General features: G+C 58.4%; 2 protein-coding genes across 2 annotated transcripts; both read right to left on the minus strand.

The window, feature by feature from the left end:
* Positions 1-5,233: 5,233 nt before the first annotated feature.
* Positions 5,234-6,497, minus strand: FOXL3 (forkhead box L3). The gene is made up of 3 exons (XM_060124532.1): positions 6,391-6,497; positions 5,899-6,067; positions 5,234-5,644 (listed from the first exon to the last, which is right to left on the minus strand). Exons 1-3 carry the CDS (start codon positions 6,495-6,497, stop codon positions 5,234-5,236), a joined length of 687 nt encoding a protein of 228 aa, XP_059980515.1.
* Positions 6,498-14,391: 7,894 nt separating this feature from the next.
* On the minus strand, positions 14,392-51,205 carry FAM20C (FAM20C golgi associated secretory pathway kinase). Its single transcript, XM_060125247.1, has 10 exons — positions 49,566-51,205; positions 47,655-47,830; positions 42,421-42,499; positions 23,341-23,433; positions 22,816-22,931; positions 17,371-17,551; positions 16,723-16,832; positions 16,483-16,564; positions 15,828-15,887; positions 14,392-15,262 (listed from the first exon to the last, which is right to left on the minus strand). The coding sequence occupies exons 1-10, from the start codon at positions 50,177-50,179 to the stop codon at positions 15,013-15,015; spliced, it is 1,761 nt and encodes a 586-aa protein (XP_059981230.1). The 5' UTR covers positions 50,180-51,205; the 3' UTR covers positions 14,392-15,012.
* Between the last annotated feature and the right edge of the window lie 18,127 nt (positions 51,206-69,332).

Consider the following 69,332-nt stretch of genomic DNA (forward strand, 5'->3'; position numbering starts at 1 on the left):
TCAGGCTCCTCAGGGACGATCCCAGGATGCACGTGCTCTCGGGCCATTTGGAAAGTTCTCGTGGCCTGACCCCGTGTTTGTGACGCGTCCTGGATGTCCTCAGCACCAGCAGACCCGCGCCTGAGCGCTGGACACACGCTCCCACCTGGGAGGCAGCAGAGACTTGCGTCTGGAGTGAGGGGCCATCAGTCTGGGGAGGTTACGGACGTGATTCTTCTGAGGTTCCGTGAGCAAGTGCCCAGCGCTTGGTCCTGCTCCAAGTTATGCCTCCATCAGTGTTAGAAGGCATTTGACATTTCCTTTTGATTTATGCACTAACCTTTACAACCATCAGCTCTGATCATGTTCATCAGCTGTGGCTGCCCCTCTCTGAGAGCACGTCTCACCTCGTCCTGCTGAGCGGCTCCAGCAAATGGGGCTCACCACGGAGACCCCAGTGGGACCCCCACCAGCCACCCCACAGAGGAGCTGGTCCTACAAGACCTGGGGAGCTCCCAGGCACCTTTGCTTTGCATACACGTTTCTTGGCACAAAAAGGACCGGAAAAGATGTTGATGTGACACACACTCACGAGTGTACACTGGTATGTGCACACACTCTTGTATGCACACCCATCTGAGCACACTCGCAGGTGTATGCTGTGCTCAACCATGTGCACACACAACGTACACTCATTCACACCCACACGTGCACACTCACCAGGGCTCACAGAAGCACAGCTGGGAAACACACACACATGGCCCGTGCACGCCCAGCGTTCAGATACACACAGAGCACCCCAGGTGGGGAACCCTCTCTGCTCCCAGTGGCCAGGGCCCAGGGCAGACAGGACTTCCCATCACACCTGGTGGACGCAGCGATCCCACTGACGGTGCCCTTGGCCTGGACCAGTATCTGAGGGAGGCGACGTGCTGAGCCCCTGACCTGCCCCCGCAAATTGCACCAGGCCTTCCTCCCGTGTCCCTCCTCTGGCTGAAATGCCAGGCTCCCTGCGTGTGGATGGAGTCCAGGCTCCAGTGCCCCAGAACCAGTGGCGTGGCCTCCTCAGGCTTCTCGTGGGGAGCAGACCCTCCTGTCCCCGTCACCTGAGTGAGGCTCTGTAATCCAGGATGCCCGTAAGTGGGTGGGGCGGGGGCAGGCGGTGTCACCCTCAGGAGCCTGGCCTCTCGCGCCTCGGGCTTTGCTGTGCCCGCCACGTCTCCCACACCGAGAGGCCCCGGGACTTGCGGTCTGTGGCTCCCCATCTACGTTTGAAGGGATGCAGAAGGGTATGAAGCAATTAATGGCAGGAGTGGTTACGGATCCCCTCACCCTCTGGAGCCCAGTGCTTTTCGTGGGCGTCTGAAGAGACAGCTGGTCTGAACTCTCTCTTCTTGCCCCCAGTTCAGGGACAAACAGTGTGGTCTCTTGGATCGTGGGGCCCTGGGCTTGGCAGGGCGGGGGGCACAGATCGGCTGCCCCAGTGGACAGCGGGCTCCTGGGTGAGAAGTGTGGACGGAAAACCACCACCTGATGGGCAACAGGGTGAGGGCCGGGCAGGAGCCCGGGAAGGGAGCGCCCGTCCTCCCACCTCCCCACTCGCATCCCGCACAGAGCCAAGCAAAGTCGGACGGGGAGCTCCAAAGTTCCCACCCCATTTCCGCTTTTTGAAAACGGCACAGCCGCGCAACCTCTCTCAGTTTATTATAAATCTAATACTATGAGATTCAGCTGAGTGAACTCGCGTCTTGTTTGGACTCTGGGCCTGAAGTCACCTAAAGCTGGGGAAACGTAATTGCACAGCCGCACGTGAGGACAGTTAATTTGTCCTCAGCGGCAGCCTGAGGAGCTGTGTCTTCGGTTCTGGGGAACCGGCTTCTCCAGAAAGGCAAGGCCCATTTACATAAGATGCGCTTGGTATTTTAATGGGATGGAAACAGCAGTTTTGCAAATGTTTATGGACTGTTAATTTGTCCTTCCTGGGTTCCTCCTGAAGCCAGGCCTGGGGGCCTCACACCAGGCTGGCCCCGTGGTGGGGGCGAGGGCAGTGCTGGCGCCCCCTGGCGGGGGGCGGAAGGTCGGTCTGCTCGGGGCGGGCAGTGCTGACGCCCCCGACGGGGGAGGGGGGGTTGGTTTGCTCGGGGCGGGTAGTGCTGGCGCCCCCTGGCGGGGGGCGGAAGGTTGGTCTGCTCGAGGCCACGCCCTCGAAGTCCCAGATTCGGGTCCCTGGCACTTGCTCAGGGCTCGAACGCTAGTGGACGCAGTGAGTGGCTGGAGGGGGCCCGGAGTGTGGTTACCTCTAACCTCCTGGCCAGAGGGCGTTACCTCCTCCTCAGCCAGGCATCCTGGGCACTTGGAGTGGGGAGGGGGTGCCCAGGACCTGCCCCCCTGAACCTCAGTTTCCCCATCTGTGAAATAGAGCTGTGTGTCTGCCTGTCCCTGCTCACCGGGCTGCTGGAGCTGGCAGGACAAGGCCACTCGTGTTTACATATAGGCTTGGCAGTCGAAGGCCCTGGAGAGGGGAGCCACCCCTGTGGGGTGGCCCTGTGGGGATGAGGGGATGCCGCCAGAGGGGGCATCCACCCTCCCCTTGGTTGTCATTACCCTGTCCTCCCCTCACCCCTGCAGCACCCAGCTTGGGTGGAGGCCCCTCTCTCGGCCGGCTGCTCTGAACAGGGACACCCCACGGTCCGTGGGCGGGAGGCCGCACAGCCCGGGAACCTGCTCTGCACAGTGGCAGTTCGCACGCGTCGCCCACACGCGGACCCCCGACTTCGCTAATGGAAACCTGGTGATCCATGACGCGTGTGGCAGACAACTGCTTGGGGTAATGTGCTGGTGATGTACGTATCGGTGGTCAATCAGCGGATTTGCAAGAGAGGCATAAAGTGTTTAATTATAATTGCCTTGGGCAGGTGTGGCTGGTGGAGGCGACATTTGAATAGGTCAGGCCAGCCCTCGCCCCGCTGTGTTGTTGGGGATTAAATGCCATTCACTCTGAGGGCTGGGAGGCTTTCTGAAGTCGCAAGGTGTCACACGCTGGCAAATTGAAAATGTCCCTTTGCTTCTAAAAACGTGATTGAGATCCTTTGCAAAACAAATGCTACACCTCACAGTACACAGGTCTCGCGGCCCGGTGCCGCCCCGTGGCTGCGGCCGCCGTGGGCCTTTGCCCAGGAACGTGTGCAGGGAGGCCGACCCGAGGCCTCCTTCCTCTCCAAGGCTGGTGCGTCCAGATTGTCTGTTCAGGGCAAAGGGTCTTTCCATCTCCGTGAGGCTTGATCACCGGAACGAAACTCAGGAAGAGAACTCGAAAGATAAAGTGAAACGTTATTTGCTCAGTTGGTAGCAGAAAAATATATCTTCAGATACTCTATATGCCGTATACTTGTGTATAGAACCACCTGTATCCTGTCACCATCTGAATTACACCTGGTATAATTTAAAATGATGCTTTCGGCACAACTGACAAGGGGGTATAAGTAAGAGGAATGAGACAGACATAACACATGCCCACGAGGCACATGCATGCACACATGCATGTGACCACGGCATGGAGGAAGCCGTATGTTAGCAGCCTGACCCCGGAGTCACACGCCTGCGTCCTGGACCTGGGCCTGCTGTGCCGCAGGTCCCCGACTTGTAAATGGGATGAGGGGCACAGGGCTGGGGTGCTGGCCAGTGGACAGTTGGCACTGGGGGCTCAGCACTGTGCCTGGCCAGCCCTGAGAGCCCACAGACACTGGCTGCTCCCCCAGCAAAGAGTTCTGGCCGTGGGTGTTTGCGAAGGCGCAGTGATCTCCACGTTACAGACCCTGATCCTCTCCCACTGACAGAGGCTGCCTTTGGCGGCCTGGCCAGGCCGAGAGGACGCTGGCGGAGCGAGGGAGCACATCACCGCCAGTGCCCATCTCTGGAGTCAGGGCTCGGCACCTCACACGAGTAACCCCCCTCTTCTCAAAACCACCCAGAAGGAACACGTGGGGTTTCTATTCACAGGGCCAGTGAAGGAAGGAATTCTGTGATTTAATGAAATGCCCAGCCTTCTCTGAATCAGCGTGTATTTTGCGTGATTCGGCCTGTCTAGCTGCTGCCTACCTTCATCTACCCCCAGCCCCAGTTTCTCCGAGTCCAATAAAGCAAGACTATAGTTCCCAGTCGAGACAGCCGGCCTCCTTGGGTGTGTTTTTGCCGTTTACAAAATTAGCCAATCATTGTCACCTAGTGAATCAGATTAGGTGTAATCCATACTAATGTTCAAATTAAGTCATGGAAAGCAATTAACTCTGCAAAAAAGGACTGGTGAAAAATGATAAGGTTGGTCAAATAGTTTCACTGCGCATAATTGTGCTTTTTAAATGCCCATCTCTACACGGTAATTAAATCATTTCCATTTCAGATGGGTGCACCCACCTCCATTGCTTGTAATTGTGCAGTCCCTAACCTCACAGTGTAGCAGGAATTTACCAGCCGCCTGCCTCGGAATGTCTGCTTTCTCGGGAAACCAGCTGGATGGAACATGCCAGGACAGGGCTTACTCCCTGCTCAGAACAATCAAGAAAAGTGCGCTTTGCGCCCATGCTGTCCCAGATTTGGACCTCCCTCCCTTCGCCCTCCCACCCTTCCTTCCTTCCTTCTTTCGTTTATAAAAAAAGTACACAGAAGTTTTAAAACAATCATCAAATATTCTGCCCACAACACGAGATGCATTTGTCACTTCCAATCACATTACCCATAACAGGGACACAGTCAAAAACCTTGGGCAACATTCACGGGATTGATTAATAGCTGACTCGACCGTCTGCCCTGTATTATTATTGCTTTCAGCTCTAAAGGAAGATGCCCACCAGCTTCACTGACTGGACACTTAGCTCATCGGCAGCTTCGTGCGCATCCGTCTATGAAGCAAACGCTCCAGCGTTACCTTGACTCTAAGTGAATGTGACCCTGAACCCACGTTCTTCGTCCTCAAGCAGGATCACCCGGTGAGTCTAGAGCAAACCCTTAAGTCGACAAACGGGAACCCGATGGGTTTCATCTGAAGGGATAAAGCCACAATATGGAAATGAGTGCCTTTCATCAGATCGCCTTCTTTCCCTCCAACCTAGGCTGGTTTCAGCGTTGAGCCTGAGTCTGTGGAAGTTTGTGGGATGTGGCAGAACCTCACTTCTCCACTTGAGGTGGGCCAAAACCACTCAGAAGACCCCAGACTGATTGGCTGCCAGCCCCGGAGGCGGAGGAGCCTCAGCCCCTCTCACATCGTCCAAAGGTGAAGATTCATTTGCTGGGCCTCCAGCCGGGGGTATCTGCCCTCCTGCGCGTAGGGCGACCTGAGCCCGGGAAAGGGGTCAGGGGTGGAGAGGATGTAGTCGATGCTGAACTTGATGTCCCTGTGTGCCTCCCTCCCCAGGGCGGCGGGGCTGGCTGGGACTGGGGCCTCGCGGCGGGGGACGGGGTTCCCCCTCGCAGTGGCCGGCTCAGGGGGACCCCGGGGCGCTTCCGCTTCTGCCGCGCGCGTCCCCCTCGCCTCCTCGAGTTTGGGGCCGCGCCGCCGCCGCCTCCGCCTGTAGTTGCCGTTCTCGAAAAGGTCCAGTAGCGACTCGCAGCCGCCGGCGAAGGTCCAGTAGTTGCCTTTGCCTTTCTCGTGGCCGTGGGTCCGCGGCACCTGTGCGAGCGAGGGGCTCAGCGCCCGGCTGGCTCCCAGGTGCGACCCGCCCGCCGCGAGCGCTCACTTAGGGCCGCTTAGGGTGAGCCCTGGGCAGCCCTGGAACGACGCGCGCGGACCTGGGGCTTGAGGGTGTCGCCCGGTGAGCCGGTACACCCCCGCTCCCCCCGCCAATCAGGGATGACTTGGTCCAGGTGTCGCAAGACCTGGGACCCTCAGGGGCCGCTCGGGGGCGGGGGAGGGAAGGGGCTCACCTTGACGAAGCAGCTGTTGAGGGACAGGTTGTGGCGGATGGAGTTCTGCCAGGCGCGCTGGTTGGCGCGGTAATAGGGGAACTTGTGCATGATGAAGTCGTAGATGCCCGACAGGGTCACCTTGCCTGTCGGGCTCTGCTGAATGGCCATGGCGATCAGCGCGATGTAGCTGCAAACAGGGGCGCTCAGGCCAGGCGGGCGCCGGAGGCGGGACCCCGGAGCGAGTTTGGAGCCTCCCCCGCCTGCCCTTCCCGGCCGGACCCGCTCTGCTCTGCCTTCCCCCAGCGCGCTGAGAACTCCCAGCGCCGCTCTGCGCAGACCCCAGAAGCTCTGCCTCACACCTGGGGGTTCCCCGGGGAGGGTGGAGAACCTTCTCGGCTACCTCCAGACGTGCGGACGAGAAGAGACCCCTCCCTCATCCCAGGCGCGTCTTGGCCCCCTCGCGGAGGAAGGCCGATGTCCCCTGCGGCCCCGCCCCGGCTCCGCGGTCACCTGTACGCCGGCCTCGTGAGCCGCTTCTCCTCGTCCGAGCTGCCCGCGGGGTAGTCGTCGGCGTCGTAATTGAAGCAATTGTAGGGATACTGCGAGCTGTCAAACATCGTGGTGCGCCGGACGCCTGCGGGGCCGCCGCTGCTGCCGCCTCCTCCGCGCCGCCCGCCGGCGCTCCAGGTCTGCGCGGAGGTTCTCGCTGGCGCGGCGCAGCAGCGTCTGAACTGCCGGCTGCTCTCCTCCTGAGCTGGGAACCCGGGTTTCTGGGGTCCCCCCGCCCGCCCCCACCCCGTCCTCTCGCATCCAATCCCGGAGCGGGGGAGGCCCCAGTCACCGGTAGAGCGTCCGAGGGGAGCGGAGCGGGCTCGCGGTGGGCCTCTGACCGGCGGCAGGAGGAGGGAGCCGCGCGCTGGGTGGACCGACGGGCGGGGCGCCCACCGTCACCACTCTGGCCTGATGCACCTCGCGCTTCCCGCGCCGGCCCCAGACTTCAGGGCAGAGCTCGCTGGGACCCCCAAGCCTGGGCGCACCCCGAGACATGTAGGTTCTTCCCTGGCTCCTGGATCCCCATAGTGGGCTCCTGCGCTGCCAGGAGCCAGGCCACAGAGAGGGCGGGGGCTATCGCCCCTCCCCACCAGGCTCTGCACCTCCGGCCTGCAGCCCCAGAGCAGCAGTGGTCCAGGGTGTGTCCCGCCTGGACACTGGATCAGAGCCAGGCCAGAGACACAGGGTCCAACACATCCTCCAGCGCCCCGTGTCCCTGGCGCACTGTCTCTCACTGTCCCCTCCTCCAGGGGCCCGGTGCGGGGCTCTGAGCCCAGTGACCACCTGCCCTGTACCCGGCACCTGCGGCCCGGGGTGAAGAGCTTGCTCTTCTCATCAGCCAAGCCGCTGCGTCACCGGCCCCTTCTGGGGGGAGTGGGCCGCTGGTGGGCGCACGTGGGAGAGAAGACGGGGAGGACGCTTTAGGAAGAAGTGAGGCGGGATCTTAAGGGGGCCCCTTTGTTTCAAGTTGGACGTGCCACCCAAAGGCATTTCCGTGAATAATCTGCAAAATTCCAGCCATGAGACTCCAGACTGTGAGTCTGCCCAAGGCCAGGACACCTGGATCGTCTTCCAGAAGATTTCGCCTTCAAAGCTGCACCTGTAGCTCTGAAATGACCTGTGCTCAGTCCAGCCCATTGGCCCAGGAGGGCCTGCTGCTGCCCACCTTGCTGAAGAAGAGTGGTCGCCTGCTGGGGTGGGGCGTGTCCAGGACCTGGGGCCACCGGGGCAGCTACACCAGCGCCCTTCCTGCTCTGGCTCCTGTCCGGGTGGGATCTGAGGTGCACTCGGGCTCAGATGCATTCATTGGCTCCAGCTTCCTCTCTGCCAGGTGTCAAAATTTAAAATGCTGGAACGCGGGAACGTAAACCGGTACAGCCTTTGGGAAAACATTTTGGTTGTTTCTTTAAAAACTAAACTTGCAACTACCATGTGACCCAGCAGTTGCACTCTTGGGCGTTTATCCCAAGTGAAGACTCAACTTCACACAAGCACTTGTGACACGTGTTCATAGTGGCTTTATTCCTCTTTTCCCCAAACTGGAATCAGCCCAGATGTCCTTCAACAGGGAAGCATTGGACAAGCTGCGGTCCAGCCACATCACGGACACCACCAGCAGCACAGAGGGACCAGCGGCTGATATAGCTGAGACCTGGGTGACGCTCTGACAGAGGCAGGTCTGCACAGTGAAAGTAGCAGGACTCCTACCCTCACAGCAGTAAAACCAGAGCTCTGCACAATCATGACTCTACTTGAATCTGTCAGAGAACTAAGGTTTCAGGGCAACCGGCTCAAGCCCAGGGGAACAGGCCCGGCAGAGGAGCGCGGGTCTGAACGCCCACTTACCTGCAGCAGGTGGGGGGACAGGATGGTGAGTTGCTGAAGCCATGCGAGTGCTGGCGGGAGAGCCCAGAGCCCTGGACAGGACAGGTGGAAGCACGTTCTGCTCTCTCGTGGACCGGCTCTCTCGCGGATCTCACTGGATGCACGGGAGGAAGAGAGAGAGCAGGGGACCGTCTGGAAAGGTCTCCTGCGGGCCAGGCCTGGGGGTGTGGAATCGCACAGCTCCCTCCCGGAACAAAACAGAGTCTGCCCAGGGAAGGTGGCAGCCAGCTGTCGCCCTGTCCCAGAGGTGCTGCAGGTCCTGAGACAGGGAGGGGCCTCTGAAGCATTGAAGAGCGGATGGTGGAGGAAACAGCTCCATTTGTTCACTGGTTTAATTGAATAGAAAATGAAGTCTGGTGGGTTAGAAAACCTTCCGAACGTGTTTTGGTTTCTCAGGCTTCTGAAGCCTGCTTGACTTACTTCTGAAAATAACATTAATTTGGGGCCCGGCAGTGAGAAGGAAGGTTTCTCTGGTCTTTAAGCCAAAAATTCCCTCCCGATACCACTAATACTGGCGGCACCAGCTGCAGTCATAGGCCAGCAGTGTTCTAAGGTTCTTTTCGCTTTTTATGCTCACTCACTTCTCAGGGCCATCCTGTGAGTCAGGCCTTTTGTTTAGTCCCCTTTACCCGGACGGAGAGGGCAAACAGCTCACCCGAAATCACAGCACTCGTGTGGGGTAGAGCAGGATTTGAACCCAGGCCCTTCAGGAAAGGATGTGACGGCAGTTCCAGGGCTCGGGAGGTGGCCTGCGGGAGCTTGCACGCCTGTCCACTGGGAGGCCTATACGCAAACGTGGGAGACCAGCCAGAGGGGGCTGCAGCCTCTTTGGGGACAGTCCTGGACCCCAGCAGCCCTCACCCAGCATGTCTGATGCAGAAACATCACAAACGGTACAAGAGGAGGGTGTGGGGGAAGACGGGACTCACGTGATCGCTATAGTGTCTTATAAGTTACTCATACGCTTTTTTTTGGTTACATCTTTATTGGTGTATAATTGCTTTACAATGGTGTGTTAGTTTCTGCTTTATAGCAAAGTGAATCAGTTATACATATACATATGTTCCCATGTCTCTTGCCTCTTGCGTCTCCCTCCCTCCCAACTCACACGCTTTTGTGTTTTGTAGTTAAAAGCTGTGTTTGTTACAGAAAGTTTATAAAGTAGAGAAAGGTGAAAAAATAAAAATCCTCACACGTGGCAGCTCTCCCCCTTCATAATAGGTCCAGAGAGAGGGGCAGGAGCCCAGGGTGTCCTGTAGACCAGGTTTGGCCGTGACCGGCTACCACTCACGTATCCTATTGGCCTCCAAGAGAATTTGGGCACCAGGCGGCGGGGGCTCACCCGACGTGAATAGCAGGAGGTGTGGACCCTTGGGGGCCTGCCTGGGGGCTGCTACCACACACGGGGAATTGGGAACCCTCGACCCCAACAGTGGGACTGCGTGGGGTCTGCAGAGGTTCAGAAAGGCTGGAACGATGGACCGGGCCAGCCTGGATGCAGGGCCGGGAGGGCTGTGCCTCTGTGGAAGCTGACCGTTTCCGTGTCAGGGGAGCAGGCCAGGGCGGAGGGGGCCGAACCAGGCAGAGCTGCCGGCCCGTACGTGCTGGAGCTGCGCTCCTTTTTGTCCTCACGTGGCTCCCAGTCTAGTGAGAAGTGGACACTGGCCAGATGACCTCAGAAACACATGATCTGACATGGGGGGGGGCGTCCATGGGAGAATGCACTTCAGTCACCCAGGCTAAAGGCTAGGAAACCTTCCAGGATGAGATGTTTCTGCAGCACTTGGAATAAGAATGAATGAAATAAGGGTGGAGCGGGGGCAGACAGCTCCAGGGTGGAAGGCTGCGCCAAGACCCAGGGACACCATGGAGATGGTGCTTCTAGAAGCTTCCGGAAGGCCAGAGCACTTCAACCCTCCACATGAATTCCATATTCTTCTTCTTCTCTGGTGTTGGAAGTATGTATCAGTGTACAGAACTTGTATTCAGCACTCACTGAAGAACGACCCACTGACTCCATAGGTATTTTGGGGCCCAGGCACTGTGCTAGGTCCTGGAAAACAGGGGACCAAGGTCGACAGCCCCCTCACCTGGGCTCCGAGCCTGGCCTGGGGGGCTGGTGGGGCCACCCTGAGCCCCTGGACCCTGAAAGGACAGGCTGGCCTGGTTGGGGCCCGGGTAGCCACTGGCAGGCCTTGCTGCTGCTCTCGCTGGCTGAGGGACCCATCTGCCAGGCAGCTGAGGGTCTTCGTACCCCCTCTGCTTCTGAGGTGTTGGACTCCGATCCTGAGGACCTAGGGGGCTTCTGAGGCCAGACTCTGGTCATCTCTGCCCTGGGGAGGCTGGTCTTGCTTTTCTCAGGTTCTCCTCTAGATGGTGCAAGGGGACCAGACATGGGCTGTGTCCCCAGCGCAGGCCTCCCAGGGGCCCCCAGGACGGCAGTGACCACAGGAATACATGCAGCTGAGTGTAGCTGGGGTGCTGCGACCTACAGCAGGGACGGGACCGAGCACAGGCCTTGGGCAGGGCTGGCTGCCTGGAGCCGCCACAGCAGCCTAGCGGGGCTGCCCTGGGCCTGGTGTGCACCCCACAGACGCTGCACTGCAGCCGGCCCCGAGGCCCCCCCAGCCGGTGTCCTCTCCCCGCTTATCCCATCAAAGCCGAGAGGCCAGGAGCTGCCCCTCCCTTTGGGGACGGGATGGACACTGTTCCCAGGCCCCGGCCAGCCCACACCCCGCTTCCCGAAAGCCAGCTCCGAGAAGAGTAAGAAAGACCCCTCTTTGCGGGTGGGGACCCCTCCCACAGGGGCTTTGGAACTCTGCTCTCCTGATGAAGGTGAGGTTCCTTCAAGCCCCCTCCGGTCCCCCAGGCCAAGGCTCCTGAGGCGTCTCTGCTCACCTGCTTTTGTCATGGTCCCTCTGGGTGGGGAGGACATTGACTTGAGGGAGAGTTTCCTGTGAGGGCTGAGCAGGACCTCGGAGGGTGGCCTGGGGGCCGCTGCGTCCGGCCTCCTAGGGAGCCTGCACCTCTGGGCATGGCGTCTGGGGGACTGGCCCCAGGAATGTGCACATTTGATTTGCTCCCAGGTGGGGAGGTGGCAGGGAGGGCCAGGGCCCTCTGCCAGCCCCCTCCTCGGGCCTCCCTGCCCTTCAACCGTCTCAGGCTTGTGGGTGGGGCCCGGAGTGAGGGTGAGCCCACCACCTGAATCCCCAGAGCCCCACTGACACACTCCGTCCCTCGGGCCCACAGGGCAGGGGTCGTGCACGCGCCCCCATCTATATAGTGATTTATTTGTTCATTTACTTGTTTGAATTCAGGAAGTGGTCTCTGCCCTCAGAGGGGTTGCCTCCTGCCTCTTGATTCTCCACAACCAGGCCCCAGGCCGACTGAAGGAGGATTTTTGTTTCGATTTCCCCCCAGTTTGTCTTTTTAATCATGTTTGAATTCTTAACCCTTTCTCCTCAGCCCTGTGGCAGGTGCTGTCCTACTGTGGACCAAGCAGGCTGCCTAACTCTTGTGGGGAAGTAGCCTTTCACCTGGAGGAATTTAACCGAAAACCTTTTCTTTCGTCCTGTTCCAGGCTTCCTCCACCACCCTCGCCCCCTCAGCCCCTCCCTCTGCAGATCTGGGTCCCGAACACCACACGCTCCTGCGTTCATTCAGGAAAGTCCCTTTAGCTGTCTGGGCCTCGGTTTAGATGGTGAAAACGGGCACAATGGAATTCGGATTTTACGGCACAGCTGTCGTGAGTAGCACACGGGACAAGGCAGGAGGGCCCTGGGCTGGTGGCGTGCGGTCTCGTGGGGCTCACAGCTCAGGCCCTGCCCCCATCTCTCCTCCCATCCAGCCCCTTTACCTGCTGTTTGAATTTGTATCAAAGTAATAGATAAACACAGTTTTAAAAGTCAAACAACAGGTCAGATCATGGACAAGAGCAGACCCCTGCCCACCTCACCCCTGCTCCCGAAGCAGACCCAGAGAAATCACTTCTGTAAGTCTCCCTGGCTGTGCTGTCTCTTGTCTCGTTTGCGCATCACCTCCGTGTTTCTAAATGACAGGCTTTTTCAGTTTTACGAAATCCCTGCCAACTTCCTACCTGAGAGAGGACCAGCCCCTCCCAATTCAGCTGCATCACATTTTCCTTCGGGGAAACATGCTGACTGCTGACGGCCATGTCTGTGAACCTCATCCCGGCCGAGCCAGACTGTGCTGGACTGCGCTTCCTTCCTTGTGTGACTGTCTCCCAGAGGTAGCCTGTCTCACAGCTGCCGCTCTAGGCCTGTCCTCACCCTGACGAGGCCACGGCCTTCCCCACAGAAGGACCGGCTCCTCTTGGCTTCCGTTTTCCTGGGGACTCTGTACTCCGCGCCGTTTGGCAACTTTCATCATCACGCCAGGGGTCCCACCCCGCCTCCCGTTTTCCCTTTTCTGGACTCATTCCTGGTCCCACACCCCGCGGCAGCGTCCTTGGGGCCTCGAGGTGTGCGTGCACAGTCTGTTTGCTTCGTGTCTGTCTGTCTCTCCCAGGCTCACCTCCCGGCTCCCCACTGGTGTCTCAGCCGCTGCCCCAGCTCTGGAGCCTCTGAGGGCACTGCTTGCTGTGTGCTAGGGGGACGAGACCCTGTGCTACCCGAGAGGTGTCAGTCAGGCTCCTCCGAAGCCCCTCCCAGCGAGGCCTCGACTCCCGTGTCTGGCTTTGCATCACCCAATTTTAGCAAGAATCCTGTTAGCTCAGTTGGACGAGAGACCCCTGGCCCGCCATCACCGAGAACCCTGGTTTAGCCAGAACCCCGATGCAGTGATTTCCCATCCCCCACCTCACCTGCTCCTTGGCTGTCAATCCCTACCTTCCAGGCTGCATTGGGAATTCGGCCAGTTCTGTACTGAGGCCTTTTTTTGTCCCCATTGCAATGGTGCTGAACGAACCTGTCTCCATGGCTTTAACTGCTGTCCAGCTCTGGGCCTCTTGGGCAGCTCTGCAGAGCTCGGAACCTCCTTTGTGACACTGCTTGGCCTTTGAGGGGAAGCCGATGTCACCTAACGTGTGCCTCTTTGGCGTAACGATTATTTTGAGAAAAAATAGAGCAGAAATTGCCCTTTTGGGAGGGACGTTCGCACTGTTAAGGAAATCTCCCCCTGTACGTGTCTCTCTCTCTGTACCTGAACGGGGGTGGCTCTGGATCAGGAGAGACTCTTACTGGGGAGAAGCCCAGATTGAAATCCACGTAACCACCACACCCCGCTTTCTGCTCTTCTTCGTCACCCCCATAACTGGCTTCCCCCACATCCTTCTTCTTTTGTCTTTAGCTCAGGGAATTCTGAGGGACTGCGAAGCTCTGTGTCAGCAACGCGGGGCAAAGACCACATGTGTGTTTCTGATCGTGCCCTGGGTGCCGCACCAGGACGCCACAGACGGCGCAGCTGAAACACAGACTCTTCTCTCTGTTCTGGGGTTGTATCTGGTGAGGCCTCTCTCCCGGCTTGCAGACGGCCGTGTCCTCCCTGCATCCGCACGTGGTCTCCCCTCCTGTGCGCACGGGGAGATCTGTGGGGTGACAGCCGAGGGAACCCCCAGCAAAAGGCACAGGGGCTGTGATTTCTCTGCTTCATGAACCGGGGTTCACGCGAGTCCTCACGTGAGTCCTCCAGGGTTGGGCCCCGCCCACAAGCCCCAGCCTCCGGGCCAGGAGACCAGTGTCCCCTCCCTCCAGCAGGGCGTTGGCGGGCTGGCTCTCCCAGGCCACCCCTGGCTCAGCCCCTCCCTCGCCGTCCCCGTGGCCAGTCCAGCCGCCACTGTCCTGGCTCCTGCTGGGTAAACACGGTGCCCATGTGATGCCAGGCCTGTAGAGACTCTGGGGCGCACCTTCAGGGATCTCCACTCAGCTCCCCGGGAGCAGCTGCAGCAACAGCGGGACAGGCCACACCAAGGCCCACCTCAGGCCTTGCGTCAAGCCCCTCCTTCCAGCCCGGACGCCGGGCCACGCCTGGTTCTGGGACTCACTCTTTTGGAGGGCGGGTGGGCAAGCAGCTAAGCACCACGGAGTGAGGGACCCAGACCCCAGCGAGGCCCCAGCACACACTTGCTGAATCTTTATTGCACCTTTACCACATTGCAAACTCTTCCACGAAGATGCCGTGAAAGTAACCAGCTGCCCGGCCACATGACTGTGTCACACATGTGCACAGGCTTCCGAAGCAAGTCAGAAGGTGCCCCGAGGCAGCCTGGGCAGCCAGGTAACGATTGGTCCTTCACGTCGCCCGAAAGCTACACGGTGTTCATCTGTCGACGGGAGTCCGTGACAGCCTCAGGAGCCACCTGCAGCCCCAGACACCTCAGCCCCAGGCAGGGAGGAGAGTTTTTACTGTACGTTCGGTCCAGAGGGGGAGCCCTTCGCAGGGGCACTTGGCCCTGCCGGGTGGCCCTCCGTGTGACTTGCTGGGTGGTCGGGGTCTGCATAGATGTCTCTATTTATGTACATTTACACCAGGTATAAATACAAAATAGTAAGTAAAGGCTTCCTTTCCATACAAAAGGGTGGTGGGCCGCGGCCAGGCCGCCTCTGTCCACGGGGGCGGAGTGCGCTCCCGCCGGCCCGCCCTGGTCTGGAAAGTGAGGACACGCGTCCCCGGGCAGCCCGTCCGCTCCTGCGTTGGCCCGTGTGCCCCGGCAGCTGGCCTGGCCACGGCTCGCGGTCACTACCTCCCAGCAGAGGCTCTGTGCTCAGGGCTGAGGTCGTCCTCCACGACACCGGGCAGCCCGTTCTTCTCCACGCAGTCCCTGACCGCCTGCAGCACGACGCGCAGCCGCCGGTCCAGAGCCTCCAGGTGCGGCCGGTACAGGACGGGGGCCACGCGGTCCCTACGCAGGGACTCGGCCATCAGCAGACTCAGCTTGTACTCCTCCTTAGCCAGGAGCTGCAGCCGCAGGTACGTGGACCTCCTGATCCTGCGGGGAGAATGACGTCAGGCCGGCACCGGGAGGAAGAGCCTGGCCGTCGCTGCAGCCGCCCCGAGCGCGGTGCCGGCCCAGCCCCCGGCCCACTCCAGCCCCGGCCTCTCAGAAGCACGTGGTGAGGGTCCTGCCTCCAGGAGGGGCCCGGGTGGGCCCAGCGGTGTCCAACGGGCCCCGTTACTCCCGGCAGACAGTAGCGGGGAGGGAGGCAGCCCCGGCTTGGCCTGCTGGTTGTCTGGGCCAGGCGACACAGAGCTGACCCGGGGCCGAGCAGGTGTTTAGCCCCACAGCCTGTTTCCCCATCTGCTAAAGGAGGGGCCAGGCTGGGAGCCCCGAGAAAGGTGGCAGAGTGGGAGCCCGGGGCTTCGGTGTCTTCCGCTGCAAGGTGGGCTATTACGGTGACACGGAGCTGGGTCCCGGGAGGAGCTCTGGGAACTGCCGGGGTGGGGACAGGAAGGCTCGGCCTGATCTGCGGCCGCGGCTGCGGCAGCATCCGGCCTCCTGTGCAGTGACAGGGCCAGCCCAGGGGTGGGGCCCTCGGGGAGGGGCAGAGCCGCACCTGCAGCACTGCTGTAAAGGCACCAGGATGGAAAGCTCGTCATGGGAGTATTTTCCAAACCTGCGGGAAGAAGAACAGAGCTGTGGAGAGGCCACTCGCAGGGGGACACCATGCGCAGAGCCCAGGCACTGGGACGGGAGCATGAGAGCAGGCGGTGCCCGCGTGGGCCCTGCCTGGTGTTGCGGGGGCCTGGCCCCTGCTGTCCAGCCCCGGGTGCAGGGCCTGGGACGAGGCAGGTGCCTGAAAGCGGCCTGACCTTCTGGCCACTGGACTGAGCAGAGGTTCGAAGGGGTGAGTCCGGGCAGAATGAGCGGAGAAGGCTCGAGGGCGGGTCAGCCGGGAGTCTAGCTGCAGGGGCGTCTTCTACAGCTGGGAACGCGTGACCCACAGACGTAACTGCCCAGGTGCCCAGAGCTGATTCCCTGAGGCGTCTGAGAACTTGCAGCTCTGACCGCTGGAGTGGTCTGTCCCCTGCACACACACCCACTGCAGGCCTCAGTCTCCCCAGCTCACAGGCTCACAGGAGTCCTGGCCAGAACCCTGTGTCACATAGGGGGGCCTTTGGGGGCTGGGCCGTCCCTCCCCACAGAGCGCCTGCTCCCCCAGGTCTGGGTGGGGACACGGCCAGCCCTTCGCTGCGTCTGGAAGGACTCACCCTCTCCCATTGTCCAAGTGGATGATAAACGTTTTGTTCCCAAACTTCTCGAAGGTCTCGTAGTGATGGCGGTCCATGTTTCCTGTAGGGACAAGCCTGCTGGGAGCCTGTGTGCAGCTCAGAGGCGTCCCCTCCCTCCCCCGTCTGGCCTCCAAGCTGGCAGAACCGAGTACAAGCAGGACCACGGTGGCTGGATCTGTGTCAGGCGTTCCCAGGGCAGGCCGGTGGCCCCGGACATACCCATGAGGAAGTCGAAGATGGTCATGTCCATGACGTCCAGGATGCGGTGGCTGCTGTCGTAGGGGGGCGTCTGCTTCACCTCCTCGCAGTAGTCAGGGTCTACTTCCCACCTGCAGGGGAGCCGGCATGAGAAGGGCGGGCTCCCCTGTAGACAGGAGGACCCAACCAACCTCTGGGGCTGCCCAGCTCAGTACACTGGGTTCACGGGGCAGCAACAGGCACCGGGTGAGAAAAGGTGTCACCGCAGAACAGAGTGTGGGCAGATGATACCGACCAGCGGCGGGCTAAGGCTGCATTAACAGGAGCATGGGGCTGGGAGGTGATGGAGCTATAGCACGCGGATGCCACGTATTGGGGGGGCCTGGACAGCACACTTGCAAGGACGTCTCCGTGGCTGTAGGGACTGTGTCTCTCTTGCAAGAAGAGCAGAGGTCTGAAGCCTCGTCTTAACACGGACAGATCCCAGAGGCCAGTGAGCACCCAGTTCCCAAGTGAGGGGCCCTTTCTGATCATCTGCTCCCACACACTTGGCCCTGCCATTCCTCACACGGAGCTTGTTCCCTGCTGCAGGTCGGGCAGAAGCCAGCCCTCTGGAGACCCCGGGGAGTCAGGATCCTGGAGTCCCTGCCCAACGTGCGCCCAACTCACTCTGCCTTCTTGCGCTTGTGGTATGAGCGTCGCCAGGGGTTCCGCCAGGTCTTCCTCTTGGCCAGGGCCAGGTCAGGCAGAAAGGCGGCCAGCGAGCCCTCGATCTGGTCTGGCCGCCCGCACAGGGCGTGCTCCGTGGAGCAGTAGTAAGAGCACTCCCCGTAGAAGCAGATGTTGTTGGCTGTGGGTGGGGGACACGCAGGCAGTGGGGCCACTCGGGCAGCGTCCCCATGCCGGCCCCTCCCGGACATCCACCCCACCCTGGGCCAGCGTGTCTGCGCCACATCCAACTCGTCCCTCCCCTGGGCAGGGCTCACCCACACTCTCACGCCTGACATCAGCCGCCTGCTCCAACCCCGCATCACAGACCCTGGGGCCACACAGCTCGGGACTCAGAGCTCGGACCTGAACCCGAGCTCTTCCTCGTTACCCTCGAAACTAAGTCTGGAGTCTGTGGGGATTCTGTCCAGTGGCTTGAAAAAGGCCCTCATACCAAGAAAAAAAAGTGAGACTCAGCCGGCGGGGAGAGGCCTGCAAACCGTAAGCTAGTAAGCATCCAGTATTTGCACACAGAAGAGTTCTTACGTCTCAGTAATGAGAAGATGAACAGCCCCATCAATAAATGGGCAAAGGAGTTCGAAGGGTATTTCTCCAAAGAAAATATAGAAATGGCCAACAAGGACACGGAAAGATGCTCGACAGCGTTAGTCACCAGGGAAATGCAAACCAAGTCCACAGTTTCTCAACCAGGAGGATAGTTTTGATCAAAAGAACAGATAATAACTAGTGTGTTGAGGGTGTGGAGAAGTTGGGTCCCTAACACAGTGCTGGTGGGAATGTCAAATGGTGCAGCTGCTGCGAAAAACAGTCAGAAAGTTGGACCCAGAACTACCGCATGACCCGGCCATCCCACTCCCGGGCACACGCCCGACAGGAATGAAGACACATCCACACACACACTTGCACACAGACGTTCACAGCAGGCCACTCCGGCAGTCAGAGCGGAACCAACCCACGTGCTCGTCAAGGGATGGGCGGATAAACACAGTGCGGTTGATTCATGAAGTGGAACAGTATTAAACCACAGAAGGAATGAAGTGTAACACCTGCTACCACGTGGATGAACCGTGAGCATTACGCCCAGTGGATGAAGCCAGACACCGCTCACGTGAAACGCCGGGAACAGGCAAACCCACGGGGAGACAATGGCAGCTGTCGGGCAGAGCGGGGGTGACTTTGAATAGGGACGGGGTTTCTGCGGGGTGAGCAAATGTCCTGGAATCAGATAGTAGTGACTTGCACAGCACTGAGAATGTACTAAAAACCACTGAGCGGCACACTTCAAATGTTGGCTTGACGACGTGTGGATTATACCCCCACAGAGAAGAGTGATTTGAGAAGCATTGGGCGGGGAGCAGGCTGCAGCCACTCCTCAGTGCTGGGCGCGGTGGGTCTGTCCGTGCAGTTACCAACCGAACCATGTCCTCAGGGTCAACCACTTCCTTCCTTTGCTGGGGAAACAAACCCCGAGCCTGGGGTGTGCAGAAATACAGGGCCAGGGCCCCAGGCACCACTGCAGGCCCCCTTCCCTCCAGGGCCAGGGGTCCCCCCTTCTGCTGCACAGCCTGCCCGAGTGACACTTGTGACCTTCTCTGGCCACAGACAGCAGTCACACCCCCTGGAATGGAAGCGCAGGCTCGGCGGCTCCTCTGAACACGCAGAGTCCCAGGCAGGTCGGGACACGGGGATGGGAGACAGCTCCCTCACACCCCCTGCTTCCCCCGCCTCAGGATCTCGCAGCTGCTGCTGAGTCATGACTGTCAGGCGATCAAAGAAAGATCAGCCTGAGATCTCGTCTGTGGAGACACAGTTCAATCTCAGCCCATTGTCAGGAGGAAAATACTTTTCTGAGCCCTGGAATCGGTCCCTCTAACAGCCTAGACTGGCTTTAGATGGACTCATGTGAAAAGACAGGCAGTCCCTTGGGCCCACGGCCTCTTCTTCATCAGAGACCCAAATCCAGTCTCTAAAGGGACGTCCAGGGTGGGGCTCCGATAGCCCGTAGCCTGTAGCTTCTCAGCTGTGCAGCCTCGGGGGAGGCCCTTCACCTCTCTGTGCCTCGGTCTCCCCTGAACGGGGGCTGCAGCAGTTTTGAGGCTGAGTGTTAAACTTGTGACCCGAGGGAGGAGTGAGGGGCCGGTCATGGCAGTGCCCTGCGTGTGGAGAAGAGGGCGCTGGAGGAGGCAGTCCTGGCTCATCTTATAATGACACTCCAGACAGACAGCTGGGGGTGGCCGGGGCCAGATAGCCAGGAGGGCCTGCCTGCTCCAGCCCCAGAGGACTTGGATGAGATGCACTGCCTGTGCAGGGAGCCTCGTCTCTGCGAGGATCAGTGTCGATCAGAGGACCAACACCCGCCAGCCTGAGGGTCCCGGACGGTCCAGGTGCGCCGTTCTCTGAATGTTTCAGGGGTTTGCCGGCTGGAGGCTGCCAAGATGTCACGTGGGGCAGGGCTTCTGCGGGGGGGGGCGCTGAGGATGCCCGGGCGCAGTTCTGGGAACCCCTCTGGCCCTCAGTGGGACTCTGAGTGGGCACTGACCACAGTGTGTGGACAGAGGCCCAGTGACCACCCAGCCAGACCGCAGCCGGCATGGCAGGAAAAGAGCCGATTTAAAAGTGGGGCTGAGTGGCTGGGAGGGGGCAGGAGAGGCTCCTGGGGGGTTCACATGGGGTCCCTGTAGAAGCCCACAGAATTTGCGCAGGAGGACGCGGGCTGATCTCAGGATATGAGGCACGTCCATAGGAATCTGCCAGGAAAGCACGAGGAACGTGTTCCGTAGAAGACGTGGGCTCCAGCCGCTGGCCTCCGCGCAGCCCCACGGTGGCAGGCACTCGGCTGTCCCACAGTCCAACGTAGCCCTGCACCTCTGGCCGCACACTGCTGCCCCGGGCCTGCCGGCAGGAGGGCCGCCTCCACCTCTCACCCCGCGGGCTCCCTGCCCCCACTCAGGCCCCTGGAGGCGGAAGGGAGCTGGCGTGGATTAAAGTCTACAGGGAAGCTCGGCATCTATGGTGAGTTTGGCCTCCGATGGGTGCAGAAGTGCAAGCAGAGCCAGAGTGGTCCAAATGAATCCCGACAGATTTCATTTTCCAAGACGAGGTCAAAGCTGGCTGCTTAAGAGAAAAGCAAACCTCCCCCAGGGCTTTCAGGAAGAGGTCTGGCTGGCAGAGCAGGGCGGTGGGGACACAGACAGTCTGGTCAGAGAGGTGGGTGTCAGGAGCGGCAGACCAAGCTGAGCCTGCGGCCAGCTGCTCCGAGGACAGCGTTCAGGAGTGCGACCCAGGTGGGGAGCTCGGGCGCCAAGCAGGATTCTCGGAGAAACCCGCGGGGCCTGGGAGAGCAGCTGGGAGCTGGGAACCCGAGTGGGTCCAGCTGTCGGAACCGACCAGTCAGAGTGACGGCTCTGCTCAGGGTGAGGACGGGTGTCAGCATGAGGCTGTGTACTTGGGGACAACCAGGGAGACCGACAGTCATGATTCGTGTGGAGGACAGGGTGGGACGCCAGCATCTCAGCTCATCTGCTTAGGCTAACAGCTGACTCCATCTTCTGGTTGTAGAAAGGACTCCCCACTCAAAGCCCAGGCTAAGGCTGCCTTTCCCCAGGAGAACACGGAGCGGGCATCAACTCGGAGGCCCCTCTGCCCCAGAGGAAGTGGAATCCAGCGCAGAAACCCCTTGATTTGTGTCCCTTTCTCAAGATTTCAAACTTCAATCCCTCCCTTTCCTTGTGGCAGGTTACATCATCCCTTCCGCTCAGGGCCCTCAACTGTCGGGGCAGAGCTCAGAAATGAAAGAGAAAATGCGGGGACAGGCAACAGTGTGGGTGACTCTCAAAATAACCACGTCGAGGGAAAGACAAAGAACAGGCCCAAGGCCGCCCAGCCTCCACTGTCAGAAGCAACCCAATGCACAGATGGAAGGTGGCCCCAGGCCGTCTGGGGGGACGCAGGGGCGGGAGGGGACTCTGGGGGACGGACACGGTCACCATCTTGACCGTGGGGATAGTTCAGACTCCAAATGTCAGTTAAACCATTTAAAAATGGGGATGTGGAAACGATGGGCCACCCCAGGGCCTGAGTGAGGAATCCCACGCAGGTGCTCGGCGAGGCTGGGGCGCCTGCCGCTGTGGCTGCGTGACCTGAACCTTCCCACCTGTGCCATGACAGAGGCAGGGGCACACGCCCCCGGACGGGCCTGTCCCACCCATCCACGCGGCTCGGGCACAGGCAAGGCGACCCCGGAAAGCCCTCAAAGACCCCTCCCGACGCACAGGCTCTCACTTTGCCCTTTGGTTTCTGGTCACATGGGTGAGACACTGACACAAAAGGGAATGAGAACCCTCCTGCCTCGGGCGGGTGGGTGGGTTTCTGCCCTACTTTCCTCTCTTTACGGGCTCTGAGAGGAGGAGCCAGACGAGGCTCTCGGTGAGCAACGGATGACAAACATGGAGCTTCATGAAATTAAGGACGTGTGGCCTCAGTTCTGATGAATTTGTGAATGCAGCTGAGAAGCGTGCCGAGTATGTCAATCTGAACGTCAGTCTGCAAGAAAGGAGTTTCTAGGCTGGGCTTTTATTCGCCAGCAGGTCTTCAGACACAGACAATCCAGGGCTTATGTGGCTTCTGTTGGCATGAACTAACTGGGGTGGGTGCCAGGCATGGCGGAGGCATTCCTGCAGGGGAGCTGGGGGCGAGGTCCACTCTCTGTGGATCTCGGTGTCCCAGCTGGGTCACTCCACTCTGCTTTGCCAGCATCACTGGGACAACTCAAAATGTTCCAAGATGAAATACAAGAGAGTTCTCCATGGCTCAAGCCTAGTGAGCGTGGGCGCCTGGAACAGCTCAGCGCAGGGCCTGGCGCAAAGGAAGTGCTTGGGAAAGGGATGGGCGGATCGTGGAGGCCCAAGTACCACAACTGAAACAGGCTGGGGCAGGTAACTCAGCAGAGCGTGACTTACGTTTATGTGTGCACTTAAGGTTTATAATATGAAGTCTTGAAGGTTTTCATAAATGTCAGCACCTCCTGGTACATGGAGCGTGCAGGGTACCCGAGTGCAAGGGGAACCAGGGTCAACCCTCCAGGGGACCAGGTGAAGTCGCTGCTCCCCGCCGGCACTTGGTGGAGGAGGGGGCGCAGCACGGCCCCTGCCACTATGGGAGGGTCTTGCTGGGGTGTTTTAAATCTGGGGGAGTCCAAAGGACGGAGTTCCCCTCTGGCCGGACCACCTGGAGGAGAACCCCGAAGAGGTGACGAATTTCCTTTTGCCTTTGGTAGAAACAACATCTATGCCAGCCCGGGGGGCGGAGTCAGGAACGATCAAGACTTTTAGACTTAGGGTGTGTGGCACGCGGTGCAGGGGCAGGTTACCTGGGGAATGAGGTTACCTGGGGAAATGAAGAAGGTTCTCCACAGCTTCTTGTCCCGCGTGACGTCCCGGATCTCCTTGGTCATGTTGACCATCCTACCAGCCACGGGAGGGACCCGGCGGAAGTCCAGGATCCTGGCAGAAGGACAGGGAAAGGAGTCCTCACCTCCGTACCCTCCAGCCACTCCCACCGGAGCTGAGTGGACACCTCACTCTCCTCCGTTAGGCCCAGACCCCTCACGTCGGCTGCCCACCCTCCTCCCCAGCAGCAAGGGGCCTGTGAGGCCACAAAGAATTTGCATTCTGCTGGCAGAGCTGCCCTGAAACAGGTGATCACAGAGGGAAGGGGCCCAGTTTTGCGAGACTCATGACCTTTGGTCTTGCCAGAGAGGCTGATGCCCTGTGAGTGTCCTCTTTTCTCCCCTTTATTCCCGACGGCCGGCTCTCTACCCCGGGTCACCTGGGCAACTCCTGTCGGCCAGGCACACAGCAGGGCACGGCCATGGGGTGACAATGCCACGAGGGTGCCGGCGGGAGGGCTCACCTGTCCAGGTGGAAGGCAGCGATCTCTGCATTGTGCCTCTCGTAATCGGAGAAATAGAAGAAGTCAGGGGGTGTCTCCTGCTCCCTCATTTGCCTGGAGAAAATGGAACAAAACAGAAGTTTATCAAAGAGAAGTCGTCCCAGTGGAAGGGGGCGTGTGGCTCGTACCAACTCCGGGGAGCTGACTGTCGAATTCCCAAGGATTCTGGGAACAAGTCGTTAAATGTAGTCATTGTTAAAAATTAAATTATATAGGGAATTCCCCGGTGGTCCAATGGTTAGGACTCCAAGCTTTCACTGCCGAGGGTGCGGGTTCAATCTCTGGTTGGGGAAGTAAGATCCCACAAGGTGTGTGGCACAGCCAAAAAAAAAATAAAAAATAAATAAAATTATATAAACCTACAGCTAAATAAGTTGCATTTAAGAATAACCACTTAGGGCTTCCCTGGTGGTGCAGTGGTTGAGAGTCCGCCTGCCGATGCAGGGGACGCAGGTTCGTGCCCCGGTCTGGGAAGATCCCACGTGCCGCGGAGCGGCTAGGCCCGTGAACCATGGCCGCTGAGCCTGTGCGTCCGGAGCCTGTGCTCCACAACGGGAGAGGCCGCAGCAGTGAGAGGCCCGCGTACCGCAAAAAAATAAATAAATAAAACAACCACTTAGATCTCACGATGTCCCAGCTATTTCCTGAGCTGAGGCTGCTCCTCTTGTCTGCAGGTGGAAACCCGTGCTGGGACACCTGTTCCCAGCCCACCTCTGCGACCTCGTGCTGGGAGCCTGCAGCCTGGAAGTGTCTGCACTGCGGAAATCGGCAGATTCTGCCCATCAGGCTTTAATAACCACAGGGGCTGGTTATTAAATGATGAGCAACACCCCCCACCACCGCCCACCATATGCAGATTCTCGTGAGAGGCTGCTGGTGAGGATGGCCAGGCAGCAGAGGACCCGTCCTGAGCAAGTGACTTCCCCGGGTGTGAGCCGGGGCCCGGGTCAGGTTGTGCAAACTGACCCCAGCCTGCTGTCGCTGCCCGGCCGCTGCCTGCACAGAGGGCTCCCCGGGGGTGTGCAGGAGGCCACGTGCAGGACTCTGCTGAAGGGTGGACGTCACCCTTGCAGACATCAGTGCTTAGCAGGCGGCTGGGGGCAAACACGGTGAGGGCCAGGCTTTGACCTCACATTTTGGGGCGTTTGCCCACTGTCCAAAGTCATGTGGGAGCAAACACACTCCCTGCATGAGATCCAGGTCCGTTCCGTGCCCTGCCTCCACCGCTGGGGACAATTTCCCCAGGAGGCCACCTGGCGGCACCCAGGGAGGAAACCCAACCTTCAGCCTAATAAGAATTTACCAAATGCCAGCGATCTTCTCTGAGCTGGGAAACAGGTCGGGTGAGAGTCAAGGGCCTCCCATGGTCTGGCCCACACCGCCCACTCAAGGCGGAGGCTGTCCAGTACAGGCGTGAATGCGCCAGCGACAGGAGACTCACCACATTTCCCCAGGTAACTCTCCCAGCCTGGCTTCCCTGAGTCCTCACTCCCCAAAATGCAGCTCGAGTTGGCCAGAGACCGCCTGACCCCGAGCATCTGGACCCAACCGCCAGCCGACATCACTGCTAAGCACACAGGCACACGCACAGGTATTGAGTACTGGAGAGCCACCCTCAGGAAACTGAGGCCACGCAGGGAGGACCAGACCCAGGCCTCAGTCCAGTGGGCTGCACATCCACTGGAGGTTCCCTCGCCCCCTGTGCTCTCAGAGCTCCTGACGGGACTCGCCCCTTTCCCCGTGCTTCCCCAAATGTCACCTGAATCAGCCTTTCCAGAACCAGCCTGTGACTCTGGGAACAGACCAGTGCTCACGATTCCAGCTGGTGTAACTCTGGCCTGGGCAGGACTCTGACTGGGGACCACCCTGGCCTTGCACCAGTCCCTTTGTGAGCCACTTAGGGATACCCTGCAGACGGCTGCTGGTGACCAAGGCACAGGCCACCTAGTCACCCGGCTGAGCTGGAGGTGGCTGGCGTGCATTTCCCAGTCACAGACCCTGCAGGGGGCTGGCACCCAGGGTGGGGACTGCTCGGCACCTGGGAGGAGGGAAGGCCACGCTGGCCAGGGCTCCTGAGACATAAGGAAACCAAGTTCAGGCTTCCTGGTGGGATCTCCTGACTTTTAAATGCTGGCAAGTAAATTTCCTTTTTTAAAAAACACTGTGGGTCGAATTAAATATGTGCGCCTCCCTCACTGGAAGCCACCCATGCCCTGGTCTGCAGCGGCTGGAGGACTGGGCATTTCTGAGACTGAAGGTGGTGGCTGACTTAACTGAGAATCCCGGGCTGAGCCTAGCACTGTCTACACAACACTGGTTCTACGGACTTTGACGTTTAAACTGGAAAAGAGCTGGTGCAGATTTAAGTCAGATTTCTTCCCTGCAGACCCCAGAACAGCCCTCCCCGCAAGGCAGCGTCTCCCAATTGCACAGCCTGCAAACCCCACCCCATACATCCCCGGCCTTTTATTTTTTCAGTCTGTCGTGGAATTAAGAATTATTTTCGTTGTAAAATACATCAGAACTCACCACCAGCTCCTGGGGCAGAGCCCCTCAAAGAGAGCCCTACAAAAGTGTATGAAGCTGTGGGCCCTCAGAGTCCCCGGGGCCATGCCCGGGGCTGGCGGCACAGCTTTCGCCTGTGCTGCCGGAGGATCGGCCATTCTCGCCCCACCCAGGGGCTCCGGGTCACCGACTCTGCTTCTCAGCGTGGCCTGCACTGCCCTCCCCAGCCCAGCAGGACTCTCCTCGGTGATGGACATGCTCTACACCTCACAGGCACACCCAGATGTTGGACACAGGACCCGACTTTCACATTTTATTTTAATTAACTTACACATAAACGGGCACATGTGGCTGGTGGCTACTGTCCTGGACAGTGCAGATCTAGAGGACGGCCTTTCTGAGGCCTCTCTGCTCCCTCCGACTGTCCCCCTCTGCCCGTATACCCTCACGCCTGGGTCCTCCTCTGCCCTCTGTCTCCCAGGCTCTGCCTCTCCACTCAGCTCATGGCTCCCCTGACCCAACAGGGCTCTCTGTCTGCCCCCCCAGTGGACCTTCCTTCTTCCACTTTCTCGGCCAGGCCATCATCACCATCACCAGTGCTTCAGCCTTTGTTCCCTCTCCCTCACCCTGACCCACCCCTCTGAGCAGGTCACACACGTGGAATGCAGGTGGCTCTGAGCCCTGCTGCTCTGGGAAAAGCCCAGCCACTTCCTGAAGGCACTGTGACCAGGCTCCGGAACAGTTCCTGGTACCTTCCCATCTCCCGCCTTGGGGTTTTCCGGTGACCTCTGTCCCCGGGCCATTCACAGGAAGGCAGCTCTGCTCACCTCCTGGCGTCCTTACCAGCCAGTTCACGGCTGGGAGAACTCAGGGAGTCTTGGAGTTTCCATTTATCTGCTGTGGGGAGGATGCTGGCCCATCTCAGGGCACAGGTGCTGAGCAAGGGATAACCTGGGAGCGTCTGTGGGATGCCAGGGGCCAGCGGCACCGGTCCCACTGTAGAGACTGGGATTTCTTTCCTTGCACTGAGTAGGGAGCAGGTGGACCATGGTCCCCTCCATGGGGGGCCGGCCACCTTCCTGCCACTTCCTGGGCTGCACTGGGAAACAGCAGGTACTTTGGAAAACTACTGAACCCAAAGCACCAGGCAGGAGACTGGACTTGGCTGAGCCGGGTCACCTGGCAGCCTCTCCTTCCTCCAGGTGTCCCGGCGGAAGGTGTGCTCAGGTGCAGGAGGGCAGGTGTGGGGTGCGGCCCGCCCCAGGCTTCTTCCTGGGAGGGGGGCATGGAGATGTGAAAAGGAGACGCTATGGGACCCTCTGGAGCTGGCTGAGCACCCAGGGCTCGCCCTGACGAGGGGCGGAGAGCCCAGGGGCCAGGGACCAGCATTTCCTGGAAGGGCACCTGCAGCCCAGGAGTCACGGCCCTCCCCCACCCTGGCCTCGGGACTGCAAGGCAGGGAAATGAAAAGGTGTTAAGGCTGATGACTTCCTGGTCAAACAGCAGCTGAGGAACGAGGCAAACCACGGATTCAGGCGTCTGTTGAAGTGAAAGATGGCCTTGGCAACGGCGACTGGGGTTGAAAAGGGAAGAAAGGTAGAAACTGGTGGAAGTGGGAAGGGCCAGGGTCCGAGGAAGGTTCGGGTCCGCTCCTCCTGTCAGGAAGGCCCTGGAACTTCACACTCCACCTGGCTCAGACAGTCAGATGGAGCCCCAAGGCCACCAGAAAGCAGGCCCTGGAGGGCGGTCCCTGATACCCTCAAAGCCCAGACCTGCTAAACCCTAGTGAGAGGCTGCTTGGGACCAGTTCTCGGGGCCTCCTGCATGTCCCTCTCTCCTTCCTCTCCAGAGCTGACCACACCCAAACCCCCTTCCTTTAGAGGGACTTCCCTTAGCTCGGAAGGAAGCACAATACTACGTGATAGTGGTTATTCATACTAAAGTGAGAATGACTGCTATGTTGACCTCTCCCAGGAAGTCTGTGATCTAAATCCCCAGAATCTGTGAATACGGCTACCTTAAATGGCAAGAGGAACTTTGCAGATGTGATTTAGTTAAGGATCTTGAGATGAGGAGATGATCCTGGATTATCTGCATGGGCCCTATGTCATCAAAAGGGTCCTTATTAGAGGGAAGCACAGGGAGATCTGAAGCCAGAAGAGGCTACACTGGCGGCCCTGAAGATGGAGGCTTGGGGCGGGGGGGAATCTGTTTCCTTCTCTAGCTTCTAGAGGCGCCTGCATTCCTCGGCAGAAAGCCAACTCCAGAGCCTCCAGAAGCCCACAGCCCACAGATCCATTTTAGATTTCGGACCTCCAGGACCGTAAGAGACCAAGCTTGTGTTGCTTTAAGCCACTAAATTTGTGGTAAGTTTTTACCACAGGAACAGGGAAGGCGTATGGAATCTCTGGCAACACGAAAGCAGCACAAAGGACACAGTGATTTAGCAACCTTGGAGAGGTTGTGAAATTCCGTCTATTTCCTCCAGACCTGGTCACGCTGAAATGCATTACACTTTTAAGAAGTGACGCAGAACGTTTTGAGAGAAGCACCTCTGTTTTCACATAAGCTGAGGGGGCAGAATCCGACGCGCATCGTGGGCCCTCCCTGGGCTGCACGATTTGTGCTTGGGGCGCCCCTCAAGGCTCTGATCTTTGCCCCTGTTTTGATGACACAGACGTCTGAGGTTGGGAAAGGGCGAGTGACGTCTGCAGAGCCACATGGCTGGAAATGGCCGGCCCTGGGTCAGGACCCGGGTGTCTGACCCAGTCCTAGGCTCTTTCTTTAGGCCCCAAAGTCAGACATGGCTCCGGGTGTGGGTCTCGAAAACCTGCCTTTCCTCTGGGATCAGAACCGCCTCTGGGCACAGCGAGGCCGGAAGACGCTGGCTGCCAGCCGCCAGGTCAGGTGCCTAGGCTCACAGGGGACAAGGGGCTGCAGCCCCAGAGGTTCGGCTGCAAGAACCGTCCCCATGTCCCCAAGAAAGGTCCTGGTTCCTGGTGGGAGGAAGGGCCCACCAGTGCGTCCAGTTCCTGCCAGACGCTTGGCCCAGCTCCCAGCAGGTCTGCACCACTGCACCCCTCTTAACAGCTGTCAGACCCCTTGTCCCTCCCACAGACCAACAGCCTCCCTGCTGACCTCACTGCTACTGCCAACATCTCAGCATTCTTTCACTTGTGGGAAAACAGAAAACTTTTGCTCTGATTGAAAGCAGAGTAAGTTGGCAGCTTATGACCAAACCCACGAAGGGATAAAAGCCAACATTTATCCAGCTCTTACTCTGAGCTGAGCGCCCTGCTAAGCGCTTTCCGCGCGTTCACTCTCTGCGTCCTCACGACCCCTGTGAAGTGTCCCCGTCCTACAGACAAGGACACAGCCAGTGAGAGGTTTCAGCTCACCAACAGAGGGGGGTCCCGATACAGGGCCCAGCGCTGAGGTCCAATGCCCTGCGTTAGTCCAAGGGGACCCCCGGATTGAGATGGGGGGACTGGGGTGGGGAGTGGGCTGGACCATATTCTCTTCACTGGACACCTGGGGAGGACAACTGGTGGGGAAGGGTCTGCTCACACAGGCCTGCCCGGGCTGCCACCCTCTCCAGGCTGACGGAGCAGGTGCGCCCTTGGTGCCTCTGTGAAGTGGGGCAGGCAAGACGGCTCAGGGGTGACGCCGCCAGGGGGAGCAGAGCCCCGCCGTGCCCCTGCTGCTGGCTGCCCCACCAACCCGTGCCAAGTTGCACACGGCGAGCCAAGGCCAGTTGAACGGGGATGCGGGAGCCAGGAGAGAGAACGGCAAACCGTTGGGTGAAACTTTGGAAAAAGGGCAACGGTGCAATTTGCCCAGGGCACACACAGCCGTCACAAGGCTTTTCCGTGTCCTTGTCAGAGCTAAGGGCCCCCGAGATCCCTGAGCCCAGATGGGAAACTGAGGCCCAGAGAGAGGTGGGCCACACATACACCTCTTGTGTGTCGTGCAGAAGGACCGGCATCCCAGGCCCAGCAAGAGAGGCAGAACGAACGAGAGTGTCTCCAAGGCCACGTGAGAATCGCGAAAGGCACCCCTTCAGGTGCCACTGCAGGTACCCGCTCGGCCCCGGAGATGCTCACAGACGGACGGCGGTGCTCCTGGGGGTCCTCCCCTGGGTCCCCGTGCACCCAGCCTCCTCTGACCCTCTTCTATCCATTATTCAGTAAGCTACTGATGACAGCAAACCCTCCTGTAGAACTTTCTAGCACCTGGCTCTGCTGTCAACGCTCCACTCACACTGAGGCACGCAGGTCAGGACTCTGGGAGGCAGGCAGTGTGACTAGACCCATCTCACAGGTGAGGCACTGTAGCCGGGTCACGTGCTGGGAAGCGGCAAAGCCGGGCGAGGCACGTGGACCGGAGATCCTGGCGGCGTCTGTATCCCCAACGCCTCCTCCTAGTTCCAGGAGCTGGGGGCCCAGGAGGCGCGTGGATGGGTGTCCTGCAGCTGCTGTAACAGATGCCCACAGACGTGCTTCACACAACAGGAGTTCACCCCTCACGGTTCTGAGGACCGGGGTCCAAAATCAGGGCGTGGGCGGGTCACACTCCCCCCAGGGGCTCCGGGGGTGGTGGGTCCCTCCAGCCTCTTCCAGCTTCCTCAGCCTCAGCTCTGCCTCCATCACCATATCCCTCCTTTCTCTGTGTCCAAATCAAGGACACACGTGACTGCATTTCGGGCCCATCCAGGGGTCCAAGGTGACCACCTCGCCCCAAGATCCTGACTCCATCACTTCTGCAAAGACCCTTGTCCTAACCCGGTGGCCTGATGTCCTGGGGGCAGAGGCCACCGCAGGGACGAGGCTCTGGCTCCCGTCCCCGGGCCAACCTCAGGGGCAAAACACCCAACGAGACAGACGCTTGCTCGTTCCTCCAAAACGCGCAGTGGATCCGGTCACCCGGCGCAGGCGAGGAGGCAGAAATCAGCCTTTCTTTCTCGGACAATCTTCCCATCACTCACACGGCAGCAAGCGAGCACCTTGTCATTAAGGAGATATACTAAGCTGTTTAGTATCAGGTTTTCGGCTGGTAGACATTCTGGAAGGGAGAGGAGGCCGCCCCCTGGCAGTTACCTCGGCGAGACCTTTCCGTCAGTATCTCCTGCCAGTTGTGGCAACGCTTGTCCTGGCCCCTGCGGGGGTGGGGATCTGTTTGGTAAAACACGCTCTTCCTATTGAGAACCTCCAGCACCTGTTGTCCACTCCTACCAACCTATTTTCTTTGGGGGGAGGATTTCCCTGAAGGCTATGGGCCTCATAATGACCACACCCAGGGACGGGTTCCCCCAGCATCTTGTTACTCGCCCACAGACCTGCCCATGCCTCGACCGGCCACGCCGTGAGCCACAGCCAGAGCATCAGGACCAGTCAGCGATTTGCCACCATCAGGTGATCACGAGGGGCCTTCACACCCGCTGACACCCTCCCCTTGGGTCTCCAAGAGACATGGTGACAGCTCTTCAAAGTAGGACACAGGGGACAAGTTGCTCACTTATGGTTGGGTGGAAAAATTAACACAGAAGAGACTCAAACCTCTTATGGTCAATTTCATGAAAACCAATTAAAAAACAATTCAAAGATCTGTAACTGCAAAGAAAGTCTGAAGTCGTTTCCATTTAAAAATAATTGCAGTGACTCAGACTTGCGTTCCAAAGCAAAGGGTCGGGGCGGGGTGGGGGGTGGGGGGGGAAGAGATTTGCTTGAAAGTTTAAGATCTATTGTGTTTTAAATACTTTTCTGTCTGCTCATCTGGAATTTGGGGACGTGACTAAGGAATGACATTAGAGTGCAAATGAATGCTCTGTCCCTGGCAACCATGAACACAGGCCCCTAGTTCTTCTTTCCGTACTTAAGCCTCCGTTGCTCATCTTTTTATTCAAGGTAAAAAAAGATGCTCAAATCTACTAAACCGTGTATTAAATATTTAGCACCAAGGCTACTGCTGTGATGTTGTTTTTCCTGCTGAAGGAAAAACAAAGTCAATCCCGAGCGTAGGGTCGATTCCAGCTTATTTTCGAGGCTTTTTAAGGAGATGTCAGGTCTGCAAAATTTCCTTTTACGGTGTAAAACACAACCAGCTGACCAAACTGCTCTTGAGATGCCCGACTCGGTTTCTTCTCTGGCATGTGGGAATGAAGACCAGAGTTTCCTTCCTTCTTCTCACCTTCTGCCCCTTTCACGATAGCCCAGTGACGGCCCCCAGAGACCCTAACACCAGGGAGAATCTCCACGCTGCCGCTCAGGAGGATGTTTTCGGAAAAAATGACTTGCTTGCATTGATTTGAGCAAAGGGGATAATCTTTTCCAGAAGCTTCCAAGGAAACATTTGTCATGGTCAGCTGGGGCGGGCGTCCTGACGAGGCTGGGGGGACCGGGAGATGGCACAGCCCCCCACCTGCTCGACAGCGGCCAGAACTGCGCCCTCTGCAGGTTGTACTAACTTCTTACCTTTACCCACTTCCCTGCCTGCCTCCAGTAGTTTCCTTTTTCTTTTCTTTCGTCAAGCAAAGGAATCCCAGCTGCAGGAACAGCCGTGGTCGCCCAAGTCAGGGAGCTGTGGCCGCTGGTGAAACAGCAGGGTGTTTCGGGAGCCTCAGTGGCTGTGCCCTGGCCACTCGAGCCCATGCACAGTGGCGGCCCAGCATAACAGCCAGGCCAGCCACAGGGAGCCACCCGGGAACCTGGGGCGGGTAGTCCCCTTGGCCACGACGCTGGCCTCGCAGCTTTGCGGGCAGCCATTCCCTCCCTGGGCCTCTGGGTCCTGTCTGAACGGGCTAGGATGACGAGCCCCCGGGGCTGCAGTAGGGACCAACTCAATGAATCCTCCCGGCGCTCTAGCATGCCAGCGCCCAGGGCACGTGGGAGGCGGTGGTGCTGCGCTGCCTCGGACCCTTGGGAGCCTCTGACTGGGCAGCATCAGGCCAGCCCTTCCTGGGGGCCTAGGAGCTCAGCTGGTCGGGGCAACCATGTCCTCCACATGGGGACACGGGGACGCTTGGACCCCGGGGAGAAGGCTTGCAGTGGACCCTGGAAGCGAAGCAAAGATTGGAGCGGGAGAAGCCCCTTCTCCAGAGACCCTTCCCCGAGGCCCGGCACCATGCTCCTCAGGCAACAACCCCCCACGTCTCAGGTGAGCCCCTCTGTCCCCCAGAGTCTTCTCCTGCCCTCTCGAAGGTGGACAGCTGACTCCCCAGTGTGCTGTCGGGCAGAGAGCCCAGGGTGGCCGTGCAGGCTCAGCTGGGGTCCTGGCTGCTCTGCCCCGAGCCTCCACTGGGCCAACAGCTCTGCTCTGCTGCTGACAAGCTCGGGAGAGTCTCTCAAAAGCCTGTAATGGGTTGTTACTCGTTTTTCAATTAATAAAGTCCACGGCTTTCTGACTATAAAAATAACCCATGAAATTGGAGACAACCTAAGTGCCCTACAACTGGGGGCCTGTAAGGCGATCAACCACGTGAGACATGGTGTCTGTTCATCACTCCCAGTGGCACGGGGAGGGCGCCGTGGAGACACACCAAAGACCAAGGACTGGACCTGGAATAGCTGCTGGAGAGCCCCCTGCACGCTCAGACCCTCACAGGCCAACCGCAGGACCCCCGTCACAGGGCCTGTGCTGGCCGAGGAGACCCCCTGGGCCTGGTGCACTGGGCTCTGCAGCTCTGGACGTTTTCTGTTCGCACCACCCGCAGAGGCCAGGATGGCCCTCAGAGGTCCCGCTCCTTCCTGCAGGGGCCACGTGGGGACACCAGGTGCTGCTCTGAGCCCGCGGGAGCCCCGCACAGCGTCCCTGCCGGGCTGTACACGTTAACTGCAGGAGTTTGGCGCCCGAAGCTCCCCTGAGTCCACTAGGCCCTGTGCGTATTGGAGACATAGATGGTCACACCCAGGGCTCAGTGGGAGTCAACTGAGGTTGTGGACAAACTGCAGGGCACTGGGCAGCCCCGGATATGGGGCGCAGGTGGGGCCCTCCCCCAAGGTAAGTGCAGGAAGGGGACTCTGGGCGCCAGCAACCAGCTGAGGTGAAGAGACCAGGCCAGCGGGGTGCAGAGCTCCAGAACGACCCGGCGACCCCATCTGCACTTAAATCCCACAGTGGCTCAGAGAGGGAACGGCCAGCCCAGCTGCCCTGCTGTGTTCCTAGTGTGGCCCCTGTCACCGGCAAGGACGCCGAGGCCCAGGGGAGCTCAGGGCCCACAGGAGGTGGCACCTGCCTCTCTCAGCAAAGGAGGCAGCTCTGTGGCTCACAGCCCAGCCCCGCTGTACAGGATCCATACGGCATGTCTGACGGGAGCATCGAAAGAGATTAAATATAGGAGAGGCGCTGTCTGACTCATATATAAATTGGTCCCGGAGACCAACACGCAGTACAGGGTCATGGACAACAAAACTGCATTTTACACGTCAATCTGGGATAGCCGCTCAGCATGCAAGGCCGTAGCGGCACCTGTGCTGCAGTAACAACGTGGCCATGGCTCCCGCTCTGGCAGCCAGGAGCCTCTTTAAATCCTCTCCTCGTAAAAGTGATGAGTGCAAATAGCGTGCAATGGTTTCATGCTTTGATAACGAAGCACCGAGCCCCAGGTCCACGGACGCGGTGGCCACGTGGGGACCACGGAGAACGCCACCGTAGACCCTCTGCCTGCCAGCCCTGGAGGGAGGGGGGAGGGAGGAGGTGTCAGGGGAGAGCCAGCCCCTCCAGTCGCCTCCCACATAACTGTTCCAGGGACAGATAACCTCACAGAGTCAAGCCCCTTGCGACTCCTGCCCTGTGTTGCCCCAGAGAAGCTCGCCCCACGAGGTTGTAGCAAGTGGGCTCCCCCGGGCCTGTGCTCACGACAGCTGGATGCGGTCCTAGTGAGGAGGCGCCCCAGCGAGGGGCAGGGCCTGCTCAGGGCCAGGCGGTGGGTCTGGACCACCGTGTCACTAACCCAGAGGCAGTGCAAGCACTGGGAAGACAGCCGAGAGGGCGCCCGTCTGAGCGCCGCACCCCGCTGGACGCACTGGTCATCGGGAGGCCCTGGCGGGGCCTGGAGGGCAGGCGGTTCAGTGAGGCTGCCCGCTCGCGCCCCTGGGCCCCAGCGCGGGCCTGAGCAGGGCTCAGCAGGCTGAGGTGCAAGTCACCAGGGGAGGCCCTGCCCTCCAGCACTTCCTGTTCTCAGGACCGCGCTGCTCCCGGCAGGCCAGGCTGGGGGTGGGGGGCAGCTCGCGTTTCTGCGGTGAGAAGGGCTGGCTGGCCAGAAGGGGTTTCTGCAGCTGCCTCTGCGTGTGCACCTCGGCTACAAGGAGCTCCTGGGCCTCAAAGAGCTGCTCAGGGATGGTTTCTCCGGGAGATGCGCGCAGGCGCACACACACACACACACACCCCTGTTCTTTGCAAAAGTAATGCAGGTACTTAGAGCCTCTTCACATGCGATGCCTCTGGGAGGGGTGGGCAGCATGGGCGCCTCCCCAGCAGAGACCCCGGGTCCAGGGTCCCCGGACGGCCGAGCCTCGGCCTGACGGTGCCTGAGAGGCCTGGGACCTGACGTCCAAGACACTGGAACCAAGCCCTGGCCGGCCTCCCACGCCCGATTCACGTTTAAACCCCCTGAGCCTCAATTTCCTCCTCCTTGAAGGAGGGCTGGTGATAAAATTAAAACAGGACGTGTCAGCTACAGGGGCACTGGCTTCGCCGGCCAGAGTGGAGGCTGTCAAACCCTAACAGACCTGAGAAGGTGAGGGAACGGGTCTCACTGGCGTGGACAGCGCGGCCGAGCGTGGTAGCCTCAGGGAGACCAGCCGTGGCACGAACAAGGAGCGCGCGGTGGGCACAGGTGGCCATGTGTCCCTGCAGGGCGGGCAGCAGCCCCCGGACGGACGTGCAGACACAGGCCCCTCCGCCCGCAAAGCCACACACGCGGCTGTCCCTCCAGACCAAGGCTCCCGGAGCAGGACAGAGGGGAGCTGCTGCCCGCAAACAAAGGGAGTGAGGCCCCAGGGGCCAGAAGTGGGGTTAGGCCTGGCCTGGTCCAGAGGCACAGGGCATTCACGGCCTGCGACCTGTCCAGGCTCCGTGTACGGCCATCACAGACACTGGCATCAAGCCTGGGTGCCACACCCTGCCCTGGAATGAGCTGCTGGAGTGTAGACCACAGGATGGCTGCCCTGGACAGCGGCTCTACTGAAGCCAAGCTGAACAGAGCCCGACCCTGCCGCCCAGCACTGCGCTCCCGGCACCGCCCTGCCCCCAGACGAGCCCTCAGAAGTACGAGAGCCATCAGGGCAGCTCCACTAACAACATTCTTTAACTGAAACCGCCCACAAGTCCGTCAACAGGAGAGGGATGAAGAAACCGGAGGTTTTCACACAATGGAACGTGACTTGGCCACGAGGACGAGCCACGGGAGAGGCATCTCTCAGACGCGCGGGCAGCATGGGTGGGGGCAGGGGGGCGGGGATGCACTCGCTGGGAAACGGGGTGGGGGGGGCGGGCAGGGGCCACCCTGGGAGGAGGAAACTGCAGCGGCCACAGGGGTCTGGGCGCTGTCAGTTGGTCCTGACCTGGTGCTGGTTACCTGGTCACCTGGTTACTGGCGCGTGTTGTAAACACCCGCTTACCATCTGTGTGCATTTCCATATGAACGTTCCAACTCAACAGAAACGTGCATTTTAAGAAGGCGGGAAAGTGGGGAATTACAAGTGCCGGTAAAGCTAAAATTGTATTGGAATTTACCAGCACTGATAATATTTGCCCTTGATCTAACTGACCCTCCTCATACAACACACAGAGGAGACCCAGGCAGGCGGGGCGGCGGGTGAATGCATCAGCCGTGAAGATGAAAACTCTTTCCTACCTTTCGTCACCCAGGCACTGGGAAGAGGTGCGGGTATACACGGAATATAGTCTTACCTGGATGTTGGAAAGGGTTGAATTGTGTTCCCCAAAATGGGATGTTTAAGCCCTAACCCTGGGGACCTGTGACTGTGGCCTTATGTGGAAATAGGGACTTGGCAGGTGGGGTTCATTAAGAAAAGGTCATAGTGGATCAGGCTGGCCCTGAGTCCAGTGACTGGTGTCCTTATAAGAAGAGGGAATTTGGACACAGACCCGCAGGAGAGGCCATGCGACAACAGAGGCAGAAAAGGGAGTGACCTGGCCACAAGCCACAGAACGCCAAGGATCGACAGCCACGCCCAGAAGCCGGAAGAGGCAGGAAGGACCCTCCAGAAGCCTTCGGGGAGGCGGTCCTGCGACACTGTGGTTTCTGCCTCTGGCCTCCGGGACTGAGGAAGAAGAGCTTCCTGACTCTCTAAGCTGCCCGGGTAGTGATGCTTCCCGACGGCAGCCTGGGACACTCACACGGTGTGGACACACAGGGTTAGAGCTCAGCTGTTGTTATAAATTAAGGAACCAGAAACGAACCCACACGTTAACGACATCAGAGACGATGATGACCACTGCGCTGAGATCTGAGTAGGGACAGTGCAGTGGTCACTCCAGCCACATCTACTGCTGGCCAGTGCCCTTGGGTGCCCTCGGGCACTCTGAGCCTCAGTCTCCTTGTCCACAAGGTCTGTGGGGTAACAGTGGCCTCCCTCTCTGGGTCCGTGAGGCACTGTGTCTGGCATGGCGCCCTTTCCTGCACCCACGACCTCGGTCCCATCTGCCTCCAGGCTGTGGGGGTGGTGCCTTCTTTGGGGGCGCCTTCCACTGTCGCCCCAGCTCCTCAGCCCTGCCTGACAAGTGCTCAGTGAGCCAGACTCGACCCATTTCAGACTCACTGAGCCTGGCCCGTGGGGTTTTTCTCTTCTTCTGCTTTGCAAGTGATGCCGGGTCTGTGGAACACCAGCGACCGGCTCGTCTGTACTGGAGGTGTCGTCTTGCTGTTGGAGCTATTTTCCCCTCAAAGCTACCACGGGGGCAGGTGTGCTTTCCTTCCCTCCCTGCGTCTGAACACGCTTTGGATCCCAAAACACACACGGCACAGAGGGCGCTGTAGCTCCGGATTCCAAACGCTCAGGAGGCGGCCCGGCTGTTTTGGTGAAAACGGACCGTTAAAGCAGCCTCGCCAGGCCGCGGGGAGCGACGGGTCGCCTGCTGGCAAGTGACCTGAGCACAAGCGCGGCTGCAGCTCCGTTTCCAGCCTGCATTCAGCTGCTGTGCCCTAAATAGCCCCTGCTCAAGCGCACCAAATAGTCATCATCCCTCGAATGTCTGCAAGTCACAACTGCAAACTCCAGCTCACCAGCCAATCAAGAGCAAGGGCTGACTCGGGGAGGCGACTGCAGTGGCTCCGGGAGCCCCACCGGTGCTGAGTTCACCGTCTTCCTTACTGGAGATACAGAGGTCCCATAGGGCAGGGGCCCGAAGCCTCCTGTAATCCAGCCTCGTGCAGCGTAAGGCAACCAAGGCCCAGAGAGGGGAGGGAGTGTTGCAAGCTCACACAGCAAGGATACTCTCTACGGCTAGGCCTCACCTTCTAGGTGCCTCCACGTGCACCTGCTCCCTGCCTGGACCCCCACCCCCCACCCCGCACGGCCCCGCAGGCCACTGGCACCTAGGTTGGAAGGCTTCACTCTCTCAGCCCCGACCACGTCCGTCACTGTGCCCAGGGGGTCTTCCTCTCCCAAGTGCCTCTAAGAGCCACGCTCATCCCCCATCCTCACGCCTCCTCAGGCGCAGACGCCAGCACCTCCCATCCGACACCCGATTAGCCCTCCCACCCTCCCCGTATAACGTGGCTGACTGACACTCCTGGAAAAAATCCCAACATCCAGGCCCAGATGCCCTGCAGAGTCTGACCGCTGCCCCTCTCCAGCTGCCTGGACCCGTCTCCCCTCGAGTTCTGTGCTCAAACACAGAACTGTCCCACAGAACTTCCTGTGATGCTGGGCGTGTCCAACACGGCACCACCAGTTATGTGCAGCCCCTGACGCCTCAGGTGTGGCTGGTGTGCCGAGAGACTAGGTTGTAACTTCATCTCACTTAAATGAACCTCAGTATAAACAGCCCCGTGATGTACTCTGCACAACAGCACTGGTCCTCCAGACTGTAGAAGCCGCCCGGTCCTGGACTGTGCTGCCTCCTCCAGGCTGTCCTCCTGAGCGTCACACCTGTGCTCAGGCCTCAGCTGGAGGTCACTTCTGAGAAACTTCCAGCTGCCTCCCAAGTGCTCACCAGCCCTCAGTCTCCCGTCTGCCGTCAGTGGCTCGTTCTCTTGTTCGTTCTGCAGACGTACGTGTGGCACCCACCGAGGACCAGGCCCTGCGCAGTGGAGCAGACACACCGCTCTCCATCCCACCCTAAGCAGCAGCAGTGCCGGGCCTGAGTCACGCCCGCATTCCCTGCACCTGGCAGGAGGCCAGGCCGGGCTCAGTGCTCGTGGGGTGACTGAACGCGTACCTCTGCCAGCAGGCGGTCACAGCTAGTGTTACGGGCACACCTGGACGCTTCCTTTCCAAGAAGCAGGTTGAATCCTATTGCAAAGCCCGTACACTCTAGTGCATCTGCCCAGCCCCACCCCATCTTGCCAAATACCAGCTCCTCCTGCTTCCTTCTATAAACTTGGTGCCCTGTCTCCTAAACCAATCCAACAGAGTTTAGACCTCAAACCTCTTCCTACAATGCCTCTGTTGACAGATGGATAAACTGAGTCCCAGTAAGGGGGTGAATTTACTGGAGGTCACACGACAATGGCCTTGCCAGGCCTGTCGTCTCTGTGGATACACCAGTGCCTCTGAACTTCAGCCACCCACAATCAGCTGCACCACTGTTACCTAGCATGTACAGTTTTCGATATTACAATTTAAATACTACACCAAAAGCACGAGCTACAACAACATAATAGTTAAATCCAACATCCTCAGAATGAGAAACTTGTGCCTCAAAGGACACCACGTATGTGATAAGGGTCTTATATCCAAAATATATAAAGAATTCTTACAATTTACTAATGGAAAGACAATGAACTAAACAACAGCAAAAGATGTGAACAGACATTTCTCCAAAGAAGATCTAAATGACCAACAAGGACATGAAAAGACACTCGACACCACTCGTCAGTAGACAACTATGAATCAGAACCTCAAGGAGACACCACGTCACACACCCACCAAGATGGCGAGGACCGAAAAGGCGGCTAAAGACAAGTACTGACGAGCAGCACGTGGAGGTGGCTGGCGGGACCACACGATACGTAGCCGCCGAGGAAAAGCGTCTGCAGCTCTTCAAACAGTCGCACTTAGTTATTATGTGACCCAGCAATTCCACTCCCAGGCATACAGCCGGGAGAAATGAAAACATGTCCACCCCAAAACCTGTACATGAATGTTCATACAGCGTTATTCATACAGCCAATAAGCGGAAATAACTCCAACGCCCATTAACGGATGAAAGTACAAGTAAAATGTGGCCCATCCACACTGGGGAGTGTTGTTCGGCCACAGAAAGGAAGGAAGCTCTGACACCGGCCACAACGTGGATGAACCCTGAACACATGATGCTCAGTGAGAGACGCAGACACAAAGAATCAGATAGTGTGTGATTCTGTTTACATGAAACTCCAAGCTGGCCAAGTCCACGGAGGCAGAGAGTAGCCCAGCGGCTGTCCAGGCCTGGAGGGAGGGCAGCATCGGACAGGCTTTTTCTGGAGCAACGAAAAGGCTCTAAAATTGTGGCGATGGGTGCACGGTTCCGTGAATACACTGAAAGCTACTGAACTGTAGACTTTAAGTGGCTGAATTATGAAATATGTAAATTACATCTTGATAAAGGTGCTAAAAAATCTTACTTTAACACTAAAGCAAGAATACTCAGCAACTCATGGGCTAATGCCCTATTTAAATATTTTTCAATGTCTATTAAAAATATATACCCATTAAACTTTAAATGGTGGGGCTTCCCTGGTTAAGAATCCGCCTGCCAATGCAGGGGACACAGGTTCGAACCCTGGCCCGGGAAGATCCCACATGCCGCGCAACAACTAGGCCCGCGCACCACAACTACCGAAGCCCGCACCCTAGAGCCCGTGAGCCACAACTACTGAAGCCCGCACGCGCCTAGAGCCCGCGCACAGCAACGAAGACCCAACGCAGCCAAAAATAAAAATAAATAAATTTAAAAAAAAACAACTTTAAATGGTCGTGCACAAACCACGTAAATTACACTTTGCGGGCCCCCCAGGCTCTACCTCCACCTCAGGGCTGTTCCTCTCTAGACCCTCTCAGCATACATCCTTCAAGATCTCAGAGGAAAAATACTACCACCTAATTAATTCAGAATCTTCAACTTACATAGCTCTGGGCGCATCTGGAGACGACTTACTGGACTGTGGACAATACACCACCGAGACGGGGGGGCCTGTGTGGCCGACGGGGCGACAAAGACATTGTGGTTTTCAGCTATCGTCCTGGCTTCCTGCCAGGGAGGGGTCCAGGCCCACCTGTCACCTGGCCGTCAATGCAACATCTGAGCTCGACCCCGCCTGGCACACCCTCCTCCCCACACAGTTCCATACTCACTGTTGCGACATCAAGAGGCCTGGAAGGGGCCCCTCTACTCAAGCTCCAATCTGAGAGGGCACAGAGGAGCCCACGGTGGCCAGAAAGTTCTATGAGGAGCCCCCTCCCCTCCAGAACCTTCCCCAAGGAGCCCACATGCAGCCTAGGCCTCACCTCGCCCACATCACCCCTCATGAACGTTGGGGTTCTGTCCTGTGTGAACCAGGCTGGCCGTCCGCCCTGGTCACGGATAGCTGCTCCTTCTGGGGGGGCCCATGCCCTGGAGCTTTGCCGCAGTCCCCACCCAGCCCAGCAGCCCCACATGACCTGAATGGCCTCATGGGCTTTTGGGGGTGCAACCCATGCTTTAAAAACAATGAACCGTCTCAACAGTGCAAAAAAGGCCCTGTTTGGTAAGGTAGATAGCTAGTGGGAAGCAGCCGCATAGCACAGGGAGATCAGCTCGGTGCTTTGTGATCGCCTGGAGGGGTGGGACAGGGAGGGTGGGAGGGAGGGAGACGCAAGAGGGAAGAGATATGGGAACATATGTATATGTATAGCTGATTCACTTTGTTATAAAGCAGAAACTAACACACCACTGTAAAGCAATTATACCCCAATAAAGATGTTAAAAAAAAAAAAAAAAGGCCCTGTTTGAAACTAACCAAAGATGGCGAACAACTGGGCCCATGCGGGACAAGCAAGCCCCAGGACCATGAGAGTGGACATCACAGACCACAGCTGCTCATTTCCGGGGTAGTCCCTTCTCCACCAGCCCCGCGGTTTTCAGGGGCCGCTGAGGGGTTCGTTTTGACTTTGGCGGCAGCTTCTGTTTCAGCTGGAGTCGGGATCGGGGTCAATCGCTGGCCACCAGCTTTAGAAACAGTTTTACGGGCACGGCTGTGCGCATTCACAGACATAGAGTCTGGCTGCTCTCGGGCGAGGAGAGCGGAGCTGAGAGGCTGAGACCCAGATCGCACGATCCGCGCACTCCCGACCACAGCCCCTCGCGCCTGACCCCCACCGGCCCGGCACTTACTTCATGGGTTTGAACAGCGCTTGCCCGTAGTTCTGGAAGGTCATGATGAGCTTGAGTTGTGTGCCCCCCGACTTCATGGCTGCAACAGGAGGGAAAGAATACAGGGTCACCTGCTGCCTTGGGGCAGGCCCGTGAGCTTGATGATGCACTGCTCCAGGCTCTGGGGGGACCCCCGGGTAGCGGTGGCCTGAGGCTGTGGGGTTAGGTCAGGGTATGGGTGCAAATGTGAGGGTCGTGGCGGTGGAGTGGGGAGGGTCCGGGACCACGGCCCGGGGCAGGCAGATGTTTCAGGGTCAGGAAGCGCCAACCAGGGGCTGGAGGAGCCGTGCTGAGGAGGGTGGACGGGGCCTGGGAAAATGGGCCGACGGCAGAGGTGGCGGGAGGTTGCCACACTGGAGGGTTGGGTGTGCGGTGGCGCCAGCTGGCGCCCTAGACAGTGTCTCCGCTTGCTCCGACCTCGGCCCCCTCTGTTGAAGGGGGCTCACCACACCCACCCAGCCTCCCCCAGGGGCTGGGGGCAGGGCTGAGACCCACTCGTCGGTGCCTCAGGGGACTCAGGTGAGCACGGGGACGCCAGCAGGGCCACTGACGTTGTGCCCTCGGCCTCGGCCAGTTCATCTGTGAAGTAGGACCAACGTCTGTCCTTAGGGGTCACGGTCAGGACGCTGGTCCAGCTGTTTTCACAGCCCCTGCCTTGATTTAAGGGTCCGAAGAAGTGAGGCCTGGCCCAAGGACGGCTCAAGTTTGGAGAATGTGACACCAGGAGCCGCTGGGTTCTCTGTTCTCCCCGCCCACCCCATCGCCACGGAGAAAGGCGAGAGCGCGTCCATTTACAGGCACTGAGGGGCCAGCCCCGTGGGCACCTGCCCCACGTAAGCCTGTGCCCTGGCCTGGGTCCTCGGCCCAACTTGGGGGTGCAGCCCAGACTTCAGGCCATGACACAGGCCCCAGGATGTTCGAGAAGCAACAGCTTCCGGCCTGGACTACGCCTGACGCCGTGATTTGCTACCCTCCAGCTCACCCTTATGGGGCAGTTCTGCTTACTTGCGAGGGAAACCACAGCACTGCCCCAGGTAGAAACCAGCTCCCGCCCTGGACTTAGACGGAACCCAGTCGGAACACACGCCTGCTGGATTCCGGGGCCGTGGCTGCCAACGGTCCAAAATGGAGAAGGCAAGCGCCGGGGGTGCAGCTGGGCCAGCAACGCACAGGTTTTGTTTTTGACCTTCAACCCGACAGCGGAGAGACACGAGGAGGACCTCAGCTATTCACCGCCTTCTCCGGGTCCCCTGGGGCGGCCTTTGTCCCTCCTCCAGGATGACTGAAGGCCCCTCCGGCCCTGGGCATGGGCGTCCAGCTTACTGGGCATTTTCAGTTCCCTTCCTCCGGGTCAGTGGAGCCAGGCTCCGGGGACTGACGTGGAGCACGATGCGGTGGTTTCCCCGGGGAAGGAGGGGGACTGTAGCCCTTCTGGGCCCAGAGCCACCTTCCTGAGCAGCCCGCTTATTAGGCAGGGCGGCCCTCCGGCCCCCTGGGCTGCTGTCCTAGCAGGTGAGTGAGCGCCCAGGACTTCTGTCCCGTGGAGCCGCGTCTCCACTGCTCGGCACCACCCAGGGCCTTGCCCTGATCTGGATGAGCAACTGTGGGGTCTGTGCTTCAGGCCAGAGGCTGCCCGAATCCTCTCCTGCTGAGTGACTTCTTTTTAAGTAACTCCAAGTACGGAGTAGTTAATTGTGTCATTTATTCTTTGCATCCATGATTGTGCACAACAGTGATTTAATTATCAACACTATCACTGGCCCAGCCAAAGCCTCTGCAGGCCTGGCTTCAGGGTCCTGAGCCTCTTTAAAGGCAGCTAATAGCCATTGCTAAGCAGCCGGGAGGCCAGCTCTAAAGAAATCTCCGCTGGCCACATGAGTTTTGTGAGTGGATCAAGGGGTTCTGAACGGGGCGCCTTGACGGAGCTGTTCTGAGGGAAAGCATCGGGGGCCTCGCAGGACCTGTTCTCATCGCCACACCACTTCTGGGCTCACGTTCCAAGACTGAAGTGACCATCTGGGTCCAGACACAGCCCAGAGCTGGGGGCGGAGATGTGCTGACCGTGGGCAAGGCTGCCCTCCCGGAGGCCTGCCCCCCGATTTGCAGGGTGGGGTCAGGAGACGGGCTGGATTTCTAGCTCTTCTTCCACTTTAAGCTCAAAAGGACGGACGGCGCTGTTGAACCCTGACTCCCAAGGCAGGTTCCCGGCTCCCATGGGGCCTCCGAGGGCTGCACCCCCCCCAGGCCACAGCAGTGCCAGGGGCAGGGCCTCCAGCAGCAGACAGCTCTTGTCCAGGGACCCCGGTCTGCAGACCCACCCAGTGGCTCTGCTAAGCTAAGGGCCCAGTCAGAGGCTGCTGTCTCAGCAGCTGGGTGTCCAACAAAAACGACCAGCTGGATGTGGGGGCAGACACCCCCGGGGACGCCTGCAGCCTGGCCGGGCCAGCCCTCCCCTGCTCCCCGCCCGGCAGGAGCCTGGGCCTGGACACTTGCAGCCATGCTCCCGGGGGCTCCACTGGGCTCCAGGTGAGAAGATGTCCTGCTTCCTCAGGAAGAGGGGCCTCCTCTCAAGTGTGAACTTGCTGGGAGCACCTCCAGGCACAAAGCCGCACACAGTGGGGCTGAGCGTCCGGCGGAGGCCTTCAGCAGGCTCCAGCTTGCCCATTGCTGGCCGCCCCACGCACAGGTAACGAGCGGGGACGCTGCCTAGCCTCTGCTCCCATCTCTTCCTCACCAACACCTCTCAACAGCCCTGGGAGGCAGGTTTCATGGGTCCACGCTCGTCTTCAAAATCTCTGGGGCAGAAATGTTCAGGGGTTTTGAAAATTTCAGATGACAAGAGTTGCAGGTGGTGTATCCATCCCACAGATCCTGTAGCCCTGAGCGGGTCGGGGGAGAACCCCGGAATTAAATGCACTCCATGGGAACATTCACTCCAAGTGAGAAAAACAAGGGTTTAACAGTCTCTCATTTTAGGCTTTGCCTCCATGTCCGTTCATGTTGGGTCGGGTTTTGCTGTCAAATGGGTTATGATTTCAGATTTGCAAGCTGGAGATTACAGGGTCGAGGATATGACCACGTCTGTGATCCACAGGAGACGTGGGGAGGCCCACAGAAGTTAACCCATCTGCCCAGAGTCACGCTGACTCGTGACTGGGGGAGCCGGGACACACCAGGCCTGCTGTTCGCTGTGGGTGATGATACCCGGGGTCCCACCAAGTCAACCTTGCCATACTCGTCAGGCACCTGTGAATGCCAGCCTGGGCTCTGACCGGCCCACGGCCCCAAGGAACATGCTGGGTTAGGACCACCTAGGCCAGGGTAGTCCAGTGGGTGAGATCAGCTCAAACAGCCCACAGGACACAGATGGGCAGGCACTCACCCCAGGTCACCCTGCCATGCGCAGAGCAAGCCAAAGGGGGTGGGGGTGCCCCAAGGCCAGGCCCCCGGGAGAATGGGGGAGGAGGGTGCCCAGGGCGGGCAAAGCTGCCTGTGAGCCCCCGAGGGCTGTCCTCGGCCTCCGGCGGCTCCCTGGGCTCCTGGGCTCCTGGGCTCTGCTCTCTGCACAGGGCAACGTCCAGTGAGAGCTGGGAGGCTGTCTGTCCCCTGAGGGCTATGGCGAGCCTGGCTGGCATGTGGGATCCTTGCAGCCCTGCCTCTAACCAAGACCCTGCACAAAGCCTGAGTTAATACTGTACAAGCCTGGGTGCACTGTCCATCTTCTTGAAATAAGATGCAACGTGCCCGAGCCCACTTGACAGATGGGAGACTGGGGCGGACAGCAGCCTGCAAGCATGAATGCTGCACTTCCCTAAACCCCAACTTTAAAATGCTGTTGTCATTTTTCCGAAAGGCCCACGCTCCCTGCCGCCTTCCATCATGGAAGCCTTCGCCCCATTCAAGACCTGGTCCTCCCAGGTGGAGGTCGCCGCCTTGTAATCACTCTCGACTTTATCTGTCCATCGGCATGTGCAAGTCAGGACGCAGCAGAAGCTTGTTGAGGCTGGATTCACCCCCAACTCCCACGGCCCAGAAAGGGGCCCTGGGATGCAGGAGGTGCTCAAGAGAATCCACTGAACAGATGACAAACGGTCATCGCATTGGATGTTTCTCGAACAACCTCGTCTACTCAGGAGAGAAGGGGACACCCCGGCTGTGGCCTCTCCCTTGCAGTCCTCTTCGTCCGCACGGATTGCCTTCCAGCACAGGAGGAGGGCTGGGTGGGGCTGGGGGCCGGGAGGCACTCAGATTCCTCCTGGGCAGCAAGAAGGAGGGGAGACCACCGTCGTGTCCCGGCGAGTTCTCTCTCAGGGTGAACAACCATATGCCAGGGAGAAGGGTGCTGCCAAGCAGCTCAGCACCGGGCGGAGCACCCAGCACAGCGTCTAAAGCGCTCTGGAGACCCGGGCGCCAGCCTCACAGGCAACTCCAGGCTCCCCGGCATCAGCCCAGGTTGGCAGAGCCCCTTCAGCCTCAGGATGGCCCAGACGCCAGTAAGACAGTGCCTGGAACCCCCTGCCCCCAGCACGCGTGCTCCTGGGGCCTCCCTCCACCCTTCGCGCCTCCTGGGACTGGCCCTCCCACCCAGGGCCTCTGCCCACCCGCTCTGCCCTTGGAGCTATTAGTGACTCATCGGGACCTTCACAAACAGTTGCCTACAGGCCCGAGAACAATGGCGTCAAACCTCCACGCTCAGAAACCACTGCCGGCACACCTTCCTGGAACCAGTAACTGGATGCCCTGAAACTTCTGATTCAGCAGATCCCAAAGAACTCAGAGGCGTCTCCTCCAAACTACTCCGCGTATGGGGCTCTGCCCTGGGTAGAGCTGAGCCCTAGTCACTCCCCGCCCACACGAACCCCAGGAGCACCAGGTGGGCTCTGAGGCAGAGCCTCCCCAGACAACCAGAAGAGGCCGAGCTCTCCAAGGCGTCTCCCTGCAGCTGCCAGGGGGGCCTCTTCTTAACCCGCGGGGGGGACCCGTGGGGCACCCCCTGCAGCAGAACAACAGGACTGGGGGCGGCGTATTGCCCCGCCATGCTCATCTTGCAACAGCAGAAGACGGCCTCCTGCTGCCCCCAAATACTGAGAGCATCGAAGGCCTGCAGGCGCCTCCTCTGGGAAGGCTGCCAGTATAACTCGCCCGCGAGGTGAGGCACCAGCAAGGAGAGCTGGCCGGGCAGGGAGGTCACCTACCAACACTGGTGATCTTCTGGGCGCCGAGGTCACGCAGCAGGGCCTCCACAGCTGGGTTGTGTCGAGAGTACAACTCATAGCGGTTGATGCCGATGTGGAATTTGAGCCAGTTGGGATAGGAGTCCACGGCCGTGTCCCCTGTGGGTAGGAATTCATCCTCAGGACCTTCGTGTGGCCTGCACAAATGAAGGTGACCCAGGTCAACAGGGAAAGAACAGAACAGCAAGGTCTCGAGATGGATGGGGGAGTTGGCATCGATGCCAAGGTTTTCACTTTGGAGCCAAGCAAACATGGATTTACTCAGAGGTGCCTCTACTCAAACAGGGCCCTGCGACGTCCGCACTTTCTCTGTGGCCTTTGTTCCACCAGCTAATAATATATTTGAAGGCCTGTAATTCTCACTTACCCTTGGGAGACGCCACAGACAGCTCTAACTAAAGCAGACCAAACCCAGACCGTCAGCGCGAAGCCCCGCCGCGTCTGGCCCAGGGTCACTGAAACACCTGACAAGCATGATGTCAGCCTGGGGTGCGAGGGGCTGCCGGCTTCCTGGGGGCAGATGAGCCCAGTCTGGCGGAAGCCTTCGCTGGGTGCTCTGCCTTGGGACAGCAGTGATTCAAGAGACTAAATTTGATTTTCAGGAAGCAGCCGTGGGTGGGGAGAGAGGAAAGTGGCACTCACTCCAGCCGAGGCCCAAATCGAGGACCTGCTGCCAACGTGGCCCATCCTTGTCTCTTGAGCCAAAGGGCCAGTCTGGGGGAGGACAGGCCCTGTTTGCCGCTGGAGGGAAAAGCGGAACTTGTCTAAGCGCTAATTCACCTGCAAGTGAGGCCTTTTCAGCCCCAAGTTCTGCCCCACAATGGACACGATGGGTTACGAGAAGCTGCCCAAGGGCCCCATCACTGACCACTGGCTCTGGGCTCTGTCTCTCCTACAAAGAGGCCCAGGCCTAGCACACTGCTCTGCCTCTCAAATTTCTGAGCGTTTCCGTGAACCTGGCCAGCAGACAAAGCTCAGAGGCCACTAAACACCTTGGTGTGTTTAGACAGAAAACACTGGGTCTGGTCCAACTGCAAAGGAGAAAGGATTTTATGAGATGTTTTGGAAACCTGGCCTTTCCCCTCTGTTGCCTGTGTAACCTTTGCAGGTACTTATTTATCGTGACCTTGCTGTTGGTTAATATTTCACCACCCAGGGCAGCAGCATCTGCTTATTTTGATCTGTGTGGCTGAGGAGGGCCTGGGGGGGAGGGGTTAAAGCAGGACAGTTTAAAGAGATGCTCCTGGGGGATGCTACTCGCCCTTTAGGAAGCTGTCACCCCCTTGCAGCCTGGGCAGGGGGAGAACCCCTTGGTTATGCCCCATGGGCGCCAGCATGCCCCTCTGCTAATGTTTTCCCAGGGACTGGTTTACCAGGCTCCTGAGGCCTCTCCAGACCTCCCCGACACGTCCAGCAGAGCGGTGCTGCCAAAAGCACCTGCAGGCAGCGGCTTCCCAAGGAAGCGCCTTCACTCACTGCCTGAGTCCCTTTGTGAGCCAGTGACCAGGGCCTTGCAGGCCAGCACTGCTTTCCTGTAAATGCAGAACTCACTCTTCCCGGCTCCTGCCTGCCATGTCTGCCTTCCAGGTCAGTGGCCACAGGAAACAGCTCCCAAAGCACCCAGCAGCCCTTCTCAGGGAGGCAGTCATTCTGGAGACAAAGGCAGTGCCCAGAGCCTGCACGCTGCCCGCCCCACAAAGCTCCCCTTCCTGGGGCCTCTGCCTTGGGGTCCACGCCCTCTGCGAGTCTCTGACCCTGAGCCTCTTTACACAGCGCCTTGGATGTGCAAGGATCTTTATTCTCAAGGGGCGCTTGGCTGCCTTGGGTGTCGGGCCTGCCAGCACCCACCTCAGCAGCTGCAGCCCCACTCACCAGTCTGGGTTCTCCGCCGCCGCCGCCGCCTTGGGGTTGAACCTGATGTCGCTGTTCACGTTGAAGAGGACATCGTCCTCCGTTAGCGGCGGAATGGCTGCCTGGTACAGTGGGTGCTGGAACAGCCTGGCCAGGAGGGAGCCGTCCCCGCTCGGGCCGGGGGGCGGCACAGGTCCACGCGTCCCGTGGCCTCTGAGCAGCGGCCGGTGACCGGGGTCTAAGGGTCGCAGGGCGCCGGGATCCTGCCCCGGCAAGGCGCCCTCGACCGGTTCGGCTGCGGGTGGCAGTTTCTCAAGCGAGTGGGACGTGAGGTTGGAGGAAGGGTCGGAGCTGAAGTCCTGCAGGATGCGCAGTGTGTGCTTGTTGGGCCAGCCCGCGTCGCCGGCGGCGGAGGCTGCTGCCGGGGGCTCCCCCGGGCGTCCGCGCGCCTGGGCCCAGCCGGGTGCCGCCGCCTCGGCCGCGGGCTGCGCGCAGGAGCAGCCGGGTTCCCCCGAGGGCTGCGCTCCGCTCCGCTCCAGCTTGGGCAGCAGATCCAGCACGATGTGCAGCGCGCAGGCCACCAGGAACGCCATCAGGATGAGCACGCGGAATCTGCGCACCAGGATCATCTTCATGGCCCGGCGGGCGAGCGGGGCCTGGAACTCCGGGCGCCCCCAGAGCGCGCTCCGCCCGTGCCCTTCTAGTCTTGGCTTGGCACGAACGCGGTGCCGCGGCGCGGATCAAGGTCCATCTGGCGTCGGCCAGCTACTCGTCCCGGGGCTGTCCCACGCGTAGGGCGCCCACCGCCAAAGCGCCCGCTCGCCGGGCCATTTCGGGGCCACTCCCTCTCGCCTCTCCGGAGCGGCCGCGCCCTCAGCCGGCCGGGCCCAGCGGCCCTCGTCCGCGAAGCTGGGGGCGCAGCTCGGGGAGGCCCCGCGCACGTAGCGGCCCGCTTGGGTCTCCGGGGCCGCGGCCGCGCTCATCAGGCGCGCAGGGGCCGGACACTTAGGCCCATCTCGGCCAAGGCGCAGCGGCCTGGGGTGGGGGGTGGAGGCGACCGCGCGGCGCAATCCGATCCGAGGCTCGGCGAAGTCTCTTGCGCTGCTCCGTGGGCCGCGCTAGGCGCCGAGCCGGCCGGGCGGAGAAGGGGCGGCTCCTTCGGGCAGGGCTCGGTTCTCTCACGCTGCGGCCCGCAGGCGGGGACCTGGAGGGGAATGAGGGCGCAGGGCCGCGGGGACCGAGGAGGGGGCGGGAGCGGGGGGGTGGCGCACGGAGCGTCCGGCGAAGTCCCCGGGCAGGTGCACCGGCCGTCTCCGGAGCGCAGCCCCCGCACAGCCGAGCCTCTCCCCGGGCGGTCAGATATCCGAGCGCCGCGGAGCCGCCCCCCGCGTCAGCGCCCGCAGATTGGCGGAGCCGCAGCCCCGCGAGCCCGGGCCTACGCTGCTCCCTCTGTTTTCTCCTCCCCTCGGCCGCGCCCCGCGATGCTCTGCAGCTCCCGGCCCGCTAAAGAGAGGGCGCTTTCTTCCCGCGGTTTGCCCAGAGAAGACAGGAAAGCAGACGGCGCTGATCCCGCGCTGCGGGTTCTGCCGAGAAGGGCTCCCGGGCCTGGCTGCCGCGCCCAGGACCTCGGCCCACTCGGGGCAGGCCGCCGCCAGCTGCAGCCTCTCGGCTCCTCCCCGATAAGCCGAGGACCAGAACCCAGGCCAAGTCCCTCCCCGGAGGCGCTGGGCGTCTGCGCCGCCGGATGAGCTCCCTCTGGGCGGCGACCTTATGCCCCACGCCCCCGCCTTGGGCGGGTGCCGCGCCCCAGGCTGCCGGCGAAGGGGAGGAGGAGGGGGCGTTGGGGTCGCCACCGCGGGAGACGATGAGAGGAGCGGAGTGTTGGCCCAAATCCGGAGGGGAGGCCCGCACCGGGGCGAGGCTCCTGCACGCTGGGGCCCCCTCCCACCTCGAGGGGACCACGCCTGCGCCTTAACTATGGCGGCGCCGGTGCCCCAGTTAGAATTCGCTTGGCACAGAGAGGTGCCCGGTGTGTGCGGGAGGCGGCACCTCCCTCGCTTTGGGCGGGACGCGTGTGTGTGTGTGTGTGTGTGTGTGTGTGTGTGTGTGTGTCAGTTGGCCTCGCCAGATGCGCAGACTTGGCCACCTGCAGCCAGGGGCGTGGTACTTCTGTGCCCACACAGCTTCTGGACCCCCAGCCCGCAATAGGGAATTTTTTTTTAATTAATTAATTTTATTTATTTATTTTTGACTGCGTTAGGTCTTTGTTGCTGCGCGCGGGCTTTCTTCAGTTACGGAGAGCGGGGGCTACTCTTTGTTGTGGTGCGCGGGCTTCTCATTGCGGTGGCTTCTTTTGTTGCCGAGTTCGGGCTCTAGGCGCACGTGCTTCAGGAGGTGTGGCTCACGGGCTTAGTTGCTCCGTGGCATGTGAAGTCTTCGCGGACCAGGGCTGGAACCCGTGTCCCCTGCATTGGCAGGCGGATTCTTAACCACTGTGCCACCAGGGAAGCCCCCCAGTAGGGAATACTAATGTGCATTTCGGCCTATAGTCATAGCTGGGAAGGTAAGTGAACCTGGCCAAAGGAGACGTCACAAACACACCTACCACCAGGCTCACTGCCCCCTGCCCTTCAGGGGCTGAAGTTTCCAAGGACGAAGCCTCTCTGGCAGGACTGAGGGGAGCCAGTCTCTGGTGGGAGCCCTGGGGTGGGACCCCTAGTCTCCCATTGACTCACTGTACTGCCTTCTCAGGACTGCAGTTTTCTCTTGCATGGATTCAGGGTCCATTTTCCCTGAGACTCACCATTGAATCTCAGTGCCTGGCCCAGTGCCTGACATTCAGAAGGCGCCCATTAGATACTTGGGGTGAAGGAGGGGGGTCCCAGCCCAGCAAGTCAGTGAAATAGATGTTTCTGAGGCCATCTGAAGTAAGTGAAGGGCTGGGCCCTCCTGGAACTGGATCTGGAGGATGTGTTGGGGCCAGGGCTGGGGGTGGGTGGGGACGAGAGAGTGAAGGTGGACTTGACTGGAAATGGAGCATTTGGGGGCATTTTCATCCCCTGGAGATGGAGCTCCTCCCTCCCTCCCTCTCACACTGACAGCACCATTTGTGTGCAGAAGAGGTAACTTTGGACAAGGTTTACTCAGAGAGGCCAAGGAGATGCTGTGCAAACTGAGATGGAGGTTGAGAAGCACCAACCCCCATCTGGGGGAGGGGGAACCCGGCAGGAAGGAGCTTAGGTCTGTGGTCACCACGGCGTCTGCCTCGGCCTGGAGGTTCTATAGGCTCCAGCGCCCCACCCACCCACCCAGGCCTCCCATGTTCAGTGTCCGTGGGGTGGGCGGATCCCATGGACCGTGGACATTAAGAGTGGGGGCTTCACTGGGGCCCCCTGTGCACTTAGGTTACCTCTCCCCCCACCCCCATCATTCTCTTGGGACATATATTATTTGGACCCCACCCCTAGATGGCTCCAGTGCACAGTTCTTGCTTTATCTCAACTATCACCTTGGAAAATCATTGTCTCACTAGCCTCACCCCACTTCCTCTCATCCCGCCACTCTAATTATTTTCCCAGCAACGCCATCACCGTGTGAAGATACTGTACCGTCTTCTGTTCTCATTTATGGTTCGTATCCCCTAAAATGCACATGCTCCACAAAGATCAGTGCCTTGTTCACACCCGTGCCCTGCTCAGATGTGGGGCGTGTGTCAAAGAAGGGACCACAAGCCACCATCCAACTTGGGGTCAGGTGTCAACAGGCGAAGGTGACGTGAAAAAGCCTTTGAAAACAGAGCACTCACCACAGGAGGTCAGAGTATGGAAAACTCTTGGCCAGGTCTTTCTGCCTAACGGTTCCTTGTATTTTGCTCTGAGAAGTAATTTGATTTGGCCTAATGGACTCATCCAAGGAAATACACACACACACACAGACGTGCACAGACACACACATGCACATGCACACACAGAGGCACAGCCACAGACAAATACACACACACACTCAGAGACACACACACAGGTATACACACATGCCCGTAAATGCACAGGGTCCGAGGCTCCCTTAGGCCTCTGCTGTACTGTCCCTGGGCAGAGGCCAGGACAGGTGGGTTACTCCCGGAAGGGCACCAGGAGGTTAGATGCGGCCTTATCCGAGGCTGAGGAGTAGCAGCAGTGGGAGCTTTTTCCTCCCAAAGGCTGGCGCTCCAGTAAACCAGTGTTAAATATGTCAGGTGCTGCCAGGAATTACGTAGAAAAAGTTGGTACCACAGAGAGGGAATAATGCATGTTCTGGGTGAGGGGACTGCTACTTACACGGGACGGCCCCTGCGAAAAGGACATTTGACGAGAAAGCTGCATGGGAGGGAACAAGCAACTTGGAGGCCTGTGGGGCTGGAGTCCTCGGCAGGACCGGCCCTGGTCCTGAGTGGGGTCACCTGGATGCCGAGCCTGGTGTTTGTTGAGGATCCTGGACAGGAGCCACTTTCTCCACTGTGTGACCTCACCTGGGCTTATCCAAGGAAATCCGACGTGAGGCCCCGGCTCGAGGCTCAGCAGCTGCCCTGCAAGGACAGGAGGAGGATACTGGGGCTGCAGGGGTGGGTGCACCTCACAGGAGGTGCTGGGACTGGGCCAGAGGACAAATGGGGGTTCCCAGTGAGGAGTGTTCCAGGCAGAGAGAGGTGAGGTCCCTGGGGACAGACACAGGGGACACGCCACCTGCCTCTTCCCCGTCTAGGGCCCCTGGTTCTCCCACGTGCCAGGGGCTCCTTCCACCCACAATCTCCCCAGGGTGTGGGGAGCCGCCAGTGGGCCTGGCTCAGGGGGCTCTGTTAGTCTTTTCAAGCAGAAAGGGCTGCCTGTGGCAACTGGAGACAGGAGAACAGGGCAGTGGCTGCCTTTGTGCAGAAGGGGAGAAGTGCACACACTCGTTTGTGGGTGTCATGGGAGGGGTGCGGGACCACACTGGAGCCTAATCCAGTGTCACCTGTGAAGTGGCACCTGGAAACCTGGGACAGGCTGGGAAGAGACTTGCGCCGTGAAGTTCGAGTGTGCGTTGGGGCGGGAGGGGGACGACCGTCCCAGGACCTGTGGGCCGACAGCTGCAGGGTGACAGTTGTCCTGCAGGGCTGGGCAACATTCCAGGAGGGCCCAGGACCCTCCTTCCTGAGTTGGGGGGGTAGAAAGGGGAGCAGCATAGCCTGCAAGCTGCCATACCTCCTCCTTCTGGGACACCAAGCCTGCCTTCCCCACTGCAGCCCCTCTGTACCGGGCCGGCCTGTGTCCAGCCTGGAGTGGAGGAAGGAGACCTGGAGGTACCCGCCTACCAGCTCAGGTCCCAGTCCCACCCCTGTGTTTTCCTAAGGATGACTCATCCCAGACCCACCAGGGAGGCTCCTGGGCTGTTTACCACAGGCCAGCCCTGGCCGCAGGCTATTCTGGGAGCTGGGGGTTGGGCTAGCTGGGCTGGTGGAGGAGGTTTGTCTCTGGGCAGTGGGCGGGGGTGGGGGGGTGGGGGGGGTTGGGGGGTGGTGCGGGCATCCACCCGTGTGCTCAGGTGTCACGGGGTTTGGGGTTTTAACCCTTGTCAGGGGGAACTAGAAAACATGGAAAGATTCTTGCCCTCCCCCGCCTGCCTGGGACTTGGGGCCGTTGGGGTAATGGGCCTGGAGAGAGGGATTTACACTGACCACTAGCAGGCGGGACGCCTCCGTAGGAGAGCGGGACAATAAGACCAGTGTTATCTGTGCTGGGCTTGGGGGGGACTCTGAGGGGCGGCGCAGTGGAGTTAGCATCCTGTGGACGAACCCGGCCCCACTGGCCCCGCCAGCCAGCCCACTGAGTGCCTCCTGCTGAGGCTGTGGCCCATTCATTCTCCTGTCCTCTTCCTCACAGACACAGCCTGAGGGGTCTTTGGAAAATAGAGCCCCTTTGTTCTAATTAAAAATGACAGATCAAGATGCCAAAAAAATGAGCAAATTAAACAATAAAAAAGCTTGACTTTACTTTGCACATTTTGTATCACTCAAATACATAATACGTTATTTTCTATCATATATGGAATAGCCACCAAAAACTGACCATCCACTGACTACAAGGAAAATTGTCAAGAAATTCCAAAGGAAGAAAATCTACAGTCTGTTCACTGAGTGTGTGTGTCTTGTGTGTATGCGCACAGACACATGTACATACGGATACATCAGCATATATAATCTACAGTTGGTTCATGGAGTATGTACGTATATATACCATATGCATATATACAGATACTTATGCATACATCATCTACAGTCTGTTCACTGAGCACAATGCAGTTTAATAAAAAAGAGCTAAGCTTTAAAAATATTTCTACCTGGAAATTAATACCACAAATAAAAGCACTGCTCTATATAATTTGGGGGTTATGAAGGAAACCAAAAGGCAAATTAGACCATTTAAAAATGAACACAGGGCTTCCCTGGTGGCGCAGTGGTTGAGAGTCCGCCTGCCAACGCAGGGGACGCGGGTTCGTGCCCCGGTCCGGGAAGCGTGATCCATGGCCGCTGAGCCTCTGCTCTACAACGAGACAGGCCACAACAGTGAGAGGCCCGTGTACCGCAAAAAAAGAAAAAAAAAAAGAACACAAATGAGAACGGCACCTATTAAAACCTGTAGGATGCCACCAAAGGGGTACTCAGAGGAAACTTGGAGTGATAACCGCATTTGTTAAAAAATGATAATGACTAAAAGTAAGCGAACTAAGCTTTCAGTTAGAGAAACTAGGAAAAGAACAGTAAAATAAGCCCAAATAAAGAAGGAATGGATTCCTACAGAAGAAACCAAAAACAAATTCCATAGAAAACAAACAACCGTGGAGACGGCAAACAAAACAAGAAGGCATTTCCTTGAAAAGACCAGTGGAAGAGTCAAAATGCTGTGAAATCTGATGGAGAGAAAAGAGAAGAGAAAGGGGCCTCTAAGCTAAGGGGCGGTGTGGCTAGAGGAGTGAGTTCTGGTCCTGCAAATCTCTGGCCTCAGGAAAAGCAGGGGAGAAGGCGGAGTGGTAAGAATCTGGTGGTGTAAGATCTCCCTGCCCAGGGAGCATGGTGGGGTGGGGCGGGGGAGCTCCACGAGGGCCCCGTAGGGTGGGGGGTCTGGCAGATTGAGAAGAAGGGGACAGTTACTGGGCAGAGCGTCCAGAGCGCCTGGGGCAGAAATGGACCTCGTGAGGGCGTCCTGGTGCAGGCCTTGGGGGCCTGGGTGCTGGCTGGGCACTGTTTGCTGTATCGGCCCAGCTGTGGTGTCCAGCTGGCGCCACAGTGCACTCTGCCCTCTGAACACACAAATATCACAACGCAGGCGCCTTCAGATCCAAACGGAAAGGCATGCAGGCATTCAGGACCGCCTGAATCATCCAGGGCCATGGCCCCCAGGATGGGAGGGTCTGGGCAGGATGAGGACTCAGTAATTAGAGACGTTATTAATTTAGTTGTCTCTTTCCTTTCAGTAATTGAGGGATAATAGATGTCCACTGCTAACCTGAACAGCAAAAGCCAAAACTGATAAGACTTACTAAATATTTTTGTCTCCAAGTTACCAGTGACACCATTTTGTCTTTTCTGGGGTGTAGGGGAATAATTTTAGAAGGAGGCATTTTGTAAAATTAAAAGGCATTCACCAAACATTATGCATGGATGTAATTTACAGGTTTAATGATTAGAGATGAAAATGCAGATATCAGACAAATAAGATTTGATATTTAAAGGCAAATGCAGGATTCAAGTGAGAGAATAAATTACAGCAAAAATTCTTATTCAGAGCTACCAAATTTCTGGATCTGGAGCAAAAACCTCATGCTGACAAGCCCCATGGTGGGATGTCAGGTTCTCCCCGGGGGAACAGCCTGCTGTGGGGTCCATTGACCGCGCCCCAGCTTCAGGTCCACCCTGGTGGCCCCATCCAACAGCCCTGTTGCCACAGTGATGGCTTCCAGTAATCAGCCCTTTCTGAGAACTCCATCTCCTCTGCCAACCCATGAAGATTCCACGTCTCCTCTGGTGTCGCGGGGCAAGCCCCAGGCTCTGCCCTTGGAGGGGCATGGCCAGAGGGGTCGCCTCACAGCCCTGGCCAGGGAGGACCTCCCGAGTTAGGGTTTCACGTCCAACCCAGACAAAACCCGCTGTTCTTTATGGTACCATAGAAACAGACACAGGACAGAGCTCAGCTCGTCCTCCTGGCAAATGGGAGATTGCTGGCATTTCTGGCCCTGCCTGCCAATGCGTCTGGGGGCAAAGGGCACAGGAGCACAGCTCTGCCACTTGTCACTCAGAGGGACAGTGAGTGGCCTGTGCTCCCGAGACTGCTTGCAGGACCACAGGGGAGGGTTTAGGAAGGGTCAGACAGTGAACACGGTAAAAGTTCAGGGGTGTAAAATGGTTTCACATAAATAATCTGGGAACAGCTGCCTGGAATGTTCTTTGCATTGGAAAGTATGCTTTGAGATGAGTATTCAGGATTTTATAGGCCATTGCTTGCCTGAGCCCCAGGCTGGCTTCTGGCTTTGCAGGAAAGTGATGTCATGTTTTACGAGTGGCAGATGGCTTTTATCACAGCTCTGCATCATCGCCTTGGTGACAGGGCTGTGCGCTGCCCTGGGACGGGGTACCGCATGGCTGCACGAGGGCCGGCTCTGCAGATCGGGCCTTGAGCAGGGGCCCCTGGACGAGGCCTGACCAAGTGCGTTCCTCTCTGTAGCTTCCCGGCAGCAAGGACAGCACCCGTGCCCCCTGCCCCACCCCCTCAGGGATGGCGTCCACTCCAGGGCCCACGGAGGCCTCTGGCCTCCTTTACCCCCGCTTTGCTCTGCAGTCACCTGCACAACCTTCCTTGGCCAAACCCCGTTCTCTTTATCAGGAGACAACAAAAGCAGCTCTTCTTCTTCATCGGCGCCCCTCCAGTCCAGGCCCTCCTCGAGGGGGAAAGGCCAAAGTCTCACTCCCCTCTGCTCGCTCCCGCCGGGCGCGAGGGCGACGGACGCCTGCCTCCCAAGGGCTCCGTAAGCTTGACCTGCCCCAGCCTCCCAAGCGCTGCAACAGAATTGGGAAAGAAGGACTGAGTTCACTCCAGGGAAATCACTGCGTTTGATCCAAAGGGACAACAGCTTCAACTTCCCCTCAAAGCTTTGGCTCGTCTCCACTCTCTCCAGAGATTAAAGGAAAACTTGGGCCCACCAGAGGGGGCCCAGCACCCCGGACCCCAGCTGGGCCTCCAGAATGAGGAGTCAGAGGAAGGCTCAGAAGCATCGGCCAGGGCAGGTGAGGCAGGGCGGAGCCCCGGGTAAAGAGTGGGCCAAAGCCAGGGGCAGAGGGACTGAGGCGGCAGAGATGTGAGTAGGGGGCCCAGAACCTTCTCTAAAGGCTCCCAACAGCCCAAGCCCACGCCTCCGGCTCACAGGAGGGAGGAGAAGCGGGCGCCAAGCTGCGATCTGAGTAAGCACAGCAGGGACCCTGTGCCTCCCAGGACACACTCCCCACCCCACCCCTGTCCCTCTGAGCAGAGCTCACTACCGGCTGCTGCGGTCAGACAGGATCTGACCGTGGTCCATGCTGGTGCCGCGCAGAGTGGTCTTTATTTTCTCAGAGGAGCCAGGGAGGGGCCCCTGAGAGGCTGTGGGGACGCTGAGTTCTCTTTAGAAACCCGCCCCCCCACTGGCCCTAGGCCTCAGGGGACTTGGAGGGGATGGGACCCCTCCCTGGGACTCAGCCTCTGCAATGGTCTGAGTTCCCCCATCGTGTCTGACTCTCAGCCTGGCCTCTCACTTCAGAAGGCAGGTGTGGAGGAGACCTGAACGATGTTTTCAGACGCCTCAGCAGTTTGGACTAAAAATAGGGTTAATGAGAAGTGTAGAAGCAGGTGCCGAAGGCGGGACGAACACTCGCGCCCACAATGATGCGAAGCGACGGTGACTTCCCAGAAATCCCACCCTGCAGTCCTGGAGCCTTCGGCCCCAGTGCTGACATCCTCTACCCAATCCATATCCTTCACTCTGCAGAATGGTTGGGGCAGCCCCCAGGACTGGGGTTCCCCCAGGAGCCTCCCAAGGCCCCGCATTGCCTCCAGTGGGGTGTGGCCTCCCCGGAACACAGGAATCTGGAATTGCTCCCCCGGACTCCGGGCACAAGGCCAGCACTACCAGGCAGCAGGGGGCCAGGTGTGACTGGGGGGACGTTGCTCAATCCCGAGTCCCCGGGAAGTGACCTCCTGGACAGTCACTAGGCTCCCGAAGGGCTGACGCCGCCCTTGGAGGCCTGGGGGCCTGGAGCCACGTTCCGCTGTGAACCCAATCCAGTGTCTTAGGACCAAGAACAAAGTGACCATCTGGGGTGTGGCCAATGTTATTTTAAATACCGATGGAACCCACTGATCTAAAAACAAAGCCGTTTTCTGAAAGCACTGAGCTCAGAGCAGAGTTTTCCTTCCCCTCCCACCAGGGCGCCCGGCTCCGCCTCCCTCATGGTCGCTGCCGGGGGCGGGAGGGGTGGGGTGGGCTGGGGGCCTGTGTCCACCTCCCTTCAGCTCCCTCCGTCCACACAGGTCTCAGGGTGGTCAGGCGACTTTATCAGAAACACCGCAGCCGGGGCAGCTTAAGTAACATCTATTTCTCAGTCAGGAGGCTGGACGTCGAGATCAAGGCGCCAGCATATTTGGCATCTGGTGATGCCTCACTTTCTGGTCACTAGCCGGCTGCCTTCTCACTGTATCCTTGCTCCACCCCCGGGACCTCATCACCCCCCAAAGGCCCACCTCCTGCAATAGTCACGTTGGGCATCAGGTTTCAATACATGAATTTTGGCAGGGACCCAAATGTTCAGTCTACAGCAGAAGTGGTGCAGGACCTGCCTGAGTCTCATCTCATCCCAGAGTCCAAATCCACTGGCAGAACAGAAGGGGAACTGACCCCTGCCTGGACCAGCCACCCGCCCGTCCACCCTCCCTGTGAACAGCAGAACAGGGTGGGAGGTGCCTGGAACACAAAGGAGCGCCCGGTGGGCAGCACAGGGCTTGGGAAGAGCTGGGAGGGGAGGCTGGAGGGGAGGGGACAGCCAGCAAGGTCCTCTCCCAGCAGAGAGACCCTGAGAGACCCCGGAGGACCCCTGCCAGCCCAGCTATTGGCCCAGCCCCTGTGCACCTGAGGCCCGACCTCCACCCTCTGCCCCCACCCTGCATGCCCGGCCCGGCCCAAGGAGAGCACAGCCACTGCACTCATGCTCACACCATCTGCAACCCCCTGGCCATTTCTTCATCCACGTGGGGGCCATCCAGCTGGCCGCCAGGCCTCGGTGCTCAAAGCAGTGTCTGCTGCAGCCATGATGCAGCGGCTCCTGGGCGAATTATTCCCAGTGCCTGGGATCCATCACCTCTCTTCTGCCAGGAGGACCTGAAGAACCAAGGATGCTTGGCTTCCTAGCCTCGTCGGGCTCTGCCCCAGCCCTCCATGCAAGCCCAACACAGGAAGTCGGGGTGTCTGGAGCGGAAGAGGGCGCAGTCTGTGACACGGAACATTTTAGCCTCTGCGGGTGTAGCTGGTGGGAGGCTGGGCCCAATACCACTTTATTATGGACACTGAAATTTAAATTTCATATAATTTGCACGTCAAGAAATATTCTTCTTTATATTTTTCCCCAACCACTTAAAAATACAAAAATCATTTCAGTTTGCTGGTAAGTGAAGATGGAGGCTGAACAGGGCCTCAGATCTGCAGTCTTCTGCCCTGGCCTTAGATGGTTCTTTTTAAAGAGACCCTTTGAAAGAGACCCTTTCGTTTCCATATTTTAAATACAGAATATTTTATAAAGTTTCCATGTATACACATTTTTTTAAAATGTTACTCTAGGACCACAATTGCCACTTGGTTTGGAATTCGTAGATTCTGTCCTAGACTTCTGGGCCTGAGGCCCCGCCCCAGGCAGCCAGTCCCAGGAGCCTTGGGGAGGCAGCTCCTGAGACCACGCAGTCCCCGGCTCACACGTATACATGGGGCAGGGCACCCCCCCGCATCCACCCTCCCGCAGCTCGTTCCATCCGAAGGACCCAGGATGCCTGGAACCTCACAGCAACCCCCAAGGCCAAGGGGGCGTCCACCAGCTGAGGGAGGCCAGCGGTTGCCCAGGCTCCAAGTGAGGTTCAGAAACCTCGGTTTTCCGGGTCAGCCTCTGCTCGCTCTGGACCTTGTATATAGAGGTGTGCATACACCTCAGAAGCACAGGGCCTGGGCTGGGGGCCGGTACACAGCCATACGCAAGTGTGGGGACCAGAAGACAGTCCCAGGCCTTGGCCCCGGGTCCTTGCAGACTTCCATCTGATTCAGGAGCCCAGTGGGGCCTCGGGAGCATGGGGAAGGGTCAGTGTGTCCCACATCGCAAATTTCAAATGGACACCAAAGCAAGGCTGGGAGGACGGTAGGTATTATGACCATGCCTGAGTGTCCCACTGACACACGGCCTCCCATGGGTGCTGGAGGATCCCCGGCCTTCTCGGTCCCTGTGCAGGGGGATGGGTGCAGCTTGGGGGCAGGGAAGTGGGGGGTCGTTCCCCGAATACCCCCAGATATATGGTAGGGACACACTGGCTTCTGGCCAGCATAGGAGGGGTGAGACCCCCGATCCCCTGGGGCGGGCTCTGCACAACGTTTCCAGGCAGAGAACCGCCACAAAAGACCGGACACAGAGGTTAGGCCTGAAGCACTTTTCCAGCCTCCCCCCACAAAGAGAAAAAGAGGCAGAAACTTTCCCTCTAGGCCAAGGATAAATTAGCCGAGGGCAAACACAGCACAATGATCATTTATCATCTTGAGCCAGAGAGGGTACTGGGAATCCTGTCCTGGCCTCAGGACTCAAGGTCAGAGCTTCTGCTTTCCCTCATTATTTCTATTTTTAAAAACTGTGCTCAGGCCTCTTGCAAAAATAGCAAGAGGTGAGGACATGTCAGGCGCTAACATGCCCCCCTTTGTCAGAAAACCGCAGGGATACAGGAAAAACCGGCCAGGATCTGGGCAAGTGGCATCAAGTCGTCCACCACCAGGGTTGGTGGTCCCCCTGCTGGCTGCACAAGTGAGTAAACTGAGGTCCCCCAGGGCAGGCACACACCAGGGTCAGTCCAGGAGTAAGGCCCTGGAGCCATGGGTACTGGTCCCTCTGAAACGCTGGCCCAGGCGGCCAGAAGGCCCAGGTCCTGGGGTCCTGATGGCAGGGGAGCAGCGAGAGCACGGCTGCCCCCCTGTAGGGCCCCAACCTCTCTGCTCTGCCCATAGGGGAGGGCCTTCCCAAGCGGTGCCTGAGAGCTTAGATGCTGGACGTTCAGTCCCATCACAAGGAAATTAGGATGTGCCCCTTTGGGAAGAGCTGAGGGACAAGGGACATACATGTGTGCGCACACAGACGTGGGTGAGCGTGCACATGTGTACATGTATTCGCGTGTGGATGTGTGTGGACACACACGTGTGCGATGCGTGTACATGTGTGTTTGTGTGTTCGCGTGCGTGTTAGTATGCGTGTGCGTGGCACAGCCCCCTTCCAGGCCTGGAGGAGCAGGGATTCCTGCAAAGGCCAGGAAGCCCCCACTCTTCTCCACCCAGAAGGCTAGGCATCGGCCCCCATCTGGGAGCAGCTGCGCGGAGGTGAGTAAACCCAGGGCAGCGCGTCCTGCTGTACCTGACGTTAGAATCACCAGAGCAGGTCCAAGTCCGCTGGGCCCTGCGAGTCTGGAAAGGGTCACCCTCAGTTGACGCTCCGGGGCCACACTCCACCTCTCCTCTTCTGTCTCCATCTAGAATGCAGCACCTGGCTCCAGGCCTGGAGCCAGACAGGTGGCCCTGGAAAGAGAACAGAGAAGCAGCAGCAGGACAGCCGTCTGCTCTGTCCTCCCGCCAGCCCCCCGAAGGCCCCCGACCCACCAACTCGGAGCCACGTTGGCAGGCTGGGGCTCCTTGGAAAGGACCCTCTGGGGCTGACCGGGGACCTGCCCTTACACAGAGGCCTTGTTTAACCTTCTGATCTACTCACCCCTTCGTTAACTGAACACACATCCCAAAGTGCCCACAGGGAGCCAGGCTCTGCCCTCAGCCCTCGCGCGTGGTGCGTCCAGGGCGAAGAGTAGGAGGGGCGGGGCTCCCGCTCATCGCCAGGGACCAGCGGCATCGCACACCTTCCCTGGGGGTGAGGGGGAGCCCCAGGGTCGCTTTCCCAAAGGCCTCATGACCCGCCTGCAGGACAAAGGCTGCTTCCCACACCAGAGCCCTGGGGAGTTGGTATGCAGACAGCCCTGGGCCAACACGGCCTTGCAGAGCAAGGGGTGGATGCAGGGCAGGCTGACGGGGGAGATGGCTGTGTGGACCCCTGACAAAGGGAAAGGCACTGCACCATAAAGTGGTCCAAAGCCGGTGCTACTTACCAAATTGCCCAGGACCCAGCACCATAATATGACAGCATTTCGCTTCTCATGTTTTCTGTGGTCAGGGGATCTGGTGGCCTGGCTGTGTCTTCAGCCTTGAGGGCTGTCAGGGGGTGGGTTAGGGGTGCCATGGGTGCCCCCAGTCCATGTCACATGGGCCCCTCTGCCTCTTCATTGGCTGCTCACAGCAGGGCAGCAGTCTTTCTAGAGGGAGAGGGAGAGAGAGAGAGAGAGAGAGGGAGAGAGAGAGAGAGGTCAGAGTCCTTATTCCCTGATCTCTGAGGAAGAGCCCTCTATCCCCACACTCTCCCATTAGAACCTAGACCTGGGTCCTGGCTACACACACAGGGAGGGGGTTGCACAAGGGTGGCTACTGTCTGGGATGATAACACTGAGATATGACACCTTAAGGGGAGGGGACCCCACCTGACCCCAGAGTTGGGCCTGCCCCTTGTGCCAAGTGTCCTGCCTGCCATGGCTCAGTTCTGAGGACCCACCCAGGTCTCCACCGAGTACAAGTGTTGCACAACCTTTTTGAAAGTCAAGACCCTTAAAGCTAGGGACTTCCCTGGTGGTGCAGTGGTTAAGAGTCCGCCTGCCAGTGTAGGGGACACAGGTTCGATCTCTGGTCCGGGAAGATCCCACATGCCGCGGAGCAGCTAAGCCCGTGCGCCACGACTACTGAGCCTGCGCTCTAGAGCCCGCAAGCCACAACTACTGAAGCCCGTGTGCCTAGAGCCCGTACTCCGTAACAGGAGAAGCCACCACGACAAGAAGCACACACACTGCAAGGCAGAGTAACCCCCGCTGTCAGCAACAAGAGAAAGCCCGTGCGCAGCAATGAAGACCCAACGCAGCAAAAAATAAATAAATAAAATATAAATAAATTTATATAAAAGAAAAGACCCTTAAAGCTATTCATCCCATCGACCCAGAAGGAAATTACTCAGCTGAAGGACAAACAAATAAAAACATAATAGCAACGAAAAAAAGGCTTCCAGGGCTTCCCTGGTGGTGCAGTGGTTGAGAATCTGCCTGCCAATGCAGGGGACACGGGTTCGAGCCCTGGTCTGGGAAGATCCCACATGCCGCGGAGCAACCGGGCCCGTGAGCCACAACTACTGAGCCTGCGCGTCCGGAGCCTGTGCTCCGCAACAAGAGAGGCCACGATGGTGAGAGGCCCGCGCACCGCGATGAAGAGTGGCCCCCGCTCGCTGCAACTGGAGAAAGCCCTCGCACAGAAACGAAGACCCGACGCAGCCAAAAAAAAAAAAAAAAAAAAGGCTTCCATTCCTAAAGATATTTGTGACATTACGTGTAAAATATACACGTGGAGGAAAAGAACATTTCAGCATTCAAGGGATGGGAGGTGAATCATGGCTGATGAAGTTACTGGAATATGCTTGAGTTACGACAGGTTTCAGCATGACTTAGACCCTGAGAAAATAGTGCCAATTATGTGTTAAAACAAGGTGGTTTGTGCACTGAGACAGAGGCCACGTGGAATGTCCACATTAGTGCTGAAAATGGTAGTAGGTGTGAGCAAATGTGAAAAAGAATGTGTTAAAGTAACAGGATTAGGGGTGTGTGTTTTCCTCAAATTTCTCTTTTACAGAATGATCCAGGTTTTGCTAACATAGAGGAGATGAGAGGTCAGGGCAGGGGGTCCTTGCTGAGCCGGAAGAGCCTGGGGGGGTTGGGGCCCAGGGGCGTGGGAGGTGGAACAGGTGGGTTTGAGGAGGGAGAGGTGGGGAGAGGGTCCGGGTGAGTCCCCGCCTCTGGGAATCTCTCACTCAGGCTCAACGTAATTAAAGAAAGGAAGATTAATGGTGTTAACATTCTCCCAAAATGATGATGGAGAAACTAAGTACTGAAAAAACATTTAAGCTAATGGGAAATGAGGTGTGTGCATATAAATATTTTCCCTCTAGTCAGTTGTGATCAAGGAAGGCAGTGCCTCGGGCTTTTGTGACAAGATACGTCCCTCCCCCACAGTCCTGGCCAGCTGTCACTCAAGCTGGGGCTTGACAGTGAGAAGCAATTGCCCACCGGCTCATTTTATGGCTCATTAAGCAAGCACAGCAGATGCCTAGTCCTGCTTTCGGCCTTGAGGAGAGTTTGAATGTCTGCACTGCTAATGATGCTGGACTGAGCAAAGGTCAGAGCGAACATTCATGGAATCGGAATCTGCACAGAGTCAGGGGCCTGTTTCTCTTCCTGCAATCCTGTGGGTGTGACTAAAAGCCAAGCTGGAACCCACACAACGAGGAAAGTGCACGACTACCTAAGGCACTGGGGAGGGAGTGGCGGGAGTCTCCAAGCGACAGACACACCCGTGTCCTGGGCATCAGGACAGGAGCGGCCCGACTTCATGAGTGTTTTTTTCAACCAAGGCCACATTTAAGGATTTCCTAGGAGGCGGGGTCTTCCCCTGAGGCAGGGAGCAGCTCAAGTCCATTTTCCCTTGGAAATAGTCCTCTTGATTTTTAACATACAAGTGGTTTAGATTCAATGATTTTATACTTGTTAAAAAAAATATGTGGGCCTGTAAATAAAAGTGGATAAAGGGATTAGTCTCCAAAATTTACAAACAGCTCATTTGGCTCGATATAAAAAAAAACACACAACCCAATCAAAAAATGGGCAGATGACCTAAATAGACATTTCTCCAAAGGAGACATACAGATGGCCAAGAAGCACATGAAAAGATGCTCAACATTGCTAATTATCAGAGAAATGCAAATCAAAACTACAATGAGATATCACCCCACACCAGTCAGAATGGGCATCATCAAAAAAGTCTACAAACAACAAATGCTGGAGAGGGTGTGGAGAAAAGGGAACCCTCCTACACTGTTGATGGGAATGTAAATTGGTGCAGCCACTATGGAGGACAGTACGGAGGTTCCTTAGGAAACTAAAAATAGAGCTACAGTAGGATCCAGCAATCCCACTCCTGGGCACGTATCCAGAGAAAAACATGGTTCGAAAGGATACATGCACCCCAATGTTCATAGCAGCGCTGTTACAATAGCCAAGACATGGAATCACCCTAAATGTCCATTGAGAGATGAATGGATAAAGAATATGTGGTACATATATACAGTGAAATATTATTCAGCCATTAAAAAGAATGACATAATGCCATTTGCAGCAACATAGGTGGACCTGAAGATTATCCTACTAAGTGAAGTAAGTCAGACAGAGAAAGACAAATATCATATGATATTGCTTATATGCAGAACCTTTAAAAAAATGATACAAATGAACTTATTTTCAAAACAGAAACTGACTCACAGACTTAGAGAACGAACTTATAGTTACTGGGGAGAAGGGTGGGAGGGAGGGATAGATTGGGAGGTTGGGATTGACACGTACACACTGCTATTTATAAAATAGATAACCAACAACGACCTACTGTATAGCACAGGGAACGCTGCTCAATATTCTGTAATAACCTAAATGGGAAAAGAATTTGAAAAAGAATAGATACATGTATATGTATAACTGAATCACTTTGCTGTACACCTGAAACTAATACAACATTGTTAATCAACTATGCTCAGATATAAAATAAAAAAAAATAAAGTTCAGCCCTTGATTAATTGAGTGAATAAATAAATAACAAAAAATATGAGGATACGTAAATAAAAGTGGATAAAATATCAAAATGCAGCTGCTGAAGGAGTTGCAAGGGGTAGGGGACCTGGAATCCCTCGACCCTGGTCTTGGAGGGGCCAGGGACACCCCTACAGCTCTGCAGGATCTGAGGAACCCCACTGGAGACCCTGGATCCTTTAGAGTGGGAGCAGCCAGGCAGGCCACGCAGGCGGCTCCACAGGGGTGCTCCCTGCAAGCAGACTCCAGTTTGGGAGGCTGACTGGTCTGGCTAGGAGCATGGTACCCACGACCAAGAGGACTGTGCTGCTTGAGAGATCGCTGAACCACGGACAATGTGTGGCCAGAGAGACAGCTGTCGGTGGTGGGTGGTGAATGAGTGATTCTCACACACAGACCGGAGGGCGGCACCTGAGGCCACGGAGAGATCCTCTAGAACTTGCTTCTTTTCGCCAGTGCTTGCTCCTATCAGGGAGGCTAGGACACCTCTGCCTGCCCCCAGAGTCCAAGGGAAAGGTGGCCAGTCACAGAGATCCCACTGGTCTGGCCCCCCGGGCTCCGGGAACTGAAGAGTCCAGGAACTGAATAGCCCCACTGATGCCTGCAGTGCAGCGGGGGCTAGACGGCCACATCCACGGAGATGCTGCGCACACCACCCCCTGCCCCGTGCTGGCGTCATGGGGACCCACGTGGCCGCGGAGACCGTGTCCGAGCAGCCGGTCCACAAGACGACACTTGGACTGGGAAGACTGTGTGAAGCTGGTGATGACGTGACATGAAACCATCTGCTTTCAAGAAGAGAGAGTGGGGAACGGTGGGCGCCATCAGAAGCGGCTGTGCGTTTGCAGGCTGCTTGGGGACTTTACCGCAAACATTTCTGTGGCAGAGCAGGCCAGTGTGTGTAGGCCAGGGTGGGAGTGAGGACCTGTAGGCTTGACTTAACCCTTCCTGGAATGCCCACCAGAACTCCTGGCATATGAAGCTCGTTCTGAGCCCCGCAGTTTGAAAACCCCCAGTTGTCCTCCGGGCTGGAGGGCAGCTGCTGTGGCCCTGGATGTTCACCCCAGCAACTGCCCTGAGGACCGCTCACCCTCCAGGGTGGCGCTGAGAGCACCCCCTCAGGGCCTTGAGCAACCCTCCACGGTGGCGGGGGGCAACCCTGCTAGCATCTGGCTGGGGGACGTTCAGCCTGTCTGGGGTAGAGGGCACAGCAGTGGTGAGAGCTGAGGCCGGAAGCTCGTCCTTCCTGCTGGCGTTTCTCTCGAGTAAGCGGGCTCAGGAGGTGCAGGGGGAAGATGGCAGGGTCATGAGAGGCACTTGGCGACTGGCCAGAAGCAATATCTGGCCCTCATCCGTCCAGCTCCTCAGAGAAGCAGATTCTGTCTGGGGGGCAAAGGAAGTTGCCTGGTCACAGGCTGGATGTCCTGATGGCCACGTCTGCCAGGCTCTGGTGCCCAGAGTCCCTCCACAATTTAACCTCATAGCTCAGGAACCCACTGTCGTCTCTTACCAGGATGGAAAAGCACCGTTTCCTCTAAGAAAGCCTACCGTTCAGACCCATGATTTTTATCAGATGGTTAAACTGGGAGCTGACGAGGAACTGTTGGTCCACCTCAGCTTTACTGCTGAGACCTGGCCCCCGGGTGTCACACCGTGAACCAAGGATGACGGGACGTGAGGGCAGACCCTCAGGTCTGCAGGCACAACAGCATCTGCTCAGAGCTTGTAGGACAGGGTCCTTGTC

Source organism: Lagenorhynchus albirostris, chromosome 15, assembly GCF_949774975.1.
Source record: "Lagenorhynchus albirostris chromosome 15, mLagAlb1.1, whole genome shotgun sequence".
Lineage (NCBI taxonomy): Eukaryota > Metazoa > Chordata > Mammalia > Artiodactyla > Delphinidae > Lagenorhynchus > Lagenorhynchus albirostris.

Bases quoted from the DNA above. Each gene is read 5' to 3' on its own strand.
- FOXL3 (XM_060124532.1), bottom strand. From the start codon at position 6,497: ATGTTTGACAGCTCGCAGTATCCCTACAATTGCTTCAATTACGACGCC. The intron at 6,068-6,390 runs GTGACCGCGGAG...CCCTGTTTGCAG, and splicing joins CTCACGAGGCCGGCGTACAG to CTACATCGCGCTGATCGCCA. The intron at 5,645-5,898 runs GTGAGCCCCTTC...TCGCTCGCACAG, and splicing joins TCAACAGCTGCTTCGTCAAG to GTGCCGCGGACCCACGGCCA.
- FAM20C (XM_060125247.1), bottom strand. From the start codon at position 50,179: ATGAAGATGATCCTGGTGCGCAGATTCCGCGTGCTCATCCTGATGGCG. The intron at 16,833-17,370 runs GTGAGTTGGGCG...GCTCCCCTGCAG, and splicing joins CACAAGCGCAAGAAGGCAGA to GTGGGAAGTAGACCCTGACT. The intron at 15,263-15,827 runs GTGCGGCTCTGC...TTCTCCCCGCAG, and splicing joins CCTTTACAGCAGTGCTGCAG to GATCAGGAGGTCCACGTACC.